Below are 70,699 nucleotides of genomic sequence, written 5' to 3'. Positions count from 1 at the left end.
GCAAGGTGGAGACAAGTCTCCTTAAGACATGGTTTCCATCCCCACCTCCTCTCCCTGCCACCCTCAGCTACCCCTCCCTTCGTACGAGGAGGCAAATGTTTGGAAACAAGGATGGGAAATGGTGGAAAGGTTCCTGTGTTAGAACATTGTCATCATCTGACTCCATGGCTTGCCTGGCTTGCTGTCCAGTGTTTAGGGCAGCAGTGAGGACGAGTGATGGGATCTGCTAAATGGGTCTCCCCGGATAGCCAGCCACACTTCCAAAGTGCACTCAGCTCTGAAGACACACGGGGACCGTGGGGACGGGGACTGTCTCCAGCTCTCCGCAGAGTCCCACTTCCAGAATCACTTCTCTCCACCAAGCTCACACACCACCACTTGTAAGAGAGAATGCGGAGCCGCCCAGAACTCTCATTTTTCCCTTTCAACTGGGCTAGAAAAGAAGCTTTAACATTTCCTCCAAAAATGTGTGTCAGGGCTCAAGTTTGCCCCTGAGGGGCTGCTTTGGCTAAGGACTCCTTATTTCAAGACTGATTTAATCCAGGAAGTGCCTGGGAATCAGGCAATGCCAGCAACAGCTGGCGAGCTCCAAAGCTACTCTAAGTGGTTTGTCTGCTGCTACCCATGTGCGGCGGAGTCGGGCCTCTGCCCAAAAGTGGTTCTCGATGCTTAGTTTGCATCTGCATTTGTGCATCCACCGTCCCTCCTCCGTCACATCCTCCCACACCTCCTCCCTCACCCTCCCCACCATCATGAATGTCACTGTCACCCATACGGTTTCCACGTCATTACGGTTATCACCACTGTGGGTGCCATGAACTCTCACTCTGGGGCCTGTCCCATCGTGGGAGGTTCTGCAGGTCTGCCATCCTTCCCTCCCCTTGTCCTCCTGCAGAAACAGAAGCAGCAGAGGTTGGCCTAGCAGCTTGCTCCAGAGGAAGATAGAATGAGCTTCTCGAACCTGTCCCTCTGGGAGGGGACTGCACGTCCCATCGTGCAAAGGAGTGCGATTAACCAGCACCACATGCTACGCAGCAGCTCCTAGTTGGCTGGGAACACCATGGGCACAAAAGTCACATTTCCTGGGTCAACTACACAATGACTTGTATTCATGGATGGGGTCAACAAGATAGGCTTGTTGGATATCAGCTTTCTTGGCAAATCTAGGGCGTTAGAGTGTTGAGGAGAGGGCCTAGGAGAGTGAGTCCTGTTCCCCGGAAGACCCTGGAGGCTAAAGGCTAATGAGTGTGTGACTTCTCAGCCTCTGGGCCTGAGTAGGTTCTGGTGGCATGCACTCCAGCGAATATTCAGAGGAGGCCCCTGAGGTGACTCCCAGTGTCTTATTGGAAATAAAGGTGTTCGCTGTATAGAGCCTGAGCCTTTGCAGGAAGGTGGTGAGCTTGTATCTCTCTGAAGCAGTAGCTCTCAGCTGGGGTGATTTGCTCACCAGGGAACATGCAGCAATGTCTGGAGATATTTTTGGTCATTGTCACTCAGAGAATGGTGTTCCTGGCACCAAGCGGGTCGAGACCAGTGATGCTGCTAACTGTCTTCCAATGAACTGGACAACGGAGGATTATTCAGTCCCCAAAGCCCATAGAACTGAAGTTGAGAAAACTGGGCATGCAGAGTGGGGATATTTCAGCAAAGGCAGACGCAAGAGATGCCACGCGTGTGCGTAGAATGAATGAGAGGAATTCCCAGGAGTTGTGACTGATGCCATGTGGGAGAACTCCAAGGTGACAAGGTGACAATCTTTGGATGACTAGTATGAAGAGACTGCGATGTTAGTTAGATTTGGTGGTTAGCATTCAGGGGATGATGAGAACATTAATTTTGGATTTAAGGAGCTTGATGGTCTTGGAATAGGTCCACCGAACTCAGGAATCTGCCAAAGTTGCATTCATGCTGCCCTCTAGGGGGCGCTGACATACAAGGGCAGATACTCCATCAGGGACATCGGGACAGATAGTCTCCCTGGGAGGCAGAGACTAAGACCCTCCAGAGAAAGGGTGAGATGGTGCTGACTCACTGGAAGGCAGGGAGAGAGTCAGGCTCCTTGGTTTCACCCAATCATGTCCAAGTCCCAGGAGACTCGTTCCAAGATCCTTAAGAGGCCACTGAAATAGGAAAAAACAATTTGCTTCCGGAGCCCCAAAAGAGCTCTACTCCTTTGAAGGTCGTTTGAAGTTTGGCTGGAAGCTCAGCTCACGGTTGGGAAAGCCCTGCTTTCAAGGCCAATTGAGAGGCAGGAAGGTAACCACAAGGAGGGAGTCCAAGAAGCGTGTTGGGGGAGACAGCAGAGCAATTTTGCATGTAACTGTAAGGACAGCACATGACTCTCAGGGCCCAAGAAGAGGAGGGAGAGTCTTAGGGGCTTAAAATTGCAGAACTTTCCAGGATGGAAGCCTAGGGTCAAAAGTCACCAGGATTGTTCCCTATAGCCCGGGTAGTCCCCAAGACCAAGGAAACCCCAAAAGATCAAGCCTATGGCCTCCCAAAGGTGGCCCACAGGAACTTTGCCCTGTACCCAAAGAATCCAGTTTTACTCAGACAACACGTTCAGGGCTGAACTGATAGCCCTGAAGAAAAAAGACACCTTCATCTCTCATGCGGGCTCCCTGATAGCACAAGGAGAAGCTGCTTGTCTCATGGAGAAGCCATTCAATTCAGGCAGCAACAACGAGAGGACAGAACAGAGGGCAGCCGTTCCACCTGTCTGGAAGGTCATGCATGGGTGGCCAGCTCCCGAGTGCCTGGGCAGCCACCAGCCCCGTCTCCCCTCTGGTCTGGGCCCTGGGGACAGAGAGGAAGCAGGACAGAAACCACAGCTGGAAATGCCTGCCAGTGGCCATGGGTAGAACTGGAGGGTGAACATGAGTCATTGACTGAGCTCCATGGCAAACTTCTGCATGCTATTATTTTACATTTGTGTTTGAAAGCCCTCATTCTGGGCTGTGGCAGAGAGGTACGTTCAATGCAGAATTTCTGCCTTGCCCGCAAAGCCAGCTTTGGGCTGGGGCGGTGACACATTATTGGCGGTCTGTATTTTGCCCTTCACGTTGCATTTCCTTCCCCAATGTGAGGCAGTGACCAGACACATGCCCCCTCTCAGCCTGCTCCCCAACTCATCAGAACCATCCCTGTCCTTACACCGGAGCCATGACAATTCTCTTGAGGCAGAGACCTGGTGCTCTGCGTGTTCCTGGACAGAGGTGCCACCTGCAGACCATGACCTCAGCTTTCTGGGGGAACAGAAAGGAATCTCCATTTGTTGAGAATCTTTGACGCACTGTGACTCGAATAAATGCTTGTTGTCACAGTGACAAGCTGCAACCGGCACCCTCTGGGCAAGGGGTGGCCAGCAGGGGCATGGACATAGAGTCCATAGGCATGGCCGCTAGCAATCAAGACCCTGGCTTTTGGAGCTGGTCTTGGGTTCAACTCTCTGCTTCATCACTATTAGCTGAGTATTGTTGGCTAACTTGCTTTACCCCAATGAGCCTCAGTTTTCCTCACTGGAACAATGGGCATAGTAATGTCCACTTCAGAGGTTAGCAGTGGGGATTTGATGAGAAAGCACAGGCAACATGCTTCTTCCAGCGACTGGTACCTGGAAAAGCATTAGCTTTGTCAGCGTCGACGCTACTGGTGCTGTGTTTGCACTCTGTCTGAGCTCGAACAGCTGGTGTAGGCAGCGCAACTGGGCCGGGGAAGCTCACGGCACGCCTTAAACAGCAACTTGGAAGCATCTTTCACGTTTTGGAGATGCCAGCCAAAGAACATTTTCTTTCCAGCCAACCACCTTGTTTGTCCAGCTTCAGAGTGCGGCCTAGTTATCTGAGACAAAGTCACCCCAGCCCCATTTTTCATATTTACTTCTCAAGAAGTACAGCCAGAGGAGGAAATTAAGTTGTGGCTTGGTTGCAGCCCAAGATGCAGAGCTGTGGTTTCTTTTTCTTTTTCTTTGATAGGCACATCCGCCCTTCCAGTGGCCCGGTGAAACAGGCAGGAACTGAGAATCACTCACGGTCATTGGAGGAACTGATGCCCTTGGAAAGAGGGTTGAGAGTAATGCAAATGCCACGTGACATCGGCTCCGCACAGCCTAGAAGGAACAAACCAATTAACTGGTGGAATGTGGAGCATCAGGGGAACTGCAGGGGCCAAGAAAAGCAGCAAAGTGCATCCCCTCACGGACAGGACTCCGCTGCTGGGGCTAAGTTTGCGGCACCTAAAGCCAGTCTAGTGACTTCCACTGGCTCCAGGGCACCCTCCTAAGTTCTCCGGACCCTTATTTTCTTTCTAGGGGGTACCTCCCTCTTTGAACTAGTCAAGTTTCTACACCAGGGCCCAGACGTCACGCTCTCAACAAATCCCTCCTTTTTGGAATCTCACGTCTCTACTGGTTTGTGACTTTGCTTTCCTGCTCCAGCTGTGGCAGGCGTGCCTGGATCTGCCTCATTGGTTCAATTACCAGCTCGGGCTGAGGACACTAACTCTTGCCCAGCTTTGAATCCCAAAGGACACCCTTCTGTTTGGCCCATGAGGCAGAAGTAGGTATTTAGCAGGTGCTGAGTGCACCAAGTGAAGGATCTCTGGGAAAGTGTACAGTCGTCGGCCAGCAGTGTCTGCTGTAAACAAGGACACACTTAGCGTAGGCCAACAAGGGCTAGTGCCCAGCGAGCAAATTGCCAAATGAAGAGAGGATGGAATAGATAGGTGATGTGTCTTCCTGAAGGTGTTGCAGAGTGAGGGACCAGAGCTCTGTCTTTTGATCGGCAACTCTGAATTCTTCCTCCGGGTATCAGCTGCTCTTGCCCTTGACTCAAAGCATGGGCATTGTGGGAAATCACTAACAGGAGGGGGAGAGGGAATCTGATAAAGGCCGAAGCTCCTTCTCCAGCTCCTGTTAGATCTGGTTTGAAATGGGAGCATCTGGACCCAGCCTGGGGAAGAGACCTCAGCTGGAAAGAGACAGACCAGCCCAGGGGGACCAGGCTTCTCTACCACACACAGAATTGGATGCAAGTTTCAACGGGGGGCTGCCAGTCACATGGAGTCTCCATCTAGAAATCATTTGTTAATCAATGAGGGGGCGCTTTTTTTTGGTATGTACAATCACATCTGGAAATGATCTATCCCCCAAAATGGATGTTCAGGAAGATGATTAAAAAATTCTGATTGTGCCCAAATGAGTATGGAAATGTTTATTAAGGAGCCTGGGTCTAGGGATGCCTGGGAGACCCATTTTTGAATCCTCTGGGCCTGGGCTTCCCTTGGGGCAAAGGGACCAAAGAGAGGATTAGCGAGGTGCTGGTTCAGTTAGTTTTGCATCCTGGCGTGGGCAAGCACTTCCCTGCTCCCTGCTCACCCTTTGCCCATCTTTCTGGAGCCTGAGTTCCCACTGTTTGATTCACAAACACATCACTAGCCTTGTTTCCCAGGGCGGCGGGAGGGAGGCAGGTAGGGGAGCGTGGTTACCACAGCGCTGGCATCTCACAGAAAGAGCACGTGGGTTCTGGCACATGGGCAATGCCACCCGTTTTCACCCTCAGAGTGGGTGTGGCGCTCTGAGGTCTTTTTAAACCTGAAGTCCCACATGGCTTGCACAGGGTCATGGAACAAGCCAGCTGGCGGAGGGCTGGTTGGCTGGACCTCTCTCTGCCCTGTAGAAGCCTGAGTGCCAATGCTGGGTGGTGGAAGAGCAAGGGCCGTGTGCGGCCCGGGTCACTCCCTCGGGGACTGTGCTATGTATGTGCAGTGACTCGGGAAGTCTGCCGGACACCCAGAGTGGGGAGGAAGGGACCCCCTGGGCTGTCCCGCCTCTCATTTCCTCTGGTCTTCCCTGTGAGTCTAGGGAACCTGACTGCATGTGCGGCTCTGAGGGCCAAGGAGAGGGTTCCTGGCCTTGTCCCTCAGCCAATGCGTTAGCCGCATTGATGGCCCCCAGTTGGGCCCCAGTTGCCTGAGCACCTTCTTCCAGGGAGGCAGGTCTCCAGGCCCATCGGAGAGAGTCTGCTGTTTGGCCTCCCTCTGAAGAGACTAAGGAAACTGAACACGAGAAGAAGGTACTGACTTTCCTAAGATCTCACACTCGTTGTGGGCAGAGCTCGGACTCCTGCCCGTACCCCAGTTCCAGCCTTTCCTGATGCCTTTCTACGTGCCGCCTGGGGAGGGTATTCTCCCTAAGCCCCCAGACACCTCATGAATTTGGTGGTGCCTACTTTTTCATCCTCCAGGCAATAACTACGGAAGATGGAATCAAATAAAAAGCTAGACGTAGGAAGAATATAGCGGGAGCTGAAGCTGTGGAAAGAACTGGTGCCAACAACCTTTGGAAGGGAGAGGAAGCAACGCTCGCTCCTCTGGGGAGGCGGTGGAGCGTGGGCGCCTCGGCCCGGGTTTGCGTTTGGTCCTGAGCATCTGGGTTCTCACCGTCCCCCAATGCCTGTCTCCCTGGCTGGGCTGGAGATCGATGGCTTCCTTTCTGTGACATAAACATAACAGGGCGAGAGTCTTAACAGGGAGAGATGTAAAAACAGACAAAAAGCAAAACCAAACGAAAAGACACAACTTGGTTCCTGTCCCTCATTACAGAATTCTAGACCAATGCTTGTGGGTATCTCAGAGGGTAATTCCCCTACAGCCCGGCTGCAAAAAAGGCGAACGATCCCCTGGCTCTGGGCACTGAGGGTGGAGCGCAGCATCCAGGCCTCCGTGGGGCTTGATTTCAGGGGACACACGTTATGTTTTGCAATGTCCTGATGCTACTGCGTGGGCTGGATTTCTCTAAGTAGCTTTCTAAGGAGGAAATGGTCAATTTCCCCAACGTGGGTCAAAGCAGCACTGTGTTCTTGTCTTTGGCTTCCTCGTTCTGTTCCTGGTGAGGGCGGGGAGAGAGCAAGAGAGCAGGTCTCTCCAGCGGAATGACCAGCAAGGCTTCCTGTCACTGGCCGTGCCTGAGGCTCTCTGCTGTCCGGCTGGCTGTCAGGGGTAGGGACTGCGGAGGCTGGACACAGAGGACCCCTGTGAATTGCAAGGTTGGGTGGCGAGGGCAGAGAGAAGATAGATCCCTGCTCTAAAAAGGCCTCGGGCTCTGAGGGCTGCTCCGGGCCCACTGCTCCACACGGGCGAGAAATGCATAGTCAGCTTAACACCCACGGCTTGGCAATGCTCCGCAAATTCCTATCTTGGGCTGAGCATTTTTGGCACATTTTGAGCTTTAGCTCAATTTTGAAAGTTGGCTTGGAGCCAACTGTGGGCCTTGCCCCTGCACGGCGAGGGTGTGTATCAAATGTCAGTCTCCTAGGGTTAGGGAGGGCCGGTGTGCAGATGTGGCCCCTCTGCCCCAATGGCTGCAGGTGCAGAGGGAGGCTGGAGGTGAGCAGTGAGCACGATTCAAGTCGGCTCCTGGGAGGCTGGAGCTCTCCTGGCTGCCCACCTTGACCCCTTCAGCTGATGTGGACCTGCGGCAAGGGGGCACAAGGAGAGAGGTGATGGGTGGCAGGGACAGGCAGGTGGACAGGACACATGGGGGTGCAGGAAAGAGTCGGAAACAAAAACTGTGCCTTTGTTGAACTGATTCTGCTGGAAGCCAATGCAATCAGTATGCTAATGGGGGTTATTCCCCCGTGCTGGGTCCTGAGCTGGGGGTGAATATGTTGTGGGATGTGACCCTTGTGAACTAGGAAAAGCACAGGTCTCTTTTAGGCCAAGCGCAGGCAGGTGGCCTCTATTGAGAGTGGCTTGGTCCCACGGCGGCAGCCCTGGTGAATGACTCGAAAGCACAGAAGTTTGCCTGGAACTGTCTTCAAAGGGCCCTGTGGGTTCTGTTCATCAGTGCCACCTCTGGAATTCCCCCGGGCCCTGTCACCTGGACTAAAACAGACCCAGCACGTGTGTGCCTGGGAATGTGTATCCCCAGCATTCAGGGCCCTGGAACAGCCAGCAGGAGTTCTCTGGGCGACGTGGGTTTTATTTATTTAGAGGTGGCTTATTAGCGCTAGATATTCCCTGGAGAAGCTTAAGCCTGTGGCCCGTGCTGGGAGGGAGCGCCTTCTCCTGCAGGGGCCTACTGCTGCAGTGCCTGCCATGCTCAGACCCCGAGAGGGGACCCCCATTGCTGACCCCGAGGCCTCCCTTTGGAGGCTCACCTGTTCTCCTGGCCGTGAGAGATTAGAGGTCTCTGGAAGTTACTCTGATGACAGTCCAAGCTGGGAGGGATGTGACAGGTTCTGAGACCCAGGTACTTCAAAGAACAGAGGACGAGTCTGTGGCCCCCATGGGAGAAGCCACAGAGGCCAACAGCGGCCGGTTCCCGAGGCTTTGCAGGCAGAACCAGACTTGTGCTCTGTTCGCTCCTAGGAGAGCGTCTGGCCCGTAGCAGGTGCTCATTAAGCATGTGGCGACGGAGAGAGTAGTGCCCACCTCCACTGCCGGGCCTGTCTCAGCCCCGCGCCCCAGGCTGGAGTCCGAGGCAGGGGGCCAAGGGAGCCCCGGCTTGTGCTCAGCCAGGGAGTGTCGGCGGCCTGCGCAGGAGCTCCCTGGGAGCAGAGCCCTGCGCCGCCCTTTTGTGGGGGTTTCTGTCTCTGTTCTGGGAGGGCGCCCCACGGGGAGTGACAGGCCTGCACGTATCTGTATGCGTGCACGTGCCTGGTGTCTTCAAACAGGCGGTGAAAGGGGAGCTGGGGCGCATGAAACATTTTAAGGGTTTATTTGCGCCTGTGAAGAGCTGGCGGAAGCAACGACACACCAACTGGTTCCGATGCCGTTCACCACTGTCCCAGCCGGCTGGGCCTTCCTCACGCCAGTGGGGAGAGCAGAGGTCCTCCCGTCGCTGACGGTGAGGGCGGGGAATGAGGAAAGTATTCTGCCTAGGGTGGGTTAGCGTTTCCATCATGGGAGTGGCAGGATCGGGCCTGCACGTTACAAAGGGCACTCTGTTGGCTTTGGAGAGTTACTTAATCCCCCAGGAAATTGGGATGACCATACTCACCCGTGAGTCAGGTTGGGGCAAGGATGACATGGGGTGACACCCATGCAGTGTGCCTGGCCAGGGCAGATGTTAATATAGGTGCCATCGTTTGTATTGTACAAGTGGCATCACCGTATTACAATTATCCCAGTTTTACACATGGGCAAAGGAGATGCGGAACAGCCCGGTGACCTCACAAGGCCACGCACTGGCTCTCGGGGGAGCTGGGATGAGGTGTAGCAGGGCTGGGCCCTGGAGTCTGTTCTCTCTGGGTTCCCTGTCGGAGGATGGAACTGAAGGACAACGCTCTTTTACCCCTGGGGGGACACCTGGGCTGAACGCTGGAAATTGTAAGCATGGACATTTTCCTGGCAAGAGGGAAGCCCTGAAGCTCGCCGTGGGCTGGGCGGTGGGAGAGGCAGCTCGTTCTGCATTCCATGGAGGCCACATACAGTTGCTTAGAAGCCTCTGGGGAGCATCATTAATCACGGTGTGGCCCCTCGTGGGGGCCAGCCTCACCTTGCCCTGCTTCTCCTCCCTCACTTGCTGAATTCTCACCCCCAAATGAGTATGGCTGTCCTTTGGAGGGTGGGTTTCTGGCTACCCGCAAAGGTGTGCTTTTGGGAACAAGTCTGCCCAGAGTTGATCAGCAAGGTTTTGTTGTGCTCCTGCCAGGGACCTGGGCCTGGTGAGCTCAGAGGGGGCGAGAGGGGTGAAGCCCAGGCCTGCCAGGGAGGGCGCACAGGCCACAGGGCCAGGAGGAGCGGGGCTGATGGCTCAGAGGAACGCTGGTCTCCGGGGTTTGGGGAACTGGGTTAGAGAAGCGTTCCCGGGTGGGGGACTCTGGGAGGTGGGCAGACACGATGTGGCATGTCACCAGGGAAGGGAAGGACAGGGTTGGGGGCTGCTGGCACAGCCCTGGCGGCCGTGTTGGCTGAGCCCCCTGCCCCTGTGCGGGCAGCTCCTGGGGCTGGGCCGCAGAGACCCTGTGCGGGATCGTTATTCACCGCCCCGTGCGCACATCGCCCCCTCGCGCGAGGACCCCAAACGCTCGGGAGGCACCTGGAGGAACGAAAGAACTGAGGCAGAGTAACCAGGTGGTTCCCTGCTCTGACTTCGGAGTCCCCGTGGAGCACGGGGAGCAGAAGAGCTGGCCAAAATGTGGGGACGGAGGTGTGGCTCAGTCCTCAGCTAAGCCCTGTGCCGCCCCAGCCTGCACTGTCCCCGGATTACCCTCTGGGTCCTGGTCCGGGTCGTGGGGATCCCTTGGTCCCCTCCCTCCCACCCTCTCCCATCCGGCAGGATGAGGGCAGATACCTGGCAGTGCCAGTGGGAGGTCTCAGCCCTGGCAGGTAACCCTCACTCATCAGCTTCCCTGGGGCGCACCCCAGCCTCACTTTGGCTTAAAGTGACCTCAGAGCAAATGCAATGATGTTTCCTGGGAGCCAGGCTGTGGAATGAAGAAGTCTCCCCCTCTTCCCCAAGGGACGACCACAGCAACTTCAGGGGCCCTCTCTCCGCTTCCTCGCCAGAAGGGGTGAGACTCCATGCCTGCCTGTGGGCAGCTGGGAAAGCCAGCAGAGGGTTTATGTCCCGGGGACGTGGGCTCCTTCCTTCCTTCCTTCCCGCCCCTGACCAGGCCTCAGCGAGACCCCAGCTCGGTAGGGGCACAGGAGGAAGGTGGCTAGACCCTCAGGGGTCCATGGGGCTTGAAACGTAAGCTCTCCTGGTGCTGTTTTATATCCTCACCTCCAGCTTTATATTTTGTTCAGAGCCGATCACATTATACTTTAGCACTTAATGCAACAGCCATAAAAAAAGTGCTTTTTTTTTCATCTGTTTGACCTAAGATCATGTTGGTGCCAATTTCCTTTAAAATAATTCATTACCTGTGGGCCACTGGCGTGAAATCCCAGCAGTAGCCCCGCCGACCTTCTCTCTGTAATTCCTGGCCTCCCTCAGCTCACCCCCCCCTCAGGGGGCCTTGGCCTCGGTGTTTATACACTAATGTTTTTTCTCACACATTCATTGTGCGGCTTTCCTTAATTTGGTGTCCCGCGGGCGCCAGCGGGAGGCCACTCAAACATTATGTCAGTGATCTCAAAATTGAACCCCAGGGCTTTTCTCTGCCAGCGGCAGGAGCAGATGTGTGGCACACTTTATTAACTCAAGTACCCGCGAGTTGAAAATTTCATTAGTTGGAGGGGAGGGCTAAGTCCCATCCAGAGACCTGGTCTGGAGAGGTTCTTTGTGTCCACCTGACCCCTAGCAAAACGGATTATTGTTCTAAGTGAGACAAGGGACCTAATGTTCTGCCTGTTACACACACAGGGTCTGTAACCTTTTAAAATACGAGTGTGGGAAAACAGCGCATTCGGCCACATCCCGGACCAAAAATTCCTGACAGGTGGCAGCCGGGCTCTTAGCAACGGCCGAGAAGCCTGGAATTACCCAGAGGCCACTGCGGTTTTCTCAGGCCAGGTGTACAGCCGGGTCGCGGAGGGCCTGCTGCTGGGAAGGAGCCCCAGTGCTGGGCAGGGCCTGTCCTTGGCCTGGTAGTGAGCGGGAAAGGGTGAAGGAGTGCCCAGCTCTGTACCCCCCTGTGTGAGTCCTCTCTTTCCAGCAGCTTCCAGGGAGCTTAGCCACAGAACCCCAGAGACTAACAGGGAAGCGCTGGCTTGTTTGTTGGGTAAAGGCTCAGTTTACCAAGGCTCTTTGCTGAGTGTTGGGTGCAACGACATCTCTGCTTGGAACACTTCGCATAAGGGCACCTGCTCGCCTGGGCACCGCCGCTCTCCACTGTGACCTCCTGCCCCGTAACCTTCTAAAACAGCACATTCTGCCACGTCTCCAACCACAGATTCTTGTCCCCTGGCCATGGGCTGTGTGAGAGAAGGAGGACATCCTTCGTTGGGCCCCACACCTCCCAAGGCCTCAGCAACCCTGAGCTGGGCCTGTGCGGGAGGCAGAGGTGCCCCAGGGTTGGCCAGGGTGTATGCGCTGGTTGAGGGTGAGAAGGTGGGTGAAGGGCCAGGCAGGGCAGGAGGTGCAGTCACCACTTGAGTGTGGGCGACTCGGGGAGGGCCCCCAGGGGAGAAGGGATTGAGCAAGGCTTGAAGAGGCCAGAGGAGTGGGCTAAGTAAGGAGGGGGTCCTTGGAAGGAGGAGGACATGGTGTGGGTCTTGACTAAAGGTTTAGGGTGCTAAGAAGTGGTTATGATGGTCCACAGAATATTTACTCTGAATGGTCTGTGTCTGTGGTTCAGACATGGGGCAGTCCCTGGGCTGGGAGAGGCTTCCCCCTAAGAGGGCTCAGGTGGCCTTCCTGGTGTCCCTGAGGTCTCCAGGGGGGCCTGCTATGGAGGTCCACCCGGTGACAATCCCAGACTTTGTGCTGCATGAGAACGCCGGAGACCGAGGGACACGGCCCCCGGGCCCGAGCCTGGCTCTCCCTGGAGCCGCAGTGACCTCCCAGGGAGCTGAGCAGAGGGCTGCCCTGGCCCCCGCCTTCTGACAGACACAAAGCAGAGCTGGTCGTAAAAACTTAATTAAATGAAATATTTTAACAAGAAATTCCAAGAACAGAATGCCCTGCTCGAAAGCAAGCCCTCACAGAAATAAAAGCTGACAGGAAGCGTGTGTTCTGTCTGACAAGAGGATGTTTCTGCAAGAATCAAGACAGTGCAGAGAGCCAGCCTGGCAGGCCAGCGGGGTGGCCGGGCTGGTTCTGGAGTCCCAGCCGGGCAGGGATGGGGCAGGGCCCGGGAAAGCGAGGGCTCCCGGCCACCCTCGCCCACACTGCACCCCTCTGCCGATCATCACTGCGCACGAGGCAGTGTGGGACGCTGCCTGTGCCCGCTGCATGAGCAACGCCTTCAGCAGCCACCAGGTGCTTCTGTGCTCCTGGGAGGTTTTCAGATGAAGAAACAGAGGCTTGGGGATATTCGGTGACTTCCTAGACTCAGGTCAAAGGTAGGACAGAGGCAGAGTGGAGATCAGAGCCCAGTCCCCCTGACCCCCAGGTCCAGTCTTGTTTCAACCTGACCTCTTTCTACCGCAAAGACATTCTTGGCTGACCAGAGGAAGGGCCACTTCCAAGGCCGGGCAGTGCCAGCAGACCTTCGTTTGGGGGAGCACAACCAAACCGGGTCCTCACAGGGGGCTGAGTGGGAAAGGGAGGCTCATCCCCACTCTGAGGGGAGGGCCCGCAGGCTAGATGAGCCAGGCGGGCAGTGCTGAGGGGACAGACTGTGTCAGGTGCAGAGGGGACATCAGACCTGAAGGAGAGGGGGCAGACAGATGGTCAAGGCTGACAGAGCTCAGGAGAGGGTTGGCAAGTCTTGGAAGGCTTCCTGGAGGAGGTGAGATTTGAGAGGACCCTAAATATTCCATAGAGAGTCTGGAGAGGATGTTCCAGACTCAGGGAAGGGAGGAAGCAGAGCCTGGAGGGGCTGGGGTGAGGAAGCGTGGTGTACAGCCAAGGGGCAGAAGGAACCCAGGATTGGAGGTGAGAGTGGAAACTTAGCTGACTCGCCAAGGAAACCTCCCTCTAGAGTACGAGTCAGCGAGAATGAGGTGGCAAGAAACATCTCCTGTCCCCGTGTCAGTCTGAGACCTCCATGAGGAAAATGTACTGTTCAAGAGAAAAATCACAGGCCAAGATGGTGTCACTGGTGCTAAGCCCATGCGACCAAACCTGGACAATACCTGACCTGACTGCAATTTCAACCTCTCCCAGAAATGTGGCTTAATCGTATGGTCTGAAATTTTCTGGTCAAGCACCAGAAAGGTAATCTGTCACCCGGGCTGGCCCTCTGCACCCCCTCCATTGGAAGAAGAAGCGATCTGCTTGATGGAAATCTTTTATTCCCGCCCTGGCGGGGTGGCTCAGTTGGTTGGATCCCCCCCCCCACCCCCGTACACCAAAAGGTTGCCATTCGATCCCCCGTCAGGGAGTGTGTGGGAGGCAACTGATCGATGTTTCTCTTCCATATTGACGTTTTTCTCTCTCCAGTTAATAAACGTATCCTCAGGTGAGAATTAAAAAAAACCAACAACATTTACATTCTCTTCTATCCAAAAGAAGATGTCTTGGCCTAAAAATGATTATTTGTTTTCTTTTTTAAAATATATTTTATTGATTATGCTATTGCAGTTGTCCCATTCAACCCCCGCCCCCTTTATTTCCCTCCATCCTGCACACCCCCTCCCACCAGCATTGCTCTCCCTTGGTTCATGTCCATGGGTCGTACATGTAAGTTCTTTGGCTTCTCCATTTGTTATACTCTTCTTAACCTCACCCCGTCTATTTGTACCTACTGTTAATGCTTCTTATTCCCTGTACCTTTCCCCTCATTCTTCCCTCTCCCCCTCCCCTCTGGAAACCCTCCATGTGATCTCCATTTCTGTGATTCTGTTCCTGTTGTAGTTGTTTGCTTAGTTTTTTTTTTTTAGGTTTGGTTGTTGATAGTTGTGTTTGTTGTCATTTTACTGTTCATATTTCTGATCATCTTCTTTTTCTTAGGTAAGTCCCTTTAACATTTCATATAATAATGATTTGGTGATGAACTGCTTTAACTTGACCTTATCTGGGAAGCACTTTATCTGCCCTCCCACTCTAAATGAAAGCTTCGCTGGATAAAGTAATTTTGGATTTAGATCCTTGCTTTTCATGACTTTGAATACTCCTTGCCAGTCCTTCCAGTCTGCACGGTTTCTTCTGAGAAATCAGCTGATAGTCTTATGGGCACTTCATTGTAGGTAACGGACTCCTTTTCTCTTGCTGCTTTTCAGATTCTCTCCTCTTTGATCTTGGGTAATGTAATTATGACATGCCTTGGTGTGTGCTTCCTTGGGTCCAACTTCTTTGGGACTCTTTGAGCTTCCTGGACTTCCTGGAAGTCTATTTCCTTTGCCAGATTAGGGAAGTTCTCCTTCATTATGTTTTCAAATAAGTTTTCAATTTCTTGCTCTTTCTCTTCTCCTGGAAACCCTGTAATTTGGATGTTGGAACATTTAAAGTTGTCCCAGAGGTTCCTAAGCTTCTCCTCATTTTTTAAAATTCTTGTTTCTTCATTGTGTTCTGGTTGGATATTTATTTCTTCCTTCTGGTCCAAACCACTGATTTGAATTTTGGTTTCCTTCCCTTCATTGTTGGTTCCCTGTGCATTTTCCTTTATTTCACTTTTCAAAGCCTTCACTTTTCCCTCTATTTTGGGACCATACTCAACCAATTCTGTGAGCATCCTGATTACTAGTGTTTTCAACTGTGCATCTGATAGGTTCACTATCTCTTCATAGTTTAGTTGTATTTTTTCTGGAGCTTTGATCTGTTCTTTCATTTGGACCATATTTCTTTGTCTCAGCGCACTTGTTATGTAGTAGGGGGTGGAGCCTTAGGTATTATCCAGGGTGGGGCAACTCATGTTGCTGCATTGTGGCAGTGTATGTGGGGGAGGGGTCTGAGAGGGAACAGTGCCATTTGCTCTGCTCTTAGCCAGCTTTCAGTCACTTCCCCTGCTACCCACAAGCAAATGGAGCCCTTCTAGTGCTGATTCCCAGGTGGGTGGGATTGTGTATGTTCTAGGACCCTGTGGGTCTCTCCAACAAACTCTATGAGGCTGGGAATTTCTCCCTTTGCTGCAACCCCCCACAGGTTTTTTCAGTTCGAAGTTTTGAGGCTTTATTTCCCTGCACTGGAACCCCGGGTTGCTTGGTCTGTCTCACTCCCCAGTTGTTCCTCCCAGCTCATCCATACGTGGAACCACCTGCTCTACCAGCCATCGCCTTGCCTGGTCTACCAGCTGCTGATCTGCCAGGTCTGCCAGGTGCCGCCTGCCCCTCCTACTGGTCTGGGTGAATGTTTATTCCTTAACTTCTTGGTTGTTAGACTTCCATACAGTTCAATTTTCTGGCAGTTCTGGTTGTTTTTTTGTTTTTAAATTTGTTGCTGTCCTTCTTTTGCTTGTGCAAGGAGGCAAAGTGTATCTACCTATGTCTCCATCCTGGCCATAAGTCCCTGTTTTCTTTTGCTAATATTTCTCTTGCCCCCACCCCTCTTCCTATGAAAACTTCCATTTGTACAACCCCTTGGAGGGCCTTTCCAGTTGCTGGGTGGGATGCTGTCTGATTCATCACTGCTGTGGTAGGGGTGGGGACGGGTTCTCCTGAGTAGTGGCCCTGGCTAAGACATGGCTGGCTTCCCACTGGCCTGATGAAAGACTCCTGGGAGGCCAGATTTCCACTGGGGTTTCCCAGAACTCAACAGGTCTTTCCAGAAGGGAGTAGCCTTTGAATCAGTAGACTGAGTATAGCAGGTGGCCCTTACCAGGGTGAGTGGGCATCTTCTGATTTATTGAGGCCTGGATAGAAGAACCAAAGGTGGAGGAGGGGAGAATTAACTCTCTCCTTGAGCTGGGACATCCATTGTTTCCTGCCCTTGGACATTGGTGTGTGCTGGGTGTTGGGTCTGGATTCTGACTGGGCCTTACACCCTTGGCTCCCAGATCCTTAGGCTTTCAAATGCAGGCATGACAGGCGCTCCTGGTTCTCCAGCTTGCAGATAGCTCAGAGTGGGGTTCCTCAGCCTCCATTTCCTATGATAAATCTCCTCGTACATCTCTCTACCTTTTTGGTTCTGTTTCTCTGGAGAACTCTAATACACCCATCCTTTCCCCTGCCTCTATCCACCAGGTGTGACCTATCCTGAATCTTGAGTTTATTACTCCCTTTCTTTAAAACTACTTATAATCCCAGAAAACAAATTGCTTGGCTTTAGCTGTTTCTAACTTTACTGAAAGGGTATTGTGTTGCATTTAATTTTCTGGGACTTGCATTTTTACTCCGTATCATATTGATAAAGTTCCTGTATATGGTTGGGTGTAATTGTAATTTTACTGCATTCATTTTAACTTTCGTCAATATGATACAGTCAATTTACCCACTCTCCACGTGCAGGCGCTTGAAATGCACTGTTTCATTCAATCTTCATTGCAACCCTGTACCAGAAGAGGGAACCCCTTTCTGCTCCTGCTCAGAGTGCCTCGCCCCATCCTTTTTTCATGATTTCCATTTTAAAGATGAAACTGAGGTTTAGAAAGATGAGGTAACTTTCCTGCAGTTACAAAGCTCACGAATAATGACACTTGTATTGGACCTAAGAGTTTAGAGACATATTGGCTGACACAGGTTTCTTGACCTCAGCTCAGTGGAGCTACAGGTGGTACTTCACCTTCTCCCTACCGTTCTTTCCACAATCTTCTGATATATTGTGTAATTCCAGACACGTTCTCATGATGCAAGCTCCAAGCCAGCTAGCCCAGCCCCAGGACAAGGGCCTTAGGTCTTCTGGAGTTATTCTGGGCCCACTGCTCTATAGGGATCCACATGCCAGCCTGGTTGGGTCTCACTTGATGGGAGAGAAGAGAAGGAGTGGAGAGTCCACTTGGGTAGCTGAGGACTATTGGTGGAAATGGGCTGTTGACTGGTCTTCCCTTTCCTGGGGCCACTCTCTAGTTTAGAGTCTAAACGCTGGAGACCTCTGCTCAGTGTGGCTTTTAAATAGCTTCAGCCCTAACTGTAGTTTAAAAACCAGGACAGGGCACAGGTTGACAGCTCGTGGGCCAGGCCAACTCCAAGGCGTGGGTGATTATTCCTCTTAATCAAAACTGGGTCTTGGTGGTGCCAATCAAGGGGTAAAATTGATGCAAGGGTCAATACCAGCTGAGTGCTGAGTGCCTGGTATTACAGATCTGTAGGGCTGCTCAGACCTGAGGCAGGGGTGAGTCAGTTCATACAGGAGAAGAAGGCAGGGCTCTGTCCTTGGAGGAACATGTGTACGTACTCCACCAGCTTTTATGAGTCTCTGGAATGTTGTTTGTTGGTGTCCACCTGACCATCCCACCAACAACTGAAGGGAGTTGTGGCTGATTTCTTAATGGGAAGCAGCAAGATGTGGAGATGAGCTAAGGGGTAGGGTCTGTTTCTGCACGTTCATCTCTGGTCATTAGACAATTTTAGAGGCAACATCTGTTTGTCCACTCTGGCTCCCATGTTGCAGGCCCCATTTGAGGGCCAGCTTGGCCCCATCTTTGATTGAATGGGGACTGTTATAAATTAGAGCCAAAAGAAGGACCTAGAATATAAAGTCAAGGAGCTTTGTTCAGAGCACCCCCCACCCCGCTGAAAAAAGGCAATTGGTCTCCTCAGCTGACTTGCCTTCAAGGAAAAAGCAAAGAAAATGAAGGTGGTTTTGAATTCACCTGGGGGCACCCAGTCCCAGTTGACCCATTTATTATAAGGCACATTCTGGGGACAGCTCAGCTCGTCTAGGCAGGATGTGGGAGTCACATCAAAGCACACAGCTTGAAGGTCCTTCCAAAGTTCCATGAGCCTGGGCTGCGCCTCCTTATTTCCTTTCTCCTTTGGTTTTAAACTTTGAATATTTATTTTACAGGAGGAATAACTGTGTTTATAGCAGGACTTCCCGTGTCCTCGTACAGTATGTTCTTAGGAGATGGACCCATTGGCTGGCTCTCAGGACAACAGGCCAATTAATTGTACAAGAGCAAAAGCTCTGTTTTCTTGTGAAGTGTGTAAATGTTCTTATAAGAACATCAGATCAATATAATCTTTGGTTGAAATATTCCTATGGGTATTGTTTCTCTAGTCCACATTTTTGATTTAATAGTCTGATAGATATTGATTTCTACGTGGACATACCACCGAAGCTGGAAACTCACCATGTGACCTCATAGTCCCTTTCTAGCTCTGAGAGTCTGTGAGTCCATGGCCTAAACTAAGAACTTCCCCTCCACCCCCTACATTCCTCTTGTTTTTAGCGACGCCTGCCCCACAGCTCTTGAAGTTATGCAGGTTCAAACTCTCACACCTCTTGTGTCTGCTTTCCTCAGTCTTCTCCCTCGCCCTTCCTGTCTAGGCTCTAGGGCCTTATCAAGGCAGTGTACTTCTAGCAGCTTTGCACCATCCTGTGTACCCTAAACAGTCAGCCCTCTGAGTCTGTTGGTTGTGCCTTTATGATGGTTCTTCTATCCAACCCCTCCTCACCGTTCCTAACACCTAGGACTTGGCTGAGGTGCTCAGCATCTTCTACTTGGACCCCGGCAGAGTCTCACACCAAGATTCATCCCTTTACAGTTTCCCCTGCGTGAGAGTTGCCATATCAGTTTTTATGAATCCCAACTCACATCACCCTCCTCTCAAAAACTCTCACTGGATATGTGTGTGTGTGTGTGTGTGTGTGTGTGTGTGTACGTTTTGCAAAGAAAGTAAGAGTTTTTTACTTCAGCTCTTAAAAACATTGTATTATATTTATTTATCTTCCATCACCATTTATTCCCCCCTGTACCATCTCTCCCCACCCCGCCCCCCACAGTCAGTTACCACATTCAAGTCCTCGGTGAAGACAAATGTGCCTTCCCAGTCCTGCTTTCCTTTACTTTCCCTGTGCGCTGGTTAAACTAGGCAGTTCCGTGCCCTGCAAACACACCTACTCATGCTCTGCCCTCAGGTTTCTCTTCTTCTTCCACATCTTTCCTTCCTTATCACTTGTCAAAATCTATGTATCTTCAAGCTATGTTTCCACCTTTTTCATGAAAACTTCTTGGTACTAATTTTTTCCTGCTATTTATTTATTTAGAGAGAGAGGAAGGGAGGGAGCTAGAGAGGGAGAGAAACATCAGTGTGTGGTTGCCTCTCACGTGGCCCCCGTTGGGGCACTTGGCCTGCAACCCAGGCACATACCCTGACTGGGAATCAAACCTGTGACCCTTTGGTTCACAGCCTGTGCTCAATCCACTGAGTGACACCAGCCAGGGCTCATTTTTTCCTGTTTTAAGAGCTCATTGTACTTTGTTTATATCCGCCACAGGACAATGCATTCCTCCTCTGATAGACAGACAGACAGACACCCAGGAACTGCATCTCACTGATCTTTCAATTCTCTCTGGAGCCTTTGTGCTCAGCACATGGAAGCATTTCATGAATGTTCATTGAACTGGATAGGTCTCCCTGATTCCATTTTCCCTCTTTGTCAACAATTCATTTAAATAATTGTCTGATAAGAATGGCACTTTGTTCCTATATAACATCCAAAGTTACAAAACTTTTTCACATCTGCTTTGCATGAACGGCCCTTCAAGGATGGCAGCATAGATATTATTCTCATTGTATAGATACAAAAACTGAAGCTCACAGAGAAAAGTAAGTTGCCCAAAGCTGCAAGTAAGCAGCACAGCCATTCATTGAATTCAGAGAAGTATCCTGATGGGCAGTTGAAGGTCAAAGAAGAGAGTAACTGAAGTCTAAGTCCTCCCAAAGACCCCTTCTTCTCCCCACTTTATTGAGTGTGATGGAGATATTCTAAGCCAGCTTGGAGCACCTCATATAGGGTTACCAGGCAGGGAGCTGGGCAGGTGGTGCTGTGTGATTACATGATCATTTAAAATTGGTGTCTATTTTTCCTCTTCAGCCTCAGATACACATATCATCACGGTAGCACCAGCAACCGTGGAGTCCTCCTTTCCATCCAAATTAAGCCATAACTCCAGGCTTCCTTTCAATTTGAACACTCAGTAGATTCTGGCTGCTCATACCTCATCAGGAACCTCAGGGATCTGGGCCTCATTTCCACCCTCTTTCTCACACTTGGAACTGACCCCTCATTTACCCACTCATTCATTCATTCATTCACATATTCACCCACCATGGATTCATTATCCAACAGACTTTTCTTAAGTTCCAGATCTGTACACTGCCGTCTATTCCACTTCCCTAGGACTCTCTCTGGCTCTTCAGTTCTAGGCAGAGAAATCCTTCTAATGGGTTAATGAGTTTTATTTCCCAGGTAATACTTACACATTTTATTTTATTTATTTTTAAAGATTTTATTTATTTACCTTTAGAAGGGAAAAGAAGGAGAGAGAGAGAAATATCAGTGTATGGTTGACTCTCATGAATCCGCTGCTGGGAACTGGCCTGCAACTCAGGCATGTGCCCTGACTGGGAATCGAACTGTGATCCTTCAGCTCACAGGCCCACACTCAATCCACTGAGCTACACCACCCAGGGCTACTTGTAGATTTTAACAGTGGGCTTCACCAAGAGAACGCGAAGGTTTTATGAAAGAATGGTGGAGGCTGAAGGTGTTTTGAATAAATAGGATCTTTTCCAAACGGACCTCATATAGGACTCAGGGGGTGGGGGATGATCTATAATTTCCTTCGTTTTTCAGTGCCATTGAAAGCTGCTTATTTCTAAGGGTATTACTGAAAGTTCCCTTACTTTCCCTTACTAGAGCTCAGTGTGGATGCCCTCGGTGGACTTTGTCAATGTTTAACACCAGAGTTTGAAGTGAGTGGATGTGGCAAAGGAAATCCGTGGGTCTTAATTACACTTGAGATGGTTAGATAATATGTTTGGAAAAATAAGAAAATTCCAGAGAATAAATATATACTGGTCCCAGAAATGTGAGGAATCCACACCCCTCCTCCCTTCCCTCCCACAGTTACTGTCTTTGTATTGAATGGATCCTGGCTGAACTGCAGGGAGATGTCTGGGGTCCCTACTGCCAAGAAGCCCTTGGGGCCAGGACTTCCTAGCTTCTCCTTCTCCCCTCCCGGCAGGCCGAGTGAAACAAAGGGCGTGTTGGCTTGTCTCAGAGCCTAGCAGAGAGCCTTGCCTGGCAAAGGCAGGTGGTTAGTGAGCAAGATGGTGTGGTACGTGAGGACTAATGAGACTCAAGATCAAATTATGTGAAGGCCTTTGCAAATCAATTTTCCTTTCCACGGGGCAAATATAATCCCTGAGATTAGTTACCTCTTCCTTTTTTTTCAAGTGGCATAATAGTTCCCTCCACAAATTCTCCCTTTTCCCTTTGTCACTTTAAACACAGCGTGTGTTCTTCTGCAGGTTTTGAAGCATCAGATATTGCCATGGGTACCCTCATTTTGCTATTTTTCAATATGAATGAGCCATAATGAGTGGTATGATACACAATAAAGAATTCATTTATTTGTTCACCCTTCCCTCCCCCTAGTTGAGCAAAATAATTCAGATCCTGATTTTCTTCAACTTGCAAAAAGAAAAAAATGTTGCTTCCCAGAGTGCAGAGACCTTCAGAGACCCCACACCAGCCTCAGTGTGGGTCCAGCTCACATGTGCTTCTGCTTGTAGTCAGCTGCCCACTCCAGGACTGGCTCAGTGTGTAATTATATTGATGCCTGCAGTTTGGATTTTTTCCTACTACGTGGAAGCTTAATTGGAGTACAAGAACAAATGAAAATTCCTTTACAAAAATTAGAAGGTGATAGTAAATTCTCCTGGAGCAACCTTTACATAATGGCTCATGTCACTGACTGTGGCCGATTTTAGCTCTCTGAGTAACTCTGTGATATAGCTCAGAAACATCTGGTATTTTTGAATGGACAGGTCAATCAATCTTTTGGACTCGGCAATGAATTTTTCATGGTAATCAGGGAGTTGGTCTGAAAAATTCTGTAGTTTATATTTGAACTGCTGGTGGTAATCAAAAATAATTTTCTTCATCGCAGCAATCCAGCTTTTAATTATTTCCTGAGCGCTGGTCAAAAGCTCCACAACCTTTTCTTTCCCTTTTCCATCTGCATCGGCAAGGATGCTAAGATATCTCTGGATATCTTTCTGCACAAATTGCTCGACTTCACTTGAGAGTTGGGAGGCCAAGCTAGTGGCATTGACGGTGCATCGGGAATGGAAGTCCTTAAGGACGTCTACCAACTTTTTGATCAAGTTGATTATCTTTTCTTCAAGTTGGTAATATTTCATTGTCCATCTGATCACATTTGAATCAAAATATTCTTTGCGAAGAGCCTTTATGTACTGATGGATCTGCTCTAACTCTTGCGAAGCCTCTTGAAGTTTGTTTTGAATAAGTTCATTAAGCTTACCTGGGTCAAGGTTTAGGTTTTCTTTCAGAAATTTAAAAACATATGGAGTATAGCTGTGGAAGGATGTACTGATATCGTGAATGAGATCAGTAAATTTCTTCCCCTTGAAGTGGTTCAGTGCTCCTTCGATGTCTTGGAAAACATTCTGTAAATACCTCTGAAGATCACCTAGCATCTCTGTAGTGTTGTTCGACTGGAGGTCATTAAATACCTTTTGGATCTGTTGTGATAAAGATTTCAGCAGTTTCCCACACTCCAAGGTTACATCTGTTAGTTTATGACTTTTTGAATCAAAAGGAAATTTAATCTGTAGGTCCTTGATTAATTCAGATTTCTCCATCAGGTCTTGGAGATAGGAAAATAGTATTTCCAACCCACTATGGATTTTGGAATGTACCTGGGATAGTACCTTTCCTACTTCCTTCATCACCGTGGTACAGAGTTCATCTATGGTGTATGTCCTGGCTCTTCCTGGGAGCTGGAATCTGGTGAACTTCAGGTAATCAATGGATGAGTTAGTCAGACGCGTGACTATGATTTTGTATTCCCTAGTAACTCCTATTAGGCTGTCCAGCACCTTATTTTGTAGTCTCTGGAGATCGACTTGACCTTCCTGATCCAATAGTTCCTGGTATAGATTTGGGGCCTTGTCATTCCACAGGTGATAGGTTCTCGTAGCATCTCTGGCTACCCTCCTGAGTTCGAGTGTCTTGTCCACCTTGTCAATCAGATTCACTGCTTCTTGATAGGTCTGCTCAGCTGTGTTCTGCAGACTCTTTCTCAGTTCTAAAGAAGCATCTCTCAGATCAAGTCCTGTGCATTCCCTGTGGTACTCGTTGACACAGTCATAAAGGGCCTCTGTTACTTTGGGCATGTTGTCTTTCAGAGAGGTTAGCAGTTCAGACACTGCCTCTTCTTCCCAGGTAACTTTCACCTCAAGTTTCTCATGAGATTCAGGGAAATTAAATTCAATTTTGAATAGGCTGAGTTTTTTATCTGGAGACATCTAAAACCAGGGGGGGGGAAAGGATAAAAAGAACATGTTTTCAATTATCCTGATTACATAATATACTACACTAAAACTTCATTAGCAGTTAAAAGATCAGAGGATCTTTCATAATCTGAAGGGGATTTATCTCTCTTATGTCAGCTCATGTGTTTGTCTTACCATTAAACAAGCCTACTGTTGTTAATTCCTCTTTATCATGTGCCTCAGAAAGGATAAAATTATGCATGGCATTTACACAGTAACGTTTAACATTAAGGCCTTCCTAGGACTGCAGATCAGAGGAGGAGGAAGGGGAAAGGGAGAAAGAGGAGAAAGAGCCTGGGAAAGACCAATTCAGAGGAAAACAAGATGTAGCAAAAAAGGAAAGTGTCCAGAATCCAAGCAGCCAAAATCTATTGTAGAATAGCAGCATCAGGAGCTGTTCATTCTCTAAGCCTATGACAAACTGCAGTAACAGAATCTCATAACTTCTTCTCGCCTACTAAATCTAATGGCATCTCTGAGTTGACCCTGGCAGGGCTTGTAAAGTGCAGAGCAATCTGGCACATCTCATAAGAAAATTCCACTGTGCGGAAGCATTGTGAAGCCTCAGACACTCCAGAAACCACTCGCTGAAAATGCACTCAGCATATGGCAGAGTTTGCTCATGACTTGGATGGAAAACCATAACCCCCTTCTTTCAAGATATGCTCAATAGTAATAAAATAATAGTAGTAATAGGATGTAATAGGCACATCTCATAATTAAAATAAATAAAAGACTCATCGTAGTATCTCCTGGAGATCAGTTCCTCAGAGGAGCAGCGTGGCCAGCTCAGGGCTGTGTTGCACCCAGTCTGCGAAAGCCCTGACAACCTGTGGTGCTGAATTCCATTCATCTGCACCAAGTCTCCGCTTGCTGCTAAGGGCTGTGACCCATTAGGTGGGATTCACCTGAGGGCGGTAGTAGAGATTGTATTTTAAGGTACTGTTCTCACGTTCCAAGTCCATGGCCATCGTGCCTATGGCTGGAAAGGCTGCTGAGTAGGAGGCATTTCCATCTGAGTAGGAGCGCAGATGGACATCAGTAAAGGTGGGGCTGGTGATGTCTAGGCGAACCTCTCTTTTCCAGTCCCTGCAAAGAAAAGCAGATGGGCCACCATGAAAGGGGTATGAAGATCTGAAAACAATCATAGTGATCTGAAAAGGGATGACATTTCAATAAAAGTTTTATACAGAAATCCTCGATATTTGCTGTCTTCTTTATATTCTGCACTGATGTCACGGTGGGCAAATGTTCCTTTAGCCTTAGAGACTAATGTGCCATCTTCAATCTCGTGTGTTCCCACAACTGTAGAGGAGAGATTTTTCATTTGATTAGTAACTGTAGGACACAGACATTTTCATTGTGATGACCAGGAGAAATCCATCTTAACTTAAAGGGTGTGTGTATATATATGTATATATATATACACACATATATATATGTATATAAAGATTTTATTTATTTATCTTTAGAGAGGAAGGGAAGGAGAGAAGGAGAGAAATATCAATGGATGGTTGCCTCTTGTGAGTCCCCTGCTGGGAACTGGCCTGCAACCCAGGCATGTGCCCTGACTGGAAATCGAACTTCAATCGTGTGGTTCACAGGCCCATGCTCAATCCACTGAGCTACACCAGCCAGGGCCTTATTTATATATTTGAAACATGCAGCCCACATTTAAAAAATAAATAAAATAGGAGATATTATCAGTCCTAAAATCATGACAGAAAAGTCTATTTTCTTGGAACCTATTCCTCTGAAATGTCAGTAGGTTTTCTACAGCATGTTACATGTGGGTTTATAAGTATCACTGTGTTTATAAGTTTTAAACTTTGCTATAAAGAGGAATTATGCCTCTAGTCATAACTAAGTACACAATTATTGGTCCACAACTTTCATTGAAAACATGTAACACATGGAATTCTTACACAGGAGAAGTCAGGACATTTCCTTACCGTTAAGGTTATATTCCAGGAACTGTATGGTTGAGCTGCATGTGGAATTCAGGAATGTTTCAATGTGATCTTCTTTGTTTTTCAAACCAGCACTCCAAGTAGTATTGTACAGGGGAGAGGTCACCCCAAAACGTGCAGTCAGTGTTCCAAAGGAAGGGATGTAGATTCCAGCAGGTACAGAGAACTTCATGGAAGGAATCTTAATAGTCTGATCAGGCAGGGTGATGTTTGGCAACTTGAAGTCTGCAATCTTGCCAGCCATCTCATTTAGATCCAAAATGGCGGTGCCAATCGGAATACTTTTTGGGTAGGTGAACTGGGGTACAGTTAATTCAGATTCAGGCACAGTTATCTCAAAAAATGGAAGGGAAGAGTCTCCTGGTTGAGAGTACTTTATTAACACATCCACTTCGGGGAATTTCACTGTGGGTAGTGCTGGTACTCTGAGGGCAAGTGGGGAGGTGCTTAGCTTCTTGTAGATTTTTATTTCACTGACGTCAAGTAGGTAGGATGGAACCTGCAGATCTGTAAACGGGACTTGGAATGTAGGTGTGACAAAAACGGAGTTCAGATTATTTAGTTTCAGTCCAGGAATAACAAATTTATCAGCCAGTTCTTGCACGGGGATGGAGAAAATATGGCCCCTGGGGTTTTTGGTGTACACAAGGGCTGCTGAAGCACGAAGAGACTGTTTCTGATCAGTGCTGGTGGTGACATCCAGCTTTAGAAGTTCCCATAAGGTCTTGGCATAAACCGGCAGGGCAATATTGTTGAGGAACCGTAGGTGCCCTTCTAAGGAACCTGCAATGTCAAGGCGTGCCTTGTTTTGGTCGTTGGAAAGCTGTACATCATTCTGGAGAGACCCAGAGAGGACCTTGATTTCACTCCTCCAGCTAACCTTCTGGTCATCAGTGTTAATGTTTAGGGACATTTCCTGGCCAAGGTGATCAAGATCAAGTAAGTAATTGGGCTGACTTGCCCTGACCTGAACAAGGGCTGACATTTTCCATGGGGAGAGTTCCAGAGTGGCTTTGCCTGCATGCTCTCCGGATGTCGAAAAGGGACCCGCCAGCTGTAAGTGGTTTTTGGTATTGTGTTCCCAGATGGCATATATGCGTTGGAGAGAGGCTTCTCCAGCACAACTTTCTTTTACTTCAAGGTTCCAGATACCATCAACTTTGGAAGCTCCTTGTAGCTTCACTGAAGACCGGGTACCCTGGGAATTTAAGTAAGTGTTGACCTCACTGGCAATCATTCCTGAATATTCCTGTGCAAGGACTGAACCCTTGATATTTCCTTTGTGGGATGACTCCATGGAAAAGTAAGAAGTGAGGGTTTCTAAGTTGAGCTTGTGGTCAATGGTCCCCGCGGCAGTAGAGTACAGCTTGGTGGAATTGAAATCATACTTTAATTCAATGGATGAAGAGACAGTAGGATGGGACTTGGGATTTCCATTCAGTTCTTGCTTGAAATTCATTTTCAAAATTGGACTTTGGACTTTGGCTCTTGTTGTCATCGAAGCTTCCATGGCCTTCTTGGTTAAGCTAATGGTGCTTTCATGCTTGCCTTCCACAAACTTGTTACTCAGAGACAAAGCTGTGGCTAACTTCAACCCCCGTTTCCTGGTCAAACTTGAGGTGCCCTCTAATTTGTACTGCAGTGCATCAATGACAGAAGAAGAGGAAGTAACCAAATGAGCAACAATATCTGATTGGTTGTAAAGTCCAACATTGGTATTCAGGGTGATGACACTTGATTTAAAGGAAAAATAATAGGTAATATTGCCCATGGCTGGAATGAAAATATTGTTTGGGGTACTCAATACCTTGACTTCTGGGAGAGAAAACTCAAGAAAATTCTTAGAGACATTAGGGACGGGCATATCTAGGATTAATTTTTGTGAGGGCACATAGAAGCCAGAGTCTGGGATGGAGACACTGGGGAAGCTGATCTCTTTGGGGATCACATAGCCGAATGGCATCATCTCTACTGTGGATGGAGGTACTTCAGCGTTGACTACTGGGATAGTATATCCAGGAATCTGAAAGGTCGTGGGTTGCTTGTTCAGAGCTGTTTCAACTTTGTACTTATCAACCCTAACTTTTACATTATTATAGAATCTAGTAAAGAGAGTTAGTGCCTTGCCCCTGGCTTTCTCAAAATGCCTGTTGAAGGAATTGATGTTCTTATTGATAAGCACATCCAGCACGTCCAAAGGAGTGGGGATGGAATGCCTGTCTTTGTTTTTCTTATACCGAGCATTTACATTTAGATCAAACGACTGCTTTGTGGTTTTCAAGAATTCTCTCAAACCGGTTTTTTCCCATATGGAGAAATCTTTCACATGGGGAATTGTGAGTTTGGTATAAGGCAGTGTCATTTTAGGAATTGTTAAAGGAATGTTCAGGAAATCCAGGTTGGCCTCTCCATTTACTCCTACATGGGCCTCAGTGCTGTTCTCATTGTTGGCAGCAGAGAAATTTTGATTGTATTTATAGTGATTGAACCTGGCACTGGCTTGCCAACTAGCTTGCTGGGCGTTTGGACTCAGAAACAGTGCATAATTATTCAGGAAGTCTATTTTCCCTGCCAATTTTAATGGGAAACTAACTTTCAGGTTTCCTTCATTGTTGGTGGAGGCAGTAATCTCCAATGGCTGTGCTGAAAGGAAGAGAGAATTATTCAAAGTTCCATGAACTTTTCCATGCAAATGAGCTTCATGGCGGCCAGTGACCTTGACCTTCCTCTCTCGAAGCTGGGCTGTGCCTGTAGCAGTGAGAACACTGTGGCCCACATGTGGTGATTCAACTTGTGACTGAATCTCCAATTGGTAAAGGTTGAGAAAGCTAGACTCATAATCCAAGGTTTGGTTTACTCTCAGGTGTTTGCTATTGATCTTATTAGACAATTTAAAGGATGTGAGGGGCCCTTTCACAGTGAAGCTAATTTGTGATTCATGTGTTCCCTCATCTGAGAATGTGGGGCAGGCACATTTCCAGGATCCTGTCCCAGCGGAAGTCCATTCTATGTGTCCAGCTTCAAACAGGGTCTTGATTTCATTGTGTACGTTGGCCTGACTGGAGAAGTCCAGTGTGGGGATGTTCAGTTTGTGGGAGTACCTCGTATTGCTGTCCAGGGTAAGCTGATTGTTTATCTTGATGAGGACACCATTATTGAGCTCCAGAGTATTTTTTTCTGTGTGTAAACCAGCCACTGTGTTTAATTTTCCTTCAATAGCATTTTCCAAAAACAGCACTTCGGTCTTATGCTCTGATTTCAGGTACTTGCTGGAGAAACTCATGGACTCCTTCAGAATGAGTGGGTTAACCTCAGGGTATGAAAGTTGTGCATTTGCCTGAAAATCAAATTTGAGAACTTCTAATTTGGAGTCTCCTTTGGCAGTGACAGAAGCCATAATCCCTGCCTCATTCACCGAGATTGTTACATTCTGAACGTCAGCATTTGCATCTAATGTGAAAAGAGGAGACTGGATTTTCAAAACGCCATGGAGCTTGCCAAAAGTCGGCACTGCGATTGTGTGTGAGATCTTGGGAAACTGGAAGTCTGGTATGTGAAGGTCAGGAACTTGAAAATCTCCAAGGTCCAGATTCGGGATTACGAATTCTGGAATTGTGATTTCTGGAATGTGGAAGTCTGGCAGAGTGACTCTAGCAAGAATGGTGTCCATCCCCTTCAGGTCCCTCAGGTACACTTCTGGAGCTGACCACGGCAGCTCACTGTCCAGAACTTGGTCAATGACTTGGAGGATCTTTGCTTTGATTTCTACCAAATCAATTGTAAAGGAAGGGATGTGGAAGGTGTTGAGGACAGTAAATTCTGGTGTGGAAAACCTGAGTGGGACTTGTATATCTCCTAACTTTTTGAAGTTTATCTGAATGGATGGGATGTTCAAATCTGTCAGGGGGACTGTGAAGTCTGGAGTCTGAAATGTAGCTTCCCGAAGAGCGCGGAGACTGACTTCAAAGGCAGGCATGGTCCCAAAGATGGTCTGGATTTCAGGGACAGTGAACCCTCGTTCTACCAACGCTTTCAGGTTTTCAGCCCAGCCTTGGAGAGAATGCTGCTCCGCAAAATCAGTAAGGTTTTTAGCAGCAAGACTCCACCAGTCAGAAATGTACGTAACAACTGTGTTGTAAACTTGGCCTACTAGCAACAGGTATTGCTGGACTGTCTGTTGAAAGTTCATTTGATCCATTCGGTCTCGGATATCTTGTAGGGTCTCTTGGAATTTAGCTTTCATGTAACTTAAAGATTTTGAATGTAAAGCTTCCTGTAACCAATCAGTGAATAAGGTTATATTGGTGCCTTTTATATTTTCCAGTTGCTCTGAGACCACAGTGTTGATGTCCCCTACAAACTGTTTTAGTGCCCTTGCTCTCCGTGGAAGTTCCAGGGCCTGCATTTCACCATTGATTCTCTGAGTCACCTCACGGATTTTGCTATTGGTGTTATCTACAAACTGGTGGTAATCAAATGACCTTAATTTCTTTATCAACACGTCAAGGAATCTGTTTACTTCTTCAATGAATTTTTTGAAAGACAACGCTTTAAGTTGTGTGACTGCATCGTCAATAAACCCAACCAATTTCTCAAAGTGATCTTTTATCCCAACTTGTTGCAGGACATTGCTCAGCTGCTGAACAGTCTCCTTCACCTTATATTTGTGGGCCAACTGTACTGATTTATCCATTAACACCTGGATGTGTTGGTCTATTTCATACGTCTTAATTAATCTTTGAACCATAGCTCTAAAAGCATTGATTTTCTCAGTTACTTTGTAATCTTCAATGAACTTTCTAACATAGTATTTGACACGCTTAATCATTTGCTTTCTTTTTTGAAATGGAATTGCAGTTTTCAATTGATTTAAAAGCACTCTGACACTGATGGCTTCAACCTGTTGTTTTAATGTTTCTGCAAGGTGCTGCATGTCAATATTCTGAATTTGTGTCTTGAGCTGTCCCAGCTTTTCTTGTACCTGGCTTCTGATTTGATACTTAGTATCCGCCTTTTGAATCCAGGATGCTGTACTAATTCCAGCTTTGTTAAAATCAATCTTTTCAATAAACAAAGACAGGTCATGGATTGCTTTTACTAAATTTACACGAATATGATAATGTTCATCAAGAGTTTTTAATTTTTCAATGATTCGATCAATAATCTTAGTAACAGCTGTCTTAAAATCAGGCAAGTCATAATTATCTTTAATATACTGATCAAATTGTATCACATATGCTTGTAATTGAGATAGTCTTTCATTAAAATTGATTTTGGCATTGTCCAGGGCAATTTTTAGATCATTTTCTGTAAGTCCATAATTTTCTGTGAAAGCAGCTAGTTTCTCCTTGGCGCTTGAAACTTGTTTCTCCCAACTGACTTCATTCAGCTGGTCATTAACTTGCTGTGAGAGTTCGTCCAAGGTTGTTCTGTATTTCCTCACGAATTCATCAATATTGACACGTTTCAATTCTCTCTGTATGGTTTCCAGTGAAGTTATAATGATTATTCGACTCTTCTCGTAATGTTCTGGCAGGAGGTTGAGGAATGGGAGGTTGATGGTGTGAACATCTTGGTTCTTATCATACGTTACAGAGGCAACCATAGTGAATTCCTGGGGCTGGTCAACAGTGTCCCTCATCTTCAGCACGTCAATGACATTGACAGGATTCCTGAACAAGAATGGCACTGCAAGGGGGGAGTCCAGCATGGTGAGGTCGGCCAGGGCTCGTCCAGTAAGCTCCACGCCGACCTTATCTTTGGTGTTGTAAGCATCAAACTCATGACTGTATTCGTTTTTGTTGAACTGGGTCTTGAGCCTCCAGGAGCCAGACTGCTCAGCTGGGGTGAGCAGGGCACTGACTTTGTGGTCAAGCGCAGTGCTGATGCTCCTCCCAGACTGGAGATGGCGACTCGCAGACCCTCTGTAGTCATGAGAGAACGTCAGGGCCAGGGGCTCTGCTTTCAAGAGGAACTTGCTGTACAGTTGCCCAGTGTGCTCTCCCCAGAGAACCAGCTTCCCATTGCCGTTCGTATGCGCATCAATGGTCACGGTGAAAGGTGCCGTGGCAGAGTGGAAAACGTTGCTGAAATGCAGCGAGTCCGAATGGTAGCTGGTACTGATGTCAATGGCTGACGCCAGCCCGGCAATGTTTGTGCTGAGCCGGTGGCTAAACTCTGTGCCCTGCACTTTCGCTGCAGTGTCTGCTTTGTAGCTTGCTGACAAGTCTGCGTAAGAAATGGTGTAGATGTGTTTTATTTCATGAGTGTGGTAGGCTCCTTTTATGCTCCCACCCACGTTCAGCTTCAGGGGTTCTAGTCGTAGCTTCCCACGGTTGGTCAGATCCAGAGCACTGAATTTCAGTTCATTGTTTAAGGTCGTTACAAGCGAGTAGGGCTGCAGCTGTAAATTAAAAGTTTGCTTGTAAAACTTGTCGGAACTATAGATGTTGTCCATCTTTGAAGAGAAGTCCAGCAAGAACCCCGCAATGTTCAAACTATTTGTATAGTCGAGTTTCATTTCATCATAGGAACCCATCATGTCGTTCGAAAGCTTAAGTCCCTCCTGGTTAATTTTGAAGCTGAAAATATTTTTGCTGTCGACACCCAGCATCGTGGCCTGATAAGCACTTCCCAGCGACACCTCTGTGAGGGTAGCTTTTCCATCGAGACTGAATTTGGCATTGTGTTCCCTGAAGCGGCCATTTGTCGCCACCTTCACTAATGCCCCGGTCAGTCCCAGGGCTGCATTCAGCTCATTCTCCAGCATCAGGGGGCTGTACTTCAGGCTGGTCGTCGCACTGGTCGACATTCCATCTCGGGAAATCCTTAGTGTGGCTTTGTGAGCCCCAGTGCTGCTTTTGTCAGTGCCCAAGACATCAGCATTTATTTCAAGCCCGTGGGAATTCAGTGACCCTGAAAGCAGGGCGAAGAACCTCAATGTCTTGTAATCAGCCTGGTACTCAGAACGCAGCAACGCATGTTGCTTAGAGAAGGTCAGGTCTGCTTTGTTAGAAGTGGCGAAGTCCTCGTATTGCCCATTGGTGTCGGATTTCAGGGTCAGCTCGTAGTTCTCATATTTCAGGGAAGCTGTATTTGTGATCATGCCACCTTGCAGATCAGAGGTGGAGATGAAGGAGACGGTTCCATCTTCATAACTTCCTGTTATCTTGTTGGTGCCATGGAGGTAGGTGGAGTTAAATCTCAGACTGGACTCTCCGCTACGTTGGCCAGTGGTGGGATCCCCTCGGTAAGACAGGTCATATGCGCCTTTAGCGTAGATGGAAGAGACTCGGAGCTGCCCATCAATCTTGACTTCCTTGGTGTACAAATGCTCTTTCTTTTTTGAGTCCAAATGTACTGAAGCAGACATCTGCGGTCCCCAGGCACTAGCTGCATTGAATGTTAGCAAACTTTTGGAGGCTGGGTTGTTTCCAATCTTTTCTACATGGCTGAGTTTGACATTCGAGTCCAGGAATTTGTGGTGTAGAGACCCATCACATGATACTGTGAACAGACTCCTGTGGTCGTATGTTGTTTCCCCAGATCCTAACCAAAAAATTAAATCACATGGGTTAAATTAGGCAATACATTTCCAGAACAGTTTCTTTGTCGTAAGACTTTCAGTAACAAAGCCCTGTTGATCTGGGTCAATTGTGCCACAGTCTCCTCCATCTATAACATGAGCATAAAATCTGAGAGCAAAAGGCATTCCCACAGGAAGACTCCTCAGCCCCTCAGGTCCTTGCTGGGTTCCCTTATTCAGTGCTTCCTCTGTAACTTACACACCATATGATATCACAGCAGCTCTTACACTAAATTATAATTGCCAGTTTACCTGTCTGTTTTCTCTGTAGCTGCCTAGTAGAATACTGGATATCGTTAATAAATATTTCTCTTGGTTGAACGAATGAATGAGTTCCTGAGTAGCAGGAAGAATATCTGTAGGAAAGCCCAAGTCTTTTTCCTCCCTGGAGAAGCCTATCCCATCAGAACCTGCAATAACTTAGCCCCGTGTACCCTCTACCCAAGCATGGCTCACCTTGCACACTGTAGGACAGCAGGTCAACCACAGAGTCAGCCTTCATGTGGTACCGAGCCTGAAGGCTCAGGTGGTCTGTGCTGGTGTTGCCACCAGTGTAGGAGGCAGACCAGTTGTACAAGTTGCTGTAGACATTTGTGGAGAGGTCTAGAACACCCAAGTGAGGCACCCGCAGTTCATAAACTGTAGGAACGGTGAAAGCGGGGACTTGGAACTCTCGAGATGGCAGGTGGAATCCCGCAAATGGCAAGTTGATGACTGGTGTCCGAATAGTCTCCCCCATCTTCAGATCTTTGGAGGATTTGCCACCAAAAGGCAAAGGAATCTCAAGTTTCAAACTGTTCTTGTTCAAGGTGTATCGGGCCCGGCCATCACTGAAATGAACAACAAAGACCGTGTCCCCGTGGTCAGGCCTCAAGAACTTAAAATTCCCTGTCACCTGACCTGCCGAGTGACGGTGCACAGACTCCATTCCCAAACCCACTCTCGCTTTTCCTCGTGCTGCTCCCTGTGCCCCAATCCCTCTGCTTTTACTTCTACCTACTGAACACTCCCATCCATTTGAAACCCTTCGGAGAGCCACTTCCTGACCAGTACCCACCTAAGTTGCAGTTCGTTGCTCTTGTTCTGATAGTGACACAGTCCCTTACACCTAGGTCAAAGAGCATGTCGTAATTCTGCTGAGGTAATCAGAACTTGCTCGCTCCTTTGTCCGTGTCTACAATGGTATCTTCCTGGGAGGAAGGGTTACAACCTGTCCAGTTGTTTCTTCTCACTCTACCTCGTCTAGTATCTTGCCCACAAGGGACACTTGGTACATATTCGCTAAACTGAATTCAAGCAACTTGAGTTGTGGAAAGAACAGAAGCATGGGACAGAGGGGTAGCGTCCACTGACAGGGATACCACGTTACTGAGTTCACCTCACCGAGTCTCAGCGATGTTATCTGTGCAGTGAGGGGGATAGTGCCCTTCCCAATAATCCCCCGGAGCTAAATAGCGAAGGAGAGAAACAGCCAAATGAGTTGGCAGTCTTTTCAATAGCATGCACATATCATGGGCTGTTATAATAACTTATGGGGATAAAGTAGAGTGGCAGAGTTTTAAATTTTGTAAGCGAATCAACTGTTCATTGCACTACTCCACCAGCGACTGGATGGTGTCCATCCAGGATCCTGACACCCAGAAGAAGGATGCTCAATCAGACCCGAGGTGAGTCTAAGGTCCATGGTCCTGTCTTGTCTGCACAGCATGGGGAAGACTGCGGGTCAGAGGCACTTCTGGTGCAGGAAGAGGTTCCTGAGTCCTCTAAAGCTGCCGCTCTCCCCTCTTATCTGCAATGGGTTTGCCCACGGGAGAGCTTGAGCGGACTTGCTTCCGTTCACATTGCTGTGGTCTGTTACGCTTTGCTGCTCAGCCGCAGACCACAGAAAGGCCCCTGTGACACAGGCTACCTGCTTTCTTAACCCTGAGGATCGTACACACAACAGTCAATCTCAAAAAGACAATTGTCTTTTTAGGTCACGCTCTGATTCTTTTTTTATTTTTATTTTCATGAAATGAGGAAAAGCACTATGTGTATTTCTGTAAATACAGAAGTGGCCTGAGTAGTCTGGAATCTGACTTCCTTGGAAGGGTGAGGCCTTACTGCCAAAGTGAGATGTTCTCTCAGGATGCTTCCTTCCTCCAGTGCTCAGTGACGGCTCAATGGCCCTCAGAATCCACAGCAAACTTGTGGTCAAGGGCTCCCCTAGACATCCTTAGATTCTTTACAGAATATGAGTATATTCTGATCCTGAACAAAGGAGGAATTCCCTTGCAATGGAGGCAAATGAAATGGCTTTCCGGCTTAGGCTGTCGTAAATAAAACATTTTAGGGTAAAGGTGCTAGAACACTCAATTATTTCTTAGGTTCTTTCTGAATGGGCTGGCATTGCCATTCTGACCTCATGTTGAATAATGCGATACTGCAGTCGCTGTGGCTGCCGCAGCTATTAATAGCCTTAAAATGCTTAAATTATTTCCCTTAAAAGTGTGAATTAGTGTCTCAGTCATGCTAAGTAGAATCTTTCATGTACTTTGTGTGGTTCAAGAAATTTTCCATTTTTTTTTATACCTTTTCAAGAAGAGGTTTTCTGGGATGTGGAAGTCTGGCAATCGCATCTTCTGGAGGTTCAAGTCTTTCAGGCCACCGAGGTAACCCTGCAGACTCTCGGCATAAGGAAGACTCATGGGCACCTGCTGAAGCCATGTGTTTGTTGTCTGCAAAATCACAGAAAGTTTTCAGAGTAAGGGGCACAGATTAGGCAGTAATCCACACTTGACAGATCTGTCACTAAGCGGGATGATGCACCAAAAGGCAAAAATAAATCAGAGAAAATGATGACTTTTTAGTTGTCAGTCATCGATTGCTTCCTGTATTTTATTAAAGGAGCATATCATATCGTCAGACTCCTACCCAGTGTCCTGAAGCTTCTTTTGATATCTAGTCACAGCAAACTCTCCCACTTAGTAGTGTATTCCCTTAGCACGTACCGTATCGAGCCTTGTGTAACCGTGCATGGATGTTTCTCTTCTCCCCAGGAATCCCCTGGGGTTACGAAGCACGCTTTATCCATCCTCAGTTCCCCTCCTTCACCTAACTCAGGGTTGGGGATGTCATTAGCACTTCTAACCACATATTTGTTGACCGATGTGTACTTACAGCTATTAATTTGGAACCCACGTGCCGGAAAGTCGTGTCTGTTTGAGGAACTCTGTGATCCAGGAGACTATTGGCATACATGTGCAGGCTTTTAGGATAATCAGAGAGACCCACGGGGAACTTGGAAGCCACCTTTTTGGTATCCACATTGGTGCCTGTGTTCCATTCAAATTCAATCTTGTCTTCATCTGAAAACACACATGTGTCACAGTTGTCAGTGGTCCCAGGTCCGCCCCTAACCAAGGGCTCTCAACACTGCACTTGAGTACAGAGGACTCTTGGAAGCGCTCCCATGGGGAAGAGGTACGCACCATAGCGCCAGGCCAACTTCTGGGAAATCGCGGAGCCGTAAGCTATAGCAGATGAGTCCACCTGGAGGAGCAGTTTTGTGGGAGACCACTGGGCAAGGGTTTCACTGCTGGCTTCTGCTTGCAAGCGGGGTATGGAAATAACACCTTTGATTTTGCCTTCTTCCTTCTTGTCACAGCTATTGAAAAGAAAATCAGCTGACATCAATGACTTTGTCCCTTCCAAAGAGGCATGCAGGGTTCAATAGAAGTTCAACTTGTGGTGATGAAAATGAAATCCATGGATGGCTCAGAGAAAATGACCAGAGATTACCCTCACTGACTCCTACAGTCAACACAAACTCAGGACTTTCTGAGGAGGTAGGGAGAAAGAGGTTTTTCAAAAACTGTTTGAAGGCTGCACTACCATCTACTGGCTCTATTACCTTGTCCAAATTATTTAACCCCTCTGAGCTATTGTCTCCTTATCGATAAAACAGGGAAACTCATACCTACCTTGCAGTTTATTATGAGGACTGAGATAATTACTTTAAAGCACCCAGCACAGGCCTGATGAATAGTAAGTACCCAGTGCATGGTAGAAAGCTCTAACTGGACATGTGCAGGGTCCGAATGCTGAGGACTCCATCTGCCCCTTGGGCTGTAGGCCAGGAATGCCCTAGTCTGGTCAGCTTCAAAGGTAGGAAAGAACCATGAGGACTAGCAGCTCAGGTCAGGTCACCCTGAGCCTTCTGTACCTTATCTGGCCTGTGAGGGTGATCTCCGAGATTTTCTTGTTCTGAATGTCCAGGGTGAGTTTGTAAGATGCTTCTTCCTTAGCAGATTCATCAGTAACTCTGAGGACTGTCCCAAGGTCAACGTCAAAATCTGGAATTTGCATTTCGCTGGTCAACGTCATAGTCTGCCGGTTATATCTGAATGTCATAGAGGCCTCGGTCTGCTTTACACCTGAGAGGATGTACAAGGTAATCAAGACGTGTATTTGGAAGCTCTGTTTAGGATGGAGAGAGAAGAAAAGGCAGAGAAACCCCAACTCCTCCATGGGCTTAAATGAGAACCCTGCAGGATTTCACCCTCATATTTTAACTCAGTGATGCTCATGTATTCATTTGTTCAATCTTCAACTATTTATTGATTGCCTATCACATGCTAGGCACTGTGCTCGGCATTGGGGAGCTCCTGCCCTCACAGAGCTTACACCCTAGGTGGGGAGAACAGATAATAAACAAGTAAATTATTTATGTCACCTGGTAAATGACATTACATAGAAACGACAACTGGGAAAGACAATAAAGTTAGAGAGGGATAACAAAGGTGTAATTTCATGTGTGGTGGTCAGAGAAGTGCTCCATGGTGAGGAAATATTTGGGCGGGGACTCAAAGGAGGAGAAGGGCTGAGACATGCTGCATTCCGGGGGGAGGACGTTCCAGGCGCAGGGAATCAGAGCTACAAAGGCCTGCTGTGGGAACCACTCGGCACGTGCTGGGGACGTGAGGGCTCAAGGTCCTTCTGTGTCAGGCAGATGTGACATCTCTAGATGACTCTCCTCCGATGACACCCTTCCTAGTTTTTGGCCCTTACCCCGCACCCTGCCTCATTCTTCCCAAATTCCTCCTTTCTTTTCGACAAAGGACCGTGTGTTTCCTCCAACCCACAGGTTTACTTATTTTGTGTCTTCTGTAACATCACCCTATGACACAAGTTTTCAGTATGTAGCCTGTGGATTTCTCTTGTGGATTTGTTTCCCTAGTGTAACTTGGAAACACACTATTCCTACCTAAGAAATCTTTCAAAGCGAACACCGAAGTTTGTCCTATCCCCCCAAACCCACTCCTCCAGGGGCCCTTTCCATCTCAGTGAATGGCATCTCCATTTTTCAGTCGCATAGGTTGAGAAACGCAGTCTCCCCGATTCCTTTTTTTCTTGCACTCAACACCCGCGCCATCAGCACGTCTCGTCAGCCGAATCTTCAAACTACGGCCAGAATCCAACCATTTGGCAGCTCTCCTCGGCCTCCACTCTAATCCAAAGCCCCTGATCTTTGGCTTGGATCCATGCCATAGCCTACGTACTATTGTCTCTGCCTTTGTCCTGAAGTCTTTCCTCGGAATAAACATAAACTACAGCATGAAAACTCCCCAGTGGCTTTTTATTGCATGTAGTAAAAGCCAACGTCCTTACCCAAACCCACAAGATTATCCTTCTTTCACGTTGCCCTGTCTTTCTGACCTCCTCTCAGCTCTGTTCTGTTTCAGCCATACTGGCTTCCCTCCTTTTCTTCAAATGTCGCAGCCATACACCTACCTCAGGGCCTTTGCACCTGCTGGCTCCTCAGCCTGTAAAGCTCTTTTCGTATGGCTTATCCCGTTACCTCCTTCCAGTCTCTCGTGTATGTTCCCTTTGGCAGTGAGACTTTACTTCCCCTTCTCCCGCCTCCTCCTTCCACTCCTGCCATTCTCTGCACCGCTCTATGTCCCCTTTTTCTCCTCAGCGCCACTCTGATGTTCTCAGTCTTTGCTTGTTTGGTTGTTTACAGCAAACTCCACCAGGGCAGAGACTTATCTTCACTGTTGACTGTTCTAGCCTCCACTCTTAGAACAGGCCTGACCCTGATCAGGCGCTCAGGACCTGTTTGTTATACCCATTACCTTCAAGATGCTCTCCTCATGGGCTCTGGACCTGCAATGGAGGGCAGAGATGGCAGAGCCCTTTTCTGGATGCCTACCTTCTGCCTGAACTCCAAACTTCAGCGAGTCCACCCAGGCTTCGTCCTCGTCCTGGAGTCTGTAGATTGCGCTGGCCGAATACTGTTCTACTTCTCCTGTGGGCTTCAGTTCTAATTCGTACCTAGAGATGCTACAATGCATATGGTGAGTGATGTTAGGGCTTGCCATGGTGAGGATGCCAACAAAGCAACTCAGCCTCAATAGCAACAAAAACATGGTCCTCATTTGAAGATGGACTCTTCTCCTTAACTGATGATGAGCTTTCCTGTCTCTTTCAAGTCCTTCCAAGAACCCAAGGCCAGGGCAGAGCCCAGTATTCCCAGAGTTCCTGGACAAGCAGAGCAGAAATTGCTGGTTGTGTCAGCAAAGCTGAGAACAAGCCGTGAAAGTGGGGGATGGGGAGTTGAAGACATGTTGCTTTTAAGCATGGCAAGGGCTTCGAACACCTGTGGGCTCTAGGGAAGGCCTCCCCAAGGAGTCTGGAGGCTCAGAAACACGGACACAGAATTGGAAGCAAACGAATATGTGCTGTGATCCCCTTATCAAATGCAAATGGGAGAAAGAGGGAGCGCCAGCGGCAAAGAGATGCTGTTACGGGAGTGGTTCTCAAGGGCACTCCCGTAAAAGCATTCACAGGTCCCTTGAGGAGCATGAGAGAATTACTTTGGCTACTTCTTTTTAGAGCTAAGACCTCCCTTGGTGGTCAGGACTCCTCGCTTTTCACCACCACCGGTCCCCTCCCATCTATGGAGGAGCCCAGTCCTGGGCTCAAAGTTTAGGCAGGCATCTGTGTGCCCTTCAGGTGTGTTGGGTAGAGGACCGCTGTTTTAAATAATTAAAAGAGGGGACAAACGACTGAGGCTGGTGACACAGGCCTACAACAGTGTTTTTTCCTTTGCCCTGTTAGGTAGAAGGTAATCAGACGCCGCACGGGACGTGGAGCATGTCTGACCTGGTGTGTCCGATCAGAGAATAGTAGGAACTGCTGTTGGAGTACACACTTGTGGTGCAGTAGTTCAGGCCGGTGATGAAAGGCTTGCAAATTGACCGGGACTCCCTGTTCTCCACTGGAGATGGAATCACTTGCGTCTTGGTGGTGGAGACCAAGTGCAATGTGTTGCTAGTGAAGAAAGAAATACCCTGAGTTATTCTGAAGTCATGAATCAAAATGAACATCATGGATTCTTATAGCACAAATGCCCTCTTATCCTGCCTCTATCTCCCCTCTGTCTACACCCCTCAAATTCTTTGATTTACACAAACACAAATCATACTAACACATGGATGAGGCTAACCATTACAGTGACTCTATGTTTCAGACACTGCACTGCGTTCTTTACATTTGTTATCTGTAACCCCCACAACAGTAGGCATTAGGGGTCTCCTTTATACAGGAAGCAGGCCCAGCAGTGTAAAGCAACCGTCTCTGGGACCTGACCTCAGGTGTGTTCCTTCCTATGATTCAGGGTAACAGGGGCCCTGGCTCCTTTCATCCGAAATCTCTTAGTCTCTACTGGCTTCTTTCCGCCAGCATTAAACACACTGTCTTCTCTCCTTCTACGCATACACACACACACACACACACACACACACTTTCCCTTCCAATCCCTCGTTTCCCTCACCATCAAGAAATGTGTCTTTGCAGCCTCCACTTTTTCTTCAACACCCTTCTCCTGAACTTCTGTCTGACTGCCACCTACATTGGGTTTCTGTCACCAGCATCTCCAATCACCTTCTTGCTCCCAACTCCAATGGATATTTTTAGGTTTTACCTCCCTTGATCTCTTGGAAACATTCAGTAGATTATTCATTTATGGCCAGATTAAGACTTATAGAGTCCATAACCTATAAAACAATGATGGTATCCTCCTCCCAAGTGTGTCCTTAAAAAAGTAGTTGGTACAAGAAAGTCCAACACTGCCTTGGTTTTGCTCAAGTGCGCTTTCTTTGACTGGTCATGCTCTTTCCTCAGTGTTGTTTCTTCATTTCAGAGGTTCCCTAAGATGCAGCTATCCTTGTGGGCTGGAGCCCTAGGTGCCAGATCCACCTCTGTGGCCACTCCTGGACTTCAGTGACCCTTCACAGCCTTGGCTCTCCTTCTGCGTCTCCGGTCACTCCCTCTCACTCTTTGCTGCTTGTCCTCTCCGCCTTCACAGGTGTATATTCTCCACATCCCTTCTCTAGTTCCTCATGGTTTACTCTATACCAATTGCTGTTTGACTTCGATAACCTCACTATGCCAACTCCCAAATCTGTATTTGTAGCTCAAACTCTTTACTGAGCTCAGACCCATTGGCCCAGTTGCCACCTGGATATTCTAATTGGTTCCAGTGCAGTATCTCCAAACCTGAATTTGTCATCTGCCTCCACACCAGCTTCTTGCCCTCGTTAGTCCCTTTTTCTACGAATGGCACCTCTCTCACTCCCCTTTCCTTCTCCTTTGGTGTAACCCTCCCATTTCCAGTCAATCACCAGGTACTCGTGTTTCTAAGAATTTCTAGAGTTGGCTCACTCCTTTCTACGCCCAGCAGGCCACTGGTATCTCTCACCCATGTATGATTGTGATAGACTTCGAACTGGTCTCCCTGTCTTTGGTCGTGCCTCCTGCCCACCCATAGTTCACTCTGGAGTCAGAGTACATCTTCTAAAACAACAACTTATTTTATTTATGCTCCCATTTTAAACTCCTTTGCCTTCAGAAGAGGCCAAACTCCTTAAGATGGTTCAAAAGACTGACTCTTGCCTGCCTCTGTGTCATTTCTCATCCGTGTCTCGGGCACATTATTTGCACCAAATTTATTGTAGCTCTTGAACCAGATTCTTTTTTTCTCCAGGCAACCACACCTGCTTTTCTGTTGGCTTGGGGATGGTCATTCCTTTCTGTTTTGTCTGAATAATTCTGACAGGACTTCAAAAACAGCTCAAGTATGACTTTCTTCGGGAAGCTTTCCTGAACTACCAAAGGCTCCATGCTGTAGAATTTCACGGTCCTCTAATATGTCCCCTAACTTCGCCTGGACTTCATAGTTGCTGTTTGCTTCCTCTCCCGTATACAGTAAGCCTCTCCCGTATACAGTATGCCTCTCCCGTATACAGTAAGCTCTCTCATTCAACATGCTTGGTCTATGGTAGGCAATTCAACACAATTTTTACTATTTTTGAATCAACAAATTAATGTGCCCCAAATACAGAAACTATGGTAAATCACTATTTAGAAAGATCACTGAAAACGAAGCTCTTAATCTGAGGCTTTCTATCCCATAGTCATGAGGTAAGGACTTCCATGCTGTATCTACTGAGCTAGCCACCGCCAATCAGTATGTCCTTTGGTATTTTTTCCTGAGAAAAATGTTCATTTCCCAAACATCATTTCTCTAGAGCTAATGCTTTTTTCATTCTCAAAACGATGAACAAATGAAAAATAAAAAAACCGTAACCTGGTAGCAGCTAGGTAATCTAGATCTTAAGTCTCCCTTTAGTAAAATGTGGAACGTCGGGGAAATTCTAATTGTTTAGTGAGTGGAAGTTAGGTCAAAAACAGGTAACCCAGCACATTCTCTCCCTCTGTCAGACCAGACCCACTAAGGCCAAAATTATCTCAATCAGCTGTCTCACGGGGTGAAGTCTTGCAGAGACCGTCTCAATTCTCCCGCAAACTGGCCAGTCAGATCCAACTGAAAGAATTACCTGGTGCTGAGCAGCTTGACTGGCCTCTTTGGAGCTTCAATGATGAACTTCAGGTGCCCAGCACCTGGGACAACTCGTGCCGTCAGGCCTGTCTCGTGGAAGAAGTTGACGTTCATCTGGACACCACTCCTAGCAAAGTGTGGAACGACCATGCCTATATTTGTCACAAACTCCACAGACACGGAGGGCTTTGCCACCAGTTCTGCCTGCATTCTCTGTGAGTCAGAAAATGACCTAGTCAGCTTTGTTAAAAAACCTAGTCCTCTGTAGTCAAATCGACCACCTTTCCCACCCCTGGGCAAACATCTCTGGATGGCTCACACCTCAGGAATCATTCTTGTGATTTGTTTGAAGGGAGAAAAGACAAGTTCTCAGTTTTCCAGGGCCAGACAACACTGGTATCTAGGACTAGGAAGTGCCCAAGTTAACTTTAAGCAGAAGATAAAAAAAAAAACACAACAGGAATCCCCATGTATTGAGAGAATAGCTGGGTTCTCACGTGACTGCCATGCCCCATGGGAGCTAGCAAGGTGGAGCATCCTAATGGATCCCTAAAGTTTTTCATCAGAATTAATGAGGTGATGACATTGATGAGGCACATCACCTTGAGCTGGAAACGCATATGAAAATGGCACAAGACACCCACCCTGGAAGAAAAGAACCACTCGAGGAATCAGAAGGGAAACAGAGTCTTACGTTGCCTGCTTCCAGTTTCACCCCAGCCTTCATTCCGGGAGTGATGACTCCAGAGGAGGACACTTGCAGTGGTAAGCCAAGGCTGGTGGGGAGTTCAAAGGCGTTGTCCATGAAGATGTAGTGAAGAAACAAGTCACTCGTTGAACCTCCCTTTACGGCCTCTGCAATCTGCAGATCCAACAGGGCAGAGTGAGTGAACCCGAGCCTCCTCGAAGTGGGGGAAGGCCCCCTCCCACACATCAGGCAATAATTATTCTTCTTTGCCCAGAAAAAAAGTCTAGCATGTTTTGATTAGCTGAATAGTTTAATAAGTAAAGATAAATTATTATTATTTTGAAGATTTTATTTATTTACTTTTAGAGAGAGGGGATAGGAGAGAGAAAGAGAGGGAGAGAAACACTGATGTGTGAGAGAAACATTGCTCTATGGCCTCTCGCACACCCCCAACTGGAGACCTGGCCCTCAACCCAGGCATGTGCCCTGACCAGTAATCAGACAGGTGACCTTTTTAGTTTGTAGGATGATGCTCAACCCACTGAGCCACACCAGTCAGGACAAGAAGAATGATTATTGATTTCAAAAAATTGGGATGTAAAATATTGCCCTGGATAGATATCATATCATTTTCAACTGGCAATTCAGAAGGTTTTTAAGAATATTGCTGGGCCTCAGAGCTTTATGAAGTCTCGTTGCTCAGCATGGCTTCATTCTGGATTTTTGGAGTTTAAATATAAATGAAGGATTATTTGAAGTACAATATATTATGGTAAAACCAATTTTTTGAAACCAACAGTCTACTGAGATGGTGTACATGTCAAGTATGCATTGCTTTTGTTTTTTAAGACATGCCCAGAAAATACTTGAGATCAGTTTTCTTAAAGCAAACATTTTTTATTTATTACATGCAGGGGAGTAAATTTCCATATTTTCTCTCTTCTTAGTAAATTAATAATAACAAAAACTACAGCTCATAATTACACAACAGATTACACTTAGCCAAATACATTCTTTCATAAGCATTGCATCATTTCAATATTAAAATAACCCTGTAGCCCTGGCTGGTATAGCTTAGTGGATTGAGCACGGGACTGTGAAGCAAAGGGTCACTGGTTCGATTCCCAGTGAGGGCACATGCCTGGGTTGCAGGCCAGGTCCCCAATGGAGGACATGTGAGAGGCAACCACACATTGATGTTTCTCTCCCACTGTTTCTCCTTCCCTTCCCCTCTCTCTAAAAATAAATAAATAAAATATTAAAAAAATAAACCTGTAGCACAGGTAGAGAGAGGTATACTCAGCATCATTTTCCAGATGAACAAATGAATGCGCTTCAAAGACACATCTAAGAGTATGAACAGCTTAATTTCTAAATGTTACCAATTCCTTGTGATCCAAGCATCTTCTTCACTAAAATTCAAGGCAAACCTGTCTCTCTCTTTTTAAAATCCTCATCTGAGGCTATATTTTATTGATTTTTGGTGGGTGGAAGAGAGAGAGAGACAGATGAGAGAGAAACATCACTTGGTTGCTTCCTGCACGTACCCCCACCAGGCATCAAACCCACAACCTGGGTATGTGCCCTGACCTGGGATTGAACCTTCAACCTTTTGGGATGATGCTCCAAGCCACTGAGCCACCCAGCCAGTGTCAAACCTGTCTCTTCAAAGGAAGTATGAGAACTTTTGCTGGTTTTTGTGGCCAGAATCTTAAGGGAGTCAGAGATCTGAAAGGAGCACAGGCTAAACTCCCCACCTGTGATAGGGCCCAGCCCACTTACCATCTGGGGGATCCCCCTCAGAGTATGGACACCGTTCAGGAACAGCCTTCCTAGGAGCTGGATGTCATGAAGCCTGACAAAGCCCAGCTCCTCTCCTAAGATGCGGAGGTAGGCTCTGGCTTCCGGGAATTCTTTTGATTTCAAGTCTTTGAACAGCTTCTCAACATTGAGCATGAGTCCTTTGACCATGTCCTGGGAATTAACCAACAAAAGACCTAGTGAGATGTCAGCACTGTCAGACACCTTGAGATTTCTGATGTGGGGCCCGTTTGCTGCAGCTGCAATGGACCCAGACAGAAACACAGAGAGTGGGGATACAGGGCAGACACTGAAGTCAAGCTCTTACCTCTTATTTGAAAGATAAATAGCTTCTCCAAATTGAGAGGAAATAACTGAGGTCCTGTCAGGGACAGTGGAGCTTCCACACTGTTCATAACTTAAATAATGTATGCACAGAATGGGGGATCTCTACTTCTCAGGATGACAGGGTCCCTAGCCCCCCACCAAGATGAGAAGATCCTCTATCCCCCATCCCTCCCCTGCTTATGCCTTCTCTTCTTTGGGTAGGGAAGAATAGTAGGGGTTTCTTGGGAAAATTAGCTGTCAAAGAAATTGGCCAAAAGCTTGAAAACACCTGAGGCTAGGCAAGTTCTTCTTAGGGATAAGAAAAATTTCATTGACCGATGCTTAGTCATTGAGAGAGAAAACAGTGAATGACAGACCCAAAACGGATCAATGTCCCTCAGCCTCAAGTAGAGGTAAGCAAATCAGAACAAAAAGGTAGGGCCATCTGTGAGCATCTGGAGGTAGATTACCACCCTGCTTCTCAAACTGAAATATGCACCCAAGTCACCTGGGCATCTCGTTACAGTGCAGGCTGGGATTCAGGAGATCCCACTGGGCTGGAGAACCAGCTATCTATTTTCCACTCCTTCAGTGGGGGCTTATGCTAGCTTCAAAGTAAATCGACTACTTTCATTAGCTAATGCACTGATGTGGGTGACACACACAAAAGTAAGTTAAAAATAAGGAAAATGTGAATTTAAAAATTATAATAGTATCTGTTTATTGAACAATCAGTACCAGAGTCAGGTACTCTGCTTAAAGATTTACATACTTTATTTCATTTAGTCTTTAAATAACCTTGTGAGCTATGGGTTACTATTAGCACTCTAGGGACTCATAAAGAGACAGACATAATATCAAGCAATATGCCCCGGGTTGCATAGCTTGAAGACAGCAAGGGTAGAGTCCAAACCCATGCCCTCGAGTCTACACTCTTAGTCATTATGCTAGAGTGCCTCTAAAGAGTCTGGTTCCTGGGCACACTGCATCTCCAGAAGCCCCAGAGCTGCAGAGGATACTGGCTCTTACTTTCATAGGACCAATTAATAAGAGCCATAGTTGTCACTTAAGTTAAATAGTTCCTTGATTACTTCCAGGCTTAGATGAGAATACTTCTGTACTGAGACCCAAAGCTTTCCTTGAGATGACACTTAACCAAAACATACCTGCTCATGTTTATCATCTTTGCTGTAGCCAAAGTGGTCCACCAAGACCTTGGAGACATGATCAGGAACTTGACCATTAACCCAGTACAAAGCCTTGTTGGCACTGTCTGGGAAAAACCCTTTCTTCCCAAAGAAAGCTTCCAGCGTTGGCTCAAAGCCTTTTCCTTCCAAACCAAGCTGAGAAAGAAAATCAGGCAAGAAATGCTATCAGGTTTCTTTGTTTGTGTCAACCTCCTATTCCCCTCTTTACATCCATTTAATTGAATAAGTATTTGATGAATACTATAAGACAGGAACTAAGCTTAGCACTCGACAGGTGTTGCATTATTTAAATCTTAGTAGAATTTTGAAAGGCAGAACTTATTATTTGCTTTTTCCCCCCTAGAAAGGCAGCTAAGGTTTAGAGAGGACAAATAATTAAACCAAAGATTCAGAGTTGGGAGTGGATTTGGGTTTGAACCAGTTCTGTCTGCATGCATACACCATGTACTTCCTTGTATTTTGGGTCTAAGGGCTTTTACGAAACATCTGCATTTCCATTCATGATAAGAAGTCAGGCTTCAGGTGACCCCCTAGCAGGGAAGAAAAGCCCTTGAAGGGGTGGTATGGAACTACAGCCTGATGAGTCTTGTTCCTCCTCCACCTGGTTCATGAGCCTCTTGACTTTTTATTCATGGTGTAGAACAGAATGGACTAGAAAACAAGACTCTTCTTCAGTCCCACGCTTACCTCAAAGAGGTCAACTGGAGCAAGTCCAAAGACAGTCAGAGTAGTTTTCAGCATGCTTTCTTTAGGCAGGTAATTATTTGGATCAAATATGAGATTGCCTTCAATTTTGGCTGAGACTGGGTCAAGCGATGGGAGAGAAACAGATTTGGAAAAGTGGTAGTTCCTGGAAAATGCTCTGAAGTCCAGCAGAGTGGGGAGCTGAGAGTCTTCCAGAGCTCCTTTCACCAACTCTTTCAAACTAGAAGAAAAGAAGGATGATATTTTGAGCCGGCCCATCATGTAACTTAGGCTTTGCCCCTCCCTCCCCAAGTCAAGATGGATTTCCAGGTGCTGCCAAATTCATGAGTCTGCCCCAAGAGTTTGGCTCGGGTTTGCTGTTCTTTTGTACCATGGTTTGTTCCAGAAGAAAGGATGCTCTATAAAGGGCAGGCAGGGGCTGAGTCCAAATTGAGGATTGGAATTTCAGCCCTTTGTAAGAGGTGGGGGAAAATTATTCTCACTTACTCCTGGACATACAATTCTTCTGAGTTTAAGATGTTGGCAATGTGGGAAGCCACAAAGTTCTTCACTTGCTGATTCTGTTCCCCTGGGAGACGTTGGGTGATTTCGCTAATGTCCGACTGAGAAGGGTCCCTCATCAGCATGAGGTAGGAAGCCAGTCGCTTATCCCCTGGAGCAGCAGCATCCAGGAAAGTCTGAAGAAGGACTTCCTGGACCTGTAGCCAAAAGAGGAGACTGTTATCACGGTCCCTGGGTCAGAGAACAAGTCTTGCAAACAGCTGGCATGGCTGCATGCAAGTGATTGTGTGTCAGCTGAAGTTCTCTCTAATAACTCTGCAGATGATGGCATTGCATCTTCTTGCTAGTGTTCTCCAAAACAACGAGCTTGAGGAAGGTTTCTCGGAAGACTCTTATCAAATGCATGTCAAGTTCAATTTCATTAAACTATGCAAGCTGCAGCCAAGTTATGACTTGTGGGAGACCTGCCACTAATGGAAAATGAGGTTGTTTTCCCATAAATTATTTCAATAGGAGGTTAAAGGTTGAAAGGATAGTGAGAGTCGGGGCTACTGAAGAAAGCAGTGTCCAAAGATAAGGAGCCATTGCCACCTAAACTGCGGGCAGGTTGACCATTGGAGATTGGGGGGATTGGGGAAAATCAGGCCTGTTTTCCTAAGATAAGCGTGGGACCAGTGATAGATCTTGTAGGAGGATGGCGTGTAGTAAAAATCTCAGATTCTGCATTCGGGAGCAGCAGCGAGATCAAATATTTCTCTTATGTTCACATACTGCTAGGCAGTCAAGTCAGTAGCCTGTTGAAAATTCGCGGTTAGCAAGCAGTAGAATAAAGGCCACAGAATGATGAGATTAAGAATCTTACTCCAAATCCTTTTCAATCTGAATAATTTTCCCTTGCAGCCCTCCTCGGTGGGCTTTACCTCATCTTTACTTTTCATTTTCCGCAGGGCTTGGATGGCAGCCTTCTGAATCAGCAGCGATGGCTCTGTGCTCCTGACACATTTCAAGAGGGCAGATGTGAGTCTTGGGGTGAGCCGCTCCATGGTTCCGCCGATATTTCCAATGACCTGCACCGCAAAGCACCGAGAGGGAATCAGGGTGCGGAAGGAGAAGGAAGGGGTGTCCGGGAAAAGCGCTTCAGAAACGGTGCAGATTGTACAAAAGACAGTAGTACCCTCAGAATCAAGTAGGTGTGCTCTTCATCGCCAGTGCAGTCATCACGGATCTGTTCCAACAGGTAGTCCGCGATGGCCAGCAGGTCTTGAGTCGCTGTAGGGTGCGTCTCATGATAGCTGCACAATAAGAGTTAGGACGCAGTAAGTATGGCTAAGGTTATCTGAAAATCTGAACTTGCATTTTGCTGACTTGGTAATTCAGATCACTACTCTCAAAGAGATCGGGAGAAGAACAGAAGAGTAAGCACCAGGGCCTGAAGGCAGCGGAAGGGGTACAGTTGTAACACAGAGATGCGAGGTCTTCCTCGGCTCCTGCGAGGAGAACCAGGGTAAAACTCACTTGTTGATCACGTGACTCAGGGCGTAGAAGGTGGCCCGGCTCTGCTGCTCCTTGGCCGTGTTGAAGATCTCCTGTAGCCGCTGGGCCGAGGGCTCTGGGATCAGGGCCACCAGGTAGGTCGCGACATCTATCAGCAGTGGGTTGGCTTTCTCACTTTTCAGCCACTGGAGGATGTAGGTGTAGCACTGGGGCTGTCCGCACTGGACCAAGGCTTGCAGAGTGATGGGGCTGAGAGGGAAAGGACAGAGAGAGTCACACAGATCACCTTCCAGGCAGCTCCGATCGCCTTGACCCACGGCATTGCCTCTGCCCTTACTTCCTTTACTCACTGTCCAAATCCAGTCATATTTCACAACCCAACTCAGATGCCCAGAACTGTTTTCCCGAGAGGCAGGAAGTCTTCCTTCTAAGCATTCCCACAGAAAAGGCATCGTGGAGACAAGTCTGAAGGAGAACCCCTGGTCTTATTGCCGAAAGAGCACTCTTATCCCTGTCCTTTGGACGGAACACAGAACATGCGGGGCAAACATCGGCATGATCTTGTTTCCGTCCTTGCTTTCCTCTCTGCCCTTCACAGCACTGAGAGCCACGGCCTCGAAGTATACAGAAATCCCAGTATTATTTTGTTTGCCGGAGTTCCCTCTCTGCTAGCCTAGAGGCTTCCAAAAGGCCCAGGCTTGGTCTCTCAAACCTTCCAGGGTCCTGGAATGAGGAATGGGAAGATACCCATCAAGGTGTGGTGAACAGCTCTGTCTTACTTATCACACCAATTCACATCTGCCTTGGATGCCATGTGTGTACCTGTGTGGTTGCCATGGAACTCTGGGCCTCTTAGCTAATACTTCTCTATCCAGCAAACAAGAGCTGATCGACTAATTGACTACCTGGGTTGATATTTCAATGGTCCCTGAGATTCCCTGTTTGGCCAAGGTTCAGCAGTGACCATAGGTTTGTAACCTCCGGAAGACTGAGCTGCAGCCATTCAAGAAATACCTGGACACCTGGACCAGCTTGGGCAGGAGGGACGAGACTGCCGCACTGTCGAGGCCTCGCAGCTCAGTGACCAGTTTATTGAAGAGGTTAGCTCTCTGGGCGTTCTGCTCGGAGACGTGCAGCTTTTGGAGCTCCTGGAGGGTCTCGACTATGGCCTCGGCCTGCTGGGGTGGTGCCGTGGATTTGGTGCTCTCGAAGGCGAGACCTGCCTCCTCGGACCCTGGAAGGAGGAAGGTGTCAAAGGCATCCTTGCTTACCTCTTCATCTCAACCCCATCTTGGTCTACTGGAAACTGGAAGTCAGCAGGGGATCAGCAAAGGGGAAAAGAAAAGAAGCCTATCCTGTGCCCCATGCCTACTTTGTATCTGGCTCTGGGCAAGGCATGTGACTCCAGGGTTTTCACTGACTCCTCCTGCTGGCCCCATGGGTGAGTAGGAGTCCTCGATTTAAAGATAAGGGAACCAAGACCCAGATTTGAGCAACTCGTCTTGTCCAAGACCTCTCTGGGTGTAGGAGGCAGAGCTGGCATTGCATCCAGGCTTGTTTGAATCTGGTTATGCAATGACCTCTTCACCCAAAAGAAGCTGTGAGAAGGTGTTGCAGCAGCCAGGGCTGCTGCCGAGGCTCGCCCATGATTTCTTCCAGTTGAATCGAATAGCAGAGTGTGGGCAAGGGGGGAACCCTTTTGTGTCCCCTCTACTACCCTGCTCTGACCTGCTAGGGAAGAGGGTTAATTCACCACGGGACTGTGGTGTGTTGGAAAGAGTACTGGCTTATACCAGACCTAGGGGCTCATTGTGTACCTCCTCTAATATTCTATGACACTGACTATGTCACTAAGCCTCTCTGTGTGCCATTTCCCTTCTGTAGAATGGGTATAACAGCATACATTGTTACCGCCTGACACCACAGGTTGCGGAGAACAATGTAATGCATGATTCAGACTAAGCACAACACAAATGAAGGCCTAGAGTCAGGCTTGCGATCTCTAAAGCCCCTTCCAGCTCTAAAGACAGACTTCTGTCCCCAAAGGCCCTCTGCCACTTGCCCAAGGGTGTACAAGGTCGTGGGAATCTACGAACGGTAGACTTCACAGGCCAGGTCCCTACTTCCAAAAACCCAGGTGGTTTTGGGAAACTTCTCCTTTCCTGGATGCCATTGTCACTTGACATTCTGCTAGGAACACGCTTTCTCTCCAGAGTAGCCCACAGCCAGAACAGCAGAGCCCACTTAACTATCAGTCAGCAGAGGTTTCACGGGGCCCAGCACAGAGCCAAGCCGTGACACATGGACCTTGTTGGGCAGGGTCCTCAGCCTGGCACATGTGGGCATAAAGCCTCTTACCTTCCTCAAAGAAGCGACTGTTGATCTTAGGTGTGTCTTCAAGTTTCAGAGTCTGTGTAACCTGTGCCATCATTTCGTAGTTGTTCCTGGAAATCAAGGAAGGACATCAGGGAACAAAGGATGGCCAGCTCCCCGAGCAACTTTTCATGTTGAACGTTTCCCTTGTCTCCACTTCTACCCAAATCTCGCCCACGTTTCAAACCATGGTTAATCCAGACATCCTGACCTGGGGGGGGGCGGGGGGGGGGGCGGGGCCGTGGNCCCCCCCCCCCCCCAGTAAACAGGACCCACCTCCTCCTGGTCACACTCACAGTCCTTCCAATTGAAGGACACGTGAGCCTTATACCGTCATCCAGCCTGAAGTGTCTAGAGGGTAAGGGACTAACTTGGTGCCTTGAAATCCCTTTGTATCTCCCACCACACGGTGCCAGGAATATAATGGTTATTCAATAAACACTAGTTGGTTGATCAGTTTTCAAAGCAGATTTGGATACATAGGTCTCCAGTCCAAATTCCAAATCCTCCACAAAGCCTCTTTCTAACCAGGGCAGCCTGCCGAGATCCCGGCTTTTCGTGACCTGTAACTCTTAGAGTCTGGGTCTCAAATTGTTTCTGAGACCATGAATGTCTAAGATTTTCCTAACAAATCACCTGTTAGCTTGAAAAGCGGGACAGGGATGGGCTCTGCTTTGCACCTCGTCACAGCCTAGCCTGGCACAGGGCAGCTGAGGTGTATTCAGCTCACACAGACCCATCAACAATGAACCACGGGGCGGCAGGGACCTACCTTTGGAAGAAAGGCAGGAACAGGTGTTCTTCCTTGCAGGTGGCTTCTGACACATGCTTCCTCTTGGGGTCCAGGGTGTATTGGCAGGACTGGCCGCTGCTGATCTGAGTTGACAAGGGGTGGCTCTGTGAATGAGATGGGGAAGAGCACTTTGATCAGTCCCTGGGGCTTGAACCTGAGACTTCTGCCACAGGCATCTGCCTTTAAGGAAGAAGGGGTGGGGCAGAGGGAGAGGGAGAATTCTGAACCACTAGACAAGCTCAGTGAAAGAGGAGAACTTGGCACTCGCCATTTAGACAAGGGGATGCGACAACTCGGCATACCCAAAGCTGAGTCAAGCCATCGACTTCTTATTCTGCCTCAGTGGGTATCTCATCCTGCACAAAGGACATGTAGCCTGCTCGCCTGCACATACCTGACCCGCCACACATCAATACTTCGCACGCTACTGCTCCCCATGTTTTCTTTGCCTAGTAAGAGACACAAGTCCGGCCTTATGTCTCTCTTCCATTTATACATCCTTTGTATCTTGCAGTCTCATGCTCCACATCTTGGGCTCAACTTCTTCCAGCTAAACTCATTGATGCTCACCCATCATTTCTTTTAGCTGGATTTACTAGCTGCTTTGCTGAACGTGCTTTCTCCTCCATGGTCAGGCCTCTGGCTGCTTGTCTGCCCTCCTCAGCCTTTCACTTTGTACGAGACGCCATGTACTGTCCTTCATTGGCATGTGTTTGAACCATGCTGCTGCATTAGACTGTAAACACCCGAGGGGAAAGTCCACACTCCTCCGCCACTGCCCCTCCCTCCAGGCTGTCCAGAGTAGGGCTGAGCACCCAGCAGCTGCTCAGAAACACCACAGGCACCAGTGCACTGGCCTCTTCCGGGTGTGGCTCTGTGGTCACCAGACTCCCTGTTTTCCCACCCAAGGACAGTGACCAGTAACATGGCCAGGCATGTCATGATTGCTCAATTCCTTCGTGTTTACCGAGATAAGCTGTGATTCATGTCCCAGAAGGTATCACAAGGCAATAAACAAGCTCAGGTACCGTGGTGCTACGTGACCTTTGTGACTAGAGAAGGTCCGTACCGAGGGGGCGGCCCAGGGAGGAGGTCGTGGGCCAGACATCGATCAGGGTCATGCATGGGATGGGCAGACAGGACTCAGGAGTGCTCTCAGCCGAGTCCCATCATGGCAGTGAGAAGTAGGGGAGCAGAGTCCAGGTCTTGGGGCTTCCTCGGAGGCTACAGGCTTAGAACTGGGGACATCCAGCCCTTGCACAGGGGGAACAGTAGGTGGCTTGCTCCCCTACAGGGAGTCTTGGAGCCTTCTCAGGGATGGACAGTCATTAATCTTAAGAGGTGATGGAGGGTCTGGTACCAGTGACAGAATGGCAGCAAAAAGGACAGAGCTCTGGATGGGGAGTCAGAAACCGGATCCCAGTCCTGGGTCAGTTAATAATAGGCCCCATGGCACTGGGCAGTCCTTTCCTTGTCTGGTTTTCAGTTTCCCAGTATAGTCTGTACGAAGAAGAGGCTGGACAGGTTCTCCTCTGAGATCCCTACTGGCTCTAGCTCCCAGAATTTTAATAATGGAGAGGATGGTGTGATAGCAATGCTGATGTAAAACTTACCACGCCTTTGATCAGAGCCAGGGGGCTCACCCCTGTGTGAATGGGCTTGAAGCGATCACACCTCTCCAGTTTCCTTTCGATGGATATTTCCGTTGCCACGTTTCCCATCCTTGTTTTTACGATAAAGTCACTGGAACAGTTTCCATACACAGTATCCTATGGGAGCAGAAGATGTGACAGGAGCATTCAATGTGGGGGAAACATGTTTAAGTGCTTTGGGAGGGGTTGGGAAAGGAGCCTGGAAGAAAAGGCAGGAGCAGCGTCGATTTGGAGGGATTCCTTCCTCCCAGGCAGAGTGTGGGCACAGCAAGTGCCCAGCCGGCCAGAGGAACAACAAGGGCAGCAGGGACGAGGGTTGTGATTCTGAGGGACAGTGGCCTGGCCTGTTAGGAGCCCACCCACTCTGACTTTATGCTCAGTTGGCTACTAGCAAAGTCTGTATGGTTCATTTATGGCATATATTCTAATCCGCCTCGTGCTGTAGGTGTCGCGGTTCTCGCCACAAATCCTGAGAAGTCTCTGCAGGTTGCAAGCCTGCATTCTCCACCTGGAGTGCAGTCTAGAACTTAGAACATGGCAAAGGGCTTGGAAAATGGTCGTTGGACTGAAGGGAACCGATTCAATTGCTTTTTTGTGTTCACAACACACGTAGGCTTCACTATGTTATACTTCGCTGGTGTAACATGATAGAACAAATAAAACAAAATCAAACAAAGGAGTAGGGTGGTCCGGGCTCCCCAGAAACTGCTTTTAAGTGAGATCTGCTCAGGACGATCTCACAGTGAGCCCAGAGGATGGGGGTGGGGGGACTTAGGCACTGGGGTTTCACATGGTTGCAGGACCCCCGTGTAACTAGCCACCAGCTAAGCCAGTGTAGACGGCAGGACCCAGCCCACACATGTGAACGTGAGTTCAAAGGGCCATTCTTATTGGCTTTCTAAATTCTCACCAGAAACAACACTTGCTTGGCCTCTTCCGTTTCTGGGGGAACCAGGAGGGCAGAAATGATGCCTCTCTTGATGTTCAAGATGTGTTTCGGCTCCTCCTTCTCTGGGTAGAGAATAACTCGTTTCCCTTCGGGTGTGGCCAGCCTGAGCTCGTACCTGTCCCAGAGAGAAGGTGTCACAGGAGTGTTTGCAGAAGCTGGGTGGCTTCCCATCCTCTTTTCTACTTATTACTTCTTACCTCTTTTCTTCATAAGTATATGTCTCTGTTTTAAAAAGGTATACGAGTATGTGTGATTGGCATTCTTTTCTTTCTTTCCCTTTATTGCTGGCTCACCTGACCCTTCTGTATACCCCCTCACAGCTGTACCTACAAAAGAACCCATCTACATACAAAGATTTTGTCATTCCTTGTTTTGTACAAGTGTATCGCATCATGCACACTTTTATTTATCTCCCTTTCACCAATTATACTCGATGAAAATCCTTTTGAGTCATTTGGTTGATCTCTAACATTTTTTTTCTAAAAGACCGCAAAACATTGCATTCTATGCTTACATATAATTTATTCAGACATCCCCCTATTTAATGGCATTCACTTTCTGGTTTTTGTTTTTTGTTTTTGGCTACATGAACAACACTGAAATAAACATCTTTGTGCCTGTATCTTCACACATTTCTGCTTTCTTTTCATGGGCTGGAGTCCCGCAGTTTGACTTTGCTGTGTCAAAGGCTGTAGCATTTTAAATTAGAACAGATGTCCGCTAACGGCTCCCCTTCCACCAGCAGTGCGTGAAAGCACACGTTTCCTTGCACACTCACCAGCAACAGGTGCTGTGGCTGTTTTAACTTTTTGTAGTCCTATGTGGTGATAAATACCTTACTACATTCATTGCATTTCCTGACTGCCAGTTCATCTGAGCTTCTTTTCATACATTTGTTGGACATTCACCCTTTGATAGAGTCTCGGGCCAAGTCTGAGGTCTAGGTCACCTTTCGGGGGTTTCAAAGCATCTGGCTGCACCTGCCCTAGTTACGTTGGAAGGGGGAGGAGAGCAGGCATGTCCCCCACGGCTCTACCCTCTCCCCAAAAGTCCCGGACACTGTGATGCGGGCTTGGAAAGCTTTGAGGTGGTCGAGAGCAGGAGTCCCTTTCGTTTGGAGGAGAGTAAGGGCCAACACATAACCACTGCTCACTCTTTTCTGTCACTGCACCCAGTCCCTCACACACGTCTAAGTGTCAGATAAAATAAGGTGCCTTGATGAGAGACAGCCGCATCCAGGCCTCCTCTGCCGGCAAAGGATTGGCTGTCTGGTCTAACCGTCCACAGACTGAGAGGTGGGCAGGGAGTTTCCAGTGCTCCAAACCCACAGATCTATGACTGCCTCTGTCTACACACTCACAGGACCTTACAAACTGACTTGACGATGAGGCAGGGGTGATGTTCGAAATATTTAGCAACGGGCACAGCTTGGCCACTGATGGGTTGGAAGAGATGGCAGCCGTAAGCCACGGGACTGGCCTGGTCAGTGTGCCCTGGCAGAGGCTCCGGCCCGGGCTCTCCCTGGACTCCCTGAGGCTAGACCTCGAGCCCCGAAGACCAGACCCTGCACCACCACATCCTGCTGGGACCTCCCTGGAGACCCCCCATGCCCATCCCTGCGTCAGTCTTTCCACCAGAATCCCCGTGTTTAAACAAACCACCTCAGCTTTAGTGTCTCGAGGAAGGAAAGCGCGAGGTCTCGTAGAAACCCAGTTCAATGATAGTTAGGGCAACTTCACTAGGGGAGGGGAGGTAACGCTTTCCTCTCCTGGATGGCGGTGACACTCAGCAATTCCCTGATCCACGGTGAATACAACTACAAATACGCATGTGTATGCCTTCTATGAGCACACACACCCACACGTCTGTGGACACACACACTCCCTCGCTCCCAACACCTCTGGCAACACCTGCAGACACTGAAGTGCGCAGGCCCACGCCTCACCTGGACATGGCCTCGGAAAACTCCTCCGAGTTCCCGGCCTTCTTCAGCAAGGCCCTGCCCTCAGGGTCGAAGCCCTGCACCTCTCTCAGGGTGCACTGGCTCGTCTTCAGGATGAAGCTGCAGAGCTGGGGGACCTCCAGCTCGACCTGGAAGACAGGGTTGCAGCCCATGACGGCCCTCCATCGAGACTGTGGGACCGCCACCCTGTGGCCCAGGGGTGGCTCCCTAATCAGGACACCAAGGGGAACGTGACCGCTGCTCCCCGACACCACGGGCATCTTTAACAAGCCTCACGGGTTCCCCACGGATCATCCTACACGGGGCCCTGTTTGTGCTCTTTCCCACGTTCTGGGGCGCCACGTCTCTAATCACGTGGGTGCCAAGGAGGGCATCTCTTCATCTGTTCCCGATGTCCCCACTTTAGTTACAAAGAGGTGCAATTGATCAGAAGAAATGTAGCCTGGGAGTGGGAGTTAAAGAGCAAACCAGATGTGGGAGAGCTGTCATTGGTTTTCACAGCAGAGGTTTCCTTAAAGTCCCCAACCCTCCCACCCCCTGCCAACACAAACCCCCAAATACAAGACCATTGACATCTATTAGGGACTCTTTAAACCTTGGCCTATCGCTGGTGTTTAAACAGATCCCTGGGTGTTATCCAGAAACGTTCAGAGAGCTTCCTGCAGTGACGGAAAGGTTCTACATTTGCACGATCTTGTACGGGGGCCACCAGCCGTGGGGGGCTCCTGGGCCCTTGAAACGTGGCTATTGTGACTANGCCAACACAAACCCCCAAATACAAGACCATTTACATCTATTAGGGACGCTTTAAACCTTGGCCTATAGCTGGTGTTTAAACAGATCCCTGGGTGTTATCCAGAAACGTTCAGAGAGCTTCCTGCAGTGACGGAAAGGTTCTACATTTGCACGATCTTGTACGGGGGCCACCAGCCGTGGGGGGCTCCTGGGCCCTTGAAACGTGGCTATTGTGACTAAGAAACAGAGTTTTTACTTTTATTCAATTTAAATAGCCACATGGGGCTAATGGCTACCTCATCTGACCACACAGACGACAGGGCCTTGGAAAGAAGAGAGCAGCTTCCTGGCCCAATTTCCCCAAATGAGCCCCTGCAGTGGCCCTTGGATCTGTTCCCCGTGAACATGACCATGAGTACGACCAGTCTCAATAAGCAAAGTTTCCTTTGAGAACAAATTGCATGTTTACATTTTTCCTTTTCCTGTAGGAGACCATTCTTTGTGGCGTGGGCCCAGCTCCCACTCAGAGATGCACAGGACCCACGCCCACAGATAGGTTCTCCAGTGGGGAATCAGGCCTGCAATGTGCCTAGGCCGCTTTGAGTCTTGCTTTAGCTAAAACTCCCTCACCCTGAATTGAGACAGCAAGTGCTTAATGTAACTTCCTCAAATCCATGCTAAAACTCTCTAGTAAGGAGTGTAATCAGTTCAATCACTTTTCCCTTTGCGCTTGCAAATATCCCTCTTCTGTGATGTGATTATTGGCATTGGCTCCTTTGTTTTCTGTAAAATGTAACCACCTAAAGCAACCTGTGCATAGTAAATGAGGACCCTCATGTAATGTGTGGAGAAACCCAATAAAGACTCGTCACAGCAAGGACCACAGCTTTTGCTCCCCTTGAGAGAAAAAGCCATGCTGTCCCTCTTCCTCCACAGGACTCGGTAGTCCGTGTGAATGTCTCTCCCCCACCACAATGTTTCGGACCCCAGAAGCCAGGGTCCACGTCGTTTTCCCATTTGTTTTACGTTAAGAGATGCTATTTTAGATTTTAAAAACTGCTCTCCAGGGTGCTTTCCTGAGATGCCCACTCCCTCTGCTCACCCACTGGGCTTCTCTCATCATGGCAAATCCACTCTCCCGGAGTGCTGATATTCTAGATGACATATTACAATGATACTTTGGAAGCTGGTGGGAAAATAAACCTGGCTGCTAAAATTTTTTGTGGCAGACAACTTCTTTGCAAAGTGGTTGACTTTCAAACGGAGGGCCAGGTGCCCGCCCTTCAAGACTACAGACGGCTCGGCAGGAGCTGGGTTTGCTCGGCAGTGGGCTCCGGGCCTCCAGCAGTGCTCCCATGGCCCCTCGTACCTTGCAGTTAACCTTGGTGACACTTCTGGAGTCAGCTGTCCCGGGGACTCCACTGGAACTCTCAGCTTCATAGTCGTATACATATTTCCTAAGGTGCTTGAATCGAGTTGCATCTTCTAAAATGAGGAGAAATGAGTCAGCCCCATAGTGGACATAACTGTCCTAAGGATCAGTTCTGGGCAGGGAGGGGCAGTGTCACAGATAATTAAAAAAAAGGTAATTAAACTAAAATTCTTTTAACTGACTTCATATTATACTTCATTTTTCTTTATGGACTTAACTTCACTATGTTTTGGTGAGGTTAATGTGTAAATCAGCTGGAGTTCCACGAATATGTCATCTGAGACCCAAGGAGGCAATTTTCAAGTAACAGAGCTCAGAAAGTCTATGAGAGGAGGACTGAAAACTGAAGGGTTAAGAGCTTCACAGCTTGAACATAGTACAGTTCTGTGGCTCTTTTTTGGTTCTGCTAAATACCTAAGGCAAAGCTTATTAAGCACTAGGGCTAGGTGCTGACTGAGGAAACTCCGAGAAGGAATTATCTGGATGTTTCCACCGCTTCAGAGGAATTCTCCCAACAATTTGAGAAAAAAGAACCTTTGAGTCAGGAGGCCAGGTGCAGTGATGGCAGATGCCCAGAAGAGGGCAGTGCTTCCCCATCATAGGCCAGTCTCAGAGCTCAGAGACCTTGGTACCACTGCAAGGCCAGCTCCCTTGACCCCTAGGGGTCAGGTAAATACAAAGGGGTGGGGGTCTGGGTTTCTGCACAAAGGTTAAAGTCAGCATTTCCACACCCTCATGTTCTCTGAATCAATAATTAGCCACTGAGCAACAGGATGGTGATGTCTCAAAGTTTCCAGGCAGGGGCCAACACGGTGACATTCCTTTTCCAACCCACCCCCTGGCCATGGACAGGGGCAGAAGGTCGGGCAGAAGCGGGTCCAGACCCCTCAGGTGTGGGCAGAGTCTTCTCTGGACTCAGTGCAGTGAGCATCAGTTATCACAGCATCACAGCACCCCGAGGTGCCGGTGGGTAGCCTGGGCCTTGGGGCTGCCCGGCCTTGCCCAGCAGGGAAACGCCTTACTTGGGCAGGTCCAGCCGACGTTTTCCAGCACTTCATCTTCTGTAAGAAATGGAGAAAGACAGCTGTGGGTTTTTCCCATCTTCCAGGTGGATCCTGGGGAGGACCCCTGCATGCACAGGGCTTTTTTCTCTTTCAGGAGGAAGCAAGGTCTGGAGAACCCGCTCTCCAGCCCCCCCTTCCCTGGCCCCGACCCTTACCCCCATCCGGAGGCTGGAGGAGCCACCCACCTGCCCTGTCCCCCTGTCTGTCAACTGGGACTGCCCTCCGTTTGACCTAGGTCCAAGCAGGTCCCAGCCACCCCACTTGCTCCTGGTTTTGCGCCCTCTGGCTAGATTCTTGTACATTCCCCAGGCGGCATCCCATCGGGGGCGGCGGGTTGGGCGGTGCGGTGGCCGCCTCACTCACCTGCCCCGGCGCCTGCAGCCAGCAGCAGCAGCGCCGGCAGAAGCAGCGCGGGCCCCAGCGGGCCCATGGCCGAGCTGGCTGGTCTTGGCTTCACGTCGCTCGCTATCTCCTCCACACGGACTGGCACCCACAGGCAGCCTCCGCGCACCAAGGTGAGAATGCACGTCCGGAGTCCGTGCCCTATTTATTTGAGGCCGCCCTCCCAGGGCCACCGCAGCCTGGCTTAAAAGAGCGCCCAGCAAGTTGCAAAAGGTCCAAAGGGCAGCTTCCCGGCCTGTTTGCTTTTCCCGGACAGGGATCTTCTCTGAGCCAGAGGAGGGGCCTGGCTGGCAAGGGGGCTCAGCTGGGACCCAGCCAGGCCCCCCCTGCTCTTTCAGATGGCCTGGCCTGCGCTTTCCCTGGGGTCCCAGAAGGTGAGGCCGAGGGGACAGTGGGCTTGGCACCTGACAAGCCTGCCCTGACCCAGCAATACCTTCAGATGACCAGGCACTGGGGACAAAACCCGCCCTTGCTCCGTGCTCCCTGTTGGGACTTAGTAGCCATTTGGGGAGCCAGCCCTTCACAACGTCCTGGTGGAGACATTTTCCTCTCTGCTCTTTCCCATTTCCGTGGATTGGGGGTTTACGTGGGTGCCCCTAATCCTGATCATTACCCATGACTGTGACTGCCTGCTCTGGATTCAGCCCATGGGGAGGGGGAAGCAGAGAGAGGGGGAGGGGGGAGGTCTGGTGAGTGACTGACCTAGGTCACCCTCAGGAGCAATGTAGCCACTGCCTCAGCAGGAGCTAGGGGCCCAGATCTTCCAGAACCACCAGTGAAGTGCACCCCTCCCCCCAGGAGACCACCCCTCTCCAGGCCCCACCCCCTTGAGCAGGGTCTTGATGGGAAATTGAGGGGAAGAGCCTTTCCCCTAGGTGAACCAGCTCCTGGGTTTCCTCCAGGGGTGGGCAGGCTGGAGACTAAATGGAGACTCGTGGGCTGGACATGCCATGCCCCTCCTTAGACCTCCTGGAACCTCCTCCAGGAATCCTTCCTGTCTCACAGAAGACATTCCCCAAGGCGCTGGTCCTCTGCCCACCTGTGGGAAACTGGGCTGTCTAGGTTAGCCCAGCCACGCTGGTTTGACTGACCCTGGAGCATCCTTCAGGGGGGATGGAGGGGGTGGTCTGACACTGGCTGTGTCCCCAGGACACCCCCAGCCCTGTTGGGGAGACCAGATGTGTGAACAGGAAACTGCCGGTGAGCAGTGGAAGTAGGCTGTGAGCAGCGCAGGGCTGCGTGGGGGGGGGGGGGGGGGNGGGGGGTGGGGGGGGGGGGGGGGGGGGGGGTATATCTGCAGGAGCAGCAGGCCGGAGGGGACCCAGGAGCAATGAAGAGGGACTGTGGACTGGTGACCACCTGAAGCACCTGTTTCAGAGTCACTATTCGTTGTTATAGCTTGTTATTTGTGTGCTATATCCAGAGGTGACCAATCACACAGGGAACTCACTGAAATCTGGAGGCAGGGCTGGTGGCTCCAGGGGGCCCATGTTCTGAAACAGTAGCAGGGTATAAAGACCGTTGTCCCTGGCCGGGCTCCTGGCCACTAGGCCTCCACACTTCTCATTCCTGGGCAGTTTTGTTGTTTTTCACACAATACCCCTGTGGTTGGCTGCTTTGCATCTGTGGTGGATTCGTATTGGATAAGGGGGCTATGACAAAGGCTTCAACCCAAGGCTGGCCAAACCTACACCACTGGCCTGTGAAGGTTCTGGAAATACTAATTGCCCCCAAATGCCATTTCTCTGAGCATCGAAATTTTTTTTCTTAATTTTATGATTCACTTACAGTTTACATTCAGTAGTATTCTGTATTAGTTCCAGGTGTGGTCTCTGAGCGCTTTCTTTGAGCTGGTTTGTGTGGGCTGACTTAGCACAGAAGGAGCTGCTGTATTTTAGGAAACGGTCCCCCCCGCCCCGCCCATGTGGGACCCCGCCTCATTCTCTCAGGAGAATGGGTGAGGACACTTAGCCACAAAGAAGCCACATGGCTAACTTCCATTCACCAGCACAAGTGCAGGCTTTCTGTTGGATGACAGGTCACCTCACTGTCCTATAGTCGACATCAGTCAAGAACATGATTTTCTACTATCTGGGAATCAAAATGAGGCTGGGAATTTGGATGCAGGGAAAGCTTTGGGGTGGCCCCTCAAGGAAGCCTAAGACTCGGATCAGCTTCTCCTTCATTCCCTCATCTCCCCTGGGCACTCATCCTGTGCTGGGCTTCCCACTCCTCTCTGACAGGGTCACCAATGCACCCGCACCAGGGAGCCCATGTGAGACCACTGAGTTGACTTGAGCAGACTCGCAGAATCGCTGTGAGGGTGCGTGCATAGATTTTTCATAAATCACAAAAACCACTTAGATCTTTTTTTCAAAAGCTGTTTGAAAATATAGCGTTATCTGTGACCTCAGACGCCACCCTTCATCCTGTCCCTTTAAGTAGAACATTTCTCAATTCCCTCTCCTAAAAAATGTTTTATGTTTCAAAAAAAAATATCGACCAAGTCTGATAGAGAAATCAAAGAGAGTGTTACTCATCGAACGGAGAAAATACTGGTCCAGAGAAGTCAGCTTCGTGTCAAGGAAACAAGTGTGAGTTTCAGACTCAGGCAGACCTGGAGCTGGGTCTGAGCTGGGCTTCTGTGGGGTTTGAGGCCTTGGGCAAAGGCCTTCACCACCCTAGGATTCTGTTTAGTTATCCCCAACACAGGATTGGAAATATTTACCTTCCTCATAGGAGTTTTTGTGAGAAGGAAAAGAAACATATAGTTAATAATTGCACTGACAGCCTGATTCCTGGCCAAAAAAACGAAACCAAAACAGAACCTTAATGAATGGTAATGTGATCGTTTCTTATGTGTGAGTTAGCGTGGAAGTGTATGTGTAGGGAGCCTGTTTGAGCTCGCTAAGCACAGTGCACGTGAAAACCGTGGTTGACAGAACAGAAGGGATCTCAGGGCTGAGGAAAGGGAACAGAAGCAAAACCGGGCATTCCTCGGGGCTGTGGACAGCTGTGGCTGTGCATGTGTTCGCCTCTGATGGTTCCTACCATTTCTGGGTGTTCAAACTGGCTGTTCTCCTGGGGGGGAGACGGGGCGTTCCTCCAGCAGACTAGTGACTTTGGCAGAGACATATTCTGGTGTCGCAAAGATTAATATCAGCGAGAGACTGTGACTTATCAGCTCATAGATGCAAAATCCCATGGGGTGACCCGTCAGTCTGAGTAATCACAGGGCTCTGGGTGCCGATTAGAGAGCAGTCTGACTGAGAATTTCAAGGACTAAGATGATGCAGAATACACCAGCGATGGCCTCTGGAAGACAAACTATGCATTCTGTTCATCTGCAGGTGACCAGAAGGGTCCTGGCCAAGTCCAGGGAACTATGGACACTGTTCAAGGCTCCTGAGAAGTCCAATATTCTGAGTTCAGTGTAGTTAATGTACTGAACTAAGTGTTTGGTACCCAATTTGGTGAATGAATCTACCAGTCACATACCCCACCGCTACCAGGAGATTTATGCACGGGGCCCTGATGCTAAATTACTCTTTCAGCGACACAAAACAAGGATATACAACTTGATACAAATTGCTTTCAGCTATGCTGTTCAAAAACGCATTTGGCAAATAGGGACCAGTATCGACAATGACTAATTAGTTTATCCCTTTTTTGCCTATGACAGCATTGTAATTGCAAGTGATGCCCGGAAGCTGGAAATTTCGTAAACTTCAAGAATTGTAAATGGACCTATATCCGGCTTTGCCTGTACATGCCAATGATAAGACACACACACAGATGAGAAATGTCAAGGAATAAAAACGAGGCATTTAGGTGAATGGCACAGGTGGGAGGTGGTGGCATGGGCCAGTGTCAACCAAATGGAGACATGGCTGACGCATGACGAGCTTCCTGTGGCAAGGCAAAAAGAAGCTGTCCTACTCTGTCGTCCTGCTCTCCAAGAGGCAAAGCCAGAATGTCGGGAAACTGAGGGCTTCCTGGTTTTTTCACCAGGAATCAGTCAGAAGGCGGCACTGTCCAATGCGCCCTGCCATCCTGTGGGTGTGAGGTCTTACTTCCTGGAGGAAGGATGGAAGGGATCTCATCCAGATGCCCATCCAGGCCCCACCCCCCAGGGCTCCAGCTCCGCCCACTGGGAGGAGCCTTTCCCTGGACCCAGCCCTGTTAGACCTCAGGGCCGCCGACCTCGGTCTCCTTTCAGTTTCTGTGTAGGGCAACTGATCCTGAAGGGCCTTTGTACAAACTGTTGTTGCCCTGCACTTATATTTTGCTCAGGTAATATGATTTAATTTTTCACCTGTTTATGTATCACCTTGCCGGTCAGATAAGCTTGGAGGACAAGACCTGTGTGCGGTCTTCACCTTTGCGCCCCCCTCCCCCCTCCCTCACCAATACCTCATCCAGGTGGTAGCTAAGGAGCAAGTGCTGTGGGATGGTTCTTGGGGGACAGGTTTTTGGGTTTTTTTCACATGCTTAATGTCGAGTGCGCGGTGAATTTGAACCAGTGTGGGAGGAGGTGGGCTCTGGAAGCTAGGATCGTGGGACAGTCTCTAAGGCCCCGGGTGCAAGTTCCTCATCTGTGTGATGGGTGGGACAGGACGAGGTGACCTCTTCGGCCCATTTCAGCTCTGACTACTTTGGTTCTACGAGGCCTTGGCAATTAAAAAAAAAGTACATAAATTACGTGGGACTCAGCGGTGTAGCAGTTCGGGGCTGAGAATTCAGGATCATTCAGCAGAATGAATTTTCTGGAAGGCCTCCTATCTCTGTGAGGACTTACACTGCCTGAGAAATAGAACGCTTCACCCATTTAAAACTGGAGTCCACATAAGAAGGTGGTGTGCCCTCCTGGTGGTGCTGGGGAACTCTGGGGAAGTTCCTCCTCATGTCTAGCTGTAGTCCTCATCCTTGCCTTGATCTGAGATGGGTCCTTCCTTAGTTTTTCCTTTTGAACACCTTTTTCCTTGTTGACTATGGTCGGTTACTGTTTACTGTTTGCTGTTCACTGTTACTGTTATTTTTGTTGTTGTTGTTGTTACATTCTTGATGTCCTCACAGGAGTAAGAACCAGACAGCGCTACCCTGATAAGGTTGAGAGCATGCTCATGATAAACCTATGGCTGGCTGGATGAACAAGCCTCACTGTGCTCTGACCACCGATTCTATGCATTTAGGGAGCCCCTAGGCCCTCTGTCCTCTGAGAGCTTCCTGATAAGGAGAAGGGCAAGAATCCAGGTCACAGCTAGTGATGAGCATACGTCAACTGCTGGGTGCGGGGTCCACACGGCTAGACTGCAGCAGTCCCGTGTGGTCTCAGGGATCCCAGAGGAGGTGAGACAGCGCTGGGATCCCCGTTGATGGGCAGGATTTGGGGAATTGGGCCCGGTGGGTGGTGCCACTGAAGAGCAATGGCAGGAAGCTGAGAGTGTGTTCGGCATGTCTGACAGCCTGTAACCCAGCCAGCCAGCCAGCCAGCCGAGTCTGTGGACGCGGAGAAAGTGAGGAAGAGTGGGACAGAAAGCCTGGGCGGGAGCACGGTATTGCTGTGCCTGGGCTGGGACCGAGCTTTCTGGCTCACTCAGTCTTTGACTTAACTATGGAAGGCCGTGCACACTGGCCTGGATTCTCTTGGTTCAGAGCTGTGAAGGGAAACGGAGGAGGCACAGGGTGTCGGACAGAGAGCATCGGAGAGATGGACCCTAGACATTGCTCTTTTTATAGGTAGAGACACCGAGGGCTTGACGTCCTGAGGGGTTTTTCCCCGTGAAAGTAGCAGGAGGTGGGGCAAGAACTTGGGTCTCCTCGTTTGTAATCTTGAATATTCATTCTACTCCAACTGCACTCAATTTATGTTGATGACATAAAATTGCTTGGAGATTGCTTTCTGAAGATGAATCTTTGACAGTGTATTTTCATGTAATTTACTAGTCATTAAAAGTGAAAAACTGAATTGATTTTTTGCGGGTTGGTATTCAGAATAAGTATTGCTATGGAACTGATTATATAGAGTCGAAGATCTCTGGATCTTTAAGGGCCATTTAGGTCATCGAATCCAATTTGTCTTCCAATATGAGTGTCCCTGCAATCTGAGAGCACCTGATCACCCATCAGCAGGTTGCCTAACTGGTAAACTTTTGTGAATTTAGATGATGCTCTAGTCAGTGTAGCAATTAAGAGCTCCTAAAAGGGAGGCTGCTGTTGCCTGTCAATCCACAGATGGCCAGGTGGGTCCTGTAAATGGATAGCAGCAAACCTCTGTGGTCGTATCTCAGGTTTCTTCTATTGGGAGAGCTGGGAAAGGTATCTGTTTTGGGACGGAAGTTCCCCTGACACGGTCTTCACCTCTATTCTGAAGTCAAAGGCAATTAACGACCAGGTTGCCTGATGCCCTTTTCATCTGTACGTTGCTGCCTCTCTGTTAGCATAGGGAGGAGGAGTTGGGCCCCCCCCCCCCCGAACCCAGTTGGCTTTGGTTACTTGGCCTCCAAAATAGAAAGGGGATGGAAGCATGTGCCAAGTAGTACCAGGAGTGCCTTCTCTTCCTTTTTTAAAATGATGGCATTTAGTACTTAATACAGTCGTTTAAAAAATAGTTCCACTACAGTCTTCAGTTGTTCTGTGGTCCACCCTGGAAAAGGACTTCTTTCTAAAATCATTTTTTGTGATAAAATTTGTATCATAAAATCCACCCTTTTACAGTGTATAATTGAATGGTTTTTAGTACAGTCACAGAATTGTACAACAATTTTCATGATTAATATTGAAACATTTTTGTCACCTCAAAAAAATCCTTGTACCACTTAGACAGCCCTTACTAAACTCCCCATTCCCCCCACTCAGGACAGTCATGAATGTCCACTCTGTCTCTACAGATTTGCCTGTTCTAGACCTTTTATATAAATGAGATCATACAGTGCGTGGTGTTTTATGAAAAACTTTTTTTTCTACTTAGCATAATGTTTTCCAGGGTCATCCATGTGGTAGTATTTCATTCCTTTTTATTGCCAAACAATATTCCATTAGTATAGATATATCACAGTTTATCTATTCATAAATGATGGACATTTGTGTTGTTTCCATTTAGTGGCTGTTTTGAATAATGCTGTTGTAAACATTTATGTACAAGTTTTTGCATGGACATGTGTTTTTGTGTCTCTTGGTTATATGCCTAAGAGTGAAATTGCTGGGTAATGTGGTAATTCTATGTTTAATTATGTGAGTAACTGCCATACTCTTTTCCAAAGTGGGTGCACCATTTCGTATTGTCACCATCAGAGTATAAAGGCTCCAGTGTCTCCGCATCCTTGTCAACACTTGTTATTATCTGTTTTTTTCATTACAGCCATCCTAGTGGTGATGAAGTGGTATCCTTTGTGGTTTGGCTGACGTTTCCATGACAACCAATGATTTGGGGGCCTCTCTTTTGTGTGCTTGTTGGACATCTGTCTATCTCCTTTGGAGAAATATCTGTTCCAATCCTTTGAGTTTTGAACTTTCTAATTGAGTTGATTTACTTTTCATTATTAAGTTGTAACAGTTCTTTCTATATTCTGGATATGTCTCTTATCAGATACATACTTTTCAAATACTTTCTCTCATTCTGTGTGTTGTATTTTCACTTTCTTGATGGTGTTCTTTGAAGGACAAATGTTTCTAGCTTTGATGAAGTCCCTTCATTTCATCTCTTGTTCCTTGTTCTTTTGGTGTCATGTCTTAGAAACGTTGCCTAAAACAAGGTTGAGAACACGTATTCCTATATTTTCTCCCAGGAGGTTTGTGGCTTCAGGCCTTATGGTTATGTCTGTGCTCCATTCATCTTTGTGTATGGAAAATTCCTTCTGAGTTTTGCTTTTAGACATTACTGGGTTCCATGAGCCTGGACATGGCTCTGAGTAACCTCTTCTGCTAATAGGGTGTGACCTCTTCCCTGGGAGGGTGACATCAGTCCTCTTGCTCAATGAGCAGGGTCAGTTCCTTATCAGGGTGCTGTGCCGCCCTGGCGTTTTCCAGCCAGTGCCCAGTCACCTGAGGCCGAGAGCACAGCCACTGAAGGGCCAGGCCCTGAGCCCTGGTCTTTCCAGAAGGAACAAAAGAGATCTTTTTCATCTCTGAAGCTGGGGTTTCCCACCGGCTGTGGGAGTCCATCACCCTCTCATAACCATTCTTCTGTCTTTCCTTTGGAAACTGTCCAGTGGTTAGAGACAGGAAGCTTTCCCGCACCCGGCACAGCTCAATACATTTTATAAGAAAACATACAAAACTAGTGATAAATAGATTAAGTACGTGAAGTGATATCAAACACCTGAGAATGGTTGTTTGAGGTGGAGTGAAGAACAGGAGTTGGGAATAGAGATGTGAAATCAGGATTGGGACTAAGCAAACAGACCCCCAAAATGCGTTGGGGGCCTTCACACTTCATAGGCTGACAGCGTGCCAGGTGCTGGGGAAGGGGAGGAGTCATCTCTCTGTTCCTGGGAGGCCACAGAACAATAGTCACTTCATTATAAATATTTATGAAAAACCTGGTGTTTATTAACCACTAAAATGTACCAATCATTGTGATAGCTAACTTTTGTGAATCACCTCACTTAATATTCTAAAGACAAAACCTGCAAAATAGATATTGGAACCCCAACCCCAACCAAGAAGGAAGCCAGAGATAATGTCTGCATAACTCACCTGATTCTACTGTCTTCATTACGCGAGCACAGGTACCCAGGAGGGATGATTATGGATGAGGAAGAGGATCAAATAAACACCATCAGGTCACATTTCGGTGACTCTGGGCACACACATACATTTCCCTCTATCTGGGGAAATAAATCAGTGTTTTATTAATGAGAGCTGCAAGTGCACATTGCTTTCAGGTTTGTTAGGGCTTTAGTATTCATTATTTCTTTTAATTCTTCTAATAACCCTGTGAGTTTTATGTTATATATCACAGGCGAGGCGCCCAGGGCTCTCTGGAGTTAAATGCCTTTCAGAATCACCTGGCATAATAACTAGCTGAGCTAGAACTCAGACTCAGGCATTCTGACTTTGTATTCCAGACAGTTCACCCTCCACCACCCTGATCTCAGTGAGAGCATTAGGAAATGCACAGCTCCGAATGTGACAGTTTTTAGAGAAATAAGGCATGGGGCTCTGAGCCTCAGCTGGCTCCCAGAGCGGACACTCAGAGGGACAACATGAAGATACTGTAGAA

General features: G+C 48.4%; 1 protein-coding gene across 1 annotated transcript; it reads right to left on the bottom strand.

Moving 5' to 3' along the window:
• Positions 1-22,233: 22,233 nt before the first annotated feature.
• On the bottom strand, positions 22,234-61,647 carry APOB (apolipoprotein B). Its single transcript, XM_037035491.1, has 29 exons — positions 61,438-61,647; positions 61,033-61,071; positions 59,948-60,063; positions 57,826-57,971; positions 55,842-55,995; positions 54,893-55,048; positions 53,259-53,383; positions 52,472-52,557; positions 51,128-51,347; positions 50,135-50,362; positions 49,794-49,911; positions 49,540-49,686; positions 48,605-48,816; positions 48,101-48,338; positions 47,372-47,548; positions 45,861-46,052; positions 44,085-44,252; positions 43,389-43,603; positions 40,654-40,821; positions 39,701-39,831; positions 37,712-37,922; positions 36,978-37,153; positions 36,666-36,854; positions 36,079-36,223; positions 33,964-34,337; positions 25,905-33,470; positions 25,143-25,257; positions 24,861-25,041; positions 22,234-23,925 (listed from the first exon to the last, which is right to left on the bottom strand). Exons 1-29 carry the CDS (start codon positions 61,502-61,504, stop codon positions 22,291-22,293), a joined length of 13,695 nt encoding a protein of 4,564 aa, XP_036891386.1. The 5' UTR covers positions 61,505-61,647; the 3' UTR covers positions 22,234-22,290.
• Positions 61,648-70,699: the final 9,052 nt, after the last annotated feature.

This window comes from Sturnira hondurensis, unplaced genomic scaffold (genome assembly GCF_014824575.4).
Source record: "Sturnira hondurensis isolate 20B ecotype Veracruz unplaced genomic scaffold, ASM1482457v3 Scaffold0022319, whole genome shotgun sequence".
Classification (NCBI taxonomy): domain Eukaryota; kingdom Metazoa; phylum Chordata; class Mammalia; order Chiroptera; family Phyllostomidae; genus Sturnira; species Sturnira hondurensis.
This window is presented reverse-complemented; position numbering and strand designations above follow the sequence as displayed.

Bases quoted from the DNA above. Each gene is read 5' to 3' on its own strand.
- APOB (XM_037035491.1), bottom strand. From the start codon at position 61,504: ATGGGCCCGCTGGGGCCCGCGCTGCTTCTGCCGGCGCTGCTGCTGCTG. The intron at 51,348-52,471 runs GTAAGAGGCTTT...TCCTCCTTCCAG, and splicing joins CAGTCGCTTCTTTGAGGAAG to GGTCCGAGGAGGCAGGTCTC. The intron at 47,549-48,100 runs GTAAGCGTGGGA...TTTCTTTCTCAG, and splicing joins CTCCAGTTGACCTCTTTGAG to CTTGGTTTGGAAGGAAAAGG.